Below are 72,089 nucleotides of genomic sequence, written 5' to 3' on the forward strand. Positions count from 1 at the left end.
TTATAAGGTAGGGGTATATTTTTTTATCATGAGAAAAATTTATAACGTCAGGTGCCTGTGGCTGTGATATTCACAAATACTAATCATATACGCACCTGTGTAAAATGTTAACATATTTGGGCTTTGATCTGGCAAAATAACAAGAAACTGTGGATCATATTCATGGAAAACAAATCGGTTATATTATACCATTGCATTCATTCACATTTCCTTCGTATAGTGTTTGTTTCTCCAAGGAGAGATTACTGTAAATGTCAGACAGATCATCATATCTGTGAACGTCGATATAATCACCCTCCCTGTCATTTCCAAGCATATAATACAAGGTTTAGCGTCTGTTAACCTCATGGGCTTATCTGAATGTCTGGTATACTGCAAGAAATATACAACCAATTCCACCAATTCCTTTGCTTATAAAAGATCAGATGCACTTTTGCAAAAGGAAAAGCATATATGATATCTAATTAAGCTTTTTAATTGTTTTAATTTGTTTCAATCTAAAATTTGTTAGCATACTGAAAGACTAATACTAGTTTCAAGAGTTCACGGTTGTTGATTCGATTCGTATGCATTTGGAGCGGGAAAATCGTACAATGTAGGTAATAAGATTTTGTAACAGCTGTTTCATTATTCTTTTATCGACGTACGCACTGAGTATAATCATAGATTAATACAGCATCACTGCAGCTTATCATCTCAAATGATAAAAAATATTTTTTTTAATCTTTGACGCGTTTCTTGGCTATTTTAAAACAGAAATTATATAAATCACGAACTACTTTAATAGCTTCAGTAAATATAGGATTTGTTTGAATTTGCAATATACATTTCCACCTAAAAAAAAATACCAACGAAATAACAAAAAAACCCTGACATATGCAAATTATATTCAACCAACGATAGAACCATAACATAAACAATTATATACACTTTTAAAACCACAACTGTTTACTATGCTTAATGTAATTTAATTGCTTTGTAAATTTCATTGATCTATATATATCTAATGTAATATAATAATCATTTGTAAAGGGAATTGTGACCTAAATTGCAGAACTTGTACCCGATCCCAATTGTATATTAGTTCAATAAAAATATAATTACATGTATTCAAAACAACTCTTTCATAATAAACTCCTTTTCTAATGAGATTATTGGCCGAATGACCTTAGAATAGAAAAAATATTTAAAATAATTTTAGCGATATCAATTAATTCATAACTTCTACAGGAAACCACGCGCAGCTCAACAGCGGGGTTGGCCATGCAGAAATTGCCCAGGGGTAGGGCGTATATTGGCAATTTAATGAAGCCAAATTAACCTTTAAGATTTTACGACGAAGAAAATGCATATGTCGCCTCACTGACAATCATTCCACATTAATGAACGCGTGCACGTGCGACCAGGTCATGTAAAATTTATGCACAAGGCGTAAAAACATACGTTTTGCGGATTCAATTAAAAGAAGTGATGAAAATTAAATATTACTTCGGTCAAAGTTTTATCTGATCATTTTGGTTCCTAATATGGTTTTGCGATCCTCAGCTCAATTAAATGTCACAGTGTTGTCTATATTCCTTATACTTTAAATTAAAAACATAGAAAACTCATCATAGTATCCTAGCGCTTCAGAGTTTATATATATTTTTTTTCAGAATAAGATTGATGTATGAAAAATACACATTTGATTTGTGGATAAGTGCCATGTTCGCTGTGATATCACCAGGCCGATGCCATGAATAATTCTAAATCTGTGTTAAAACATTCACATTGTTGCAAATAAACGCAAAATTTATTAAATGAACGAACAAAATCCTGATTAAAGAAGTACCTAACGTTATTAGGAATCGGATGATCATCGTCAATCACTTAAGTTTATTTAGAAAAAAAATCCTGATTAAAGAAGTATCTAACGTTATTAGGAATCGGATGATCATCGTCAATCACTTAAGTTTATTTAGAATATTTCCTATATATAATTGGTTGATATGACAAAATTGAAATTAAAAAAATACCAAAAGTGATTTTAAAAAAAAAAGAAAGAAAAAGAACCAGCTGATGACACAATAATATATCTGACCAAGTAGATTCAAATTTTGGCGAATTATTCATCTACCCTTTTCATCGGTATTTTATCGAAATATAAACAATTTTCTCGATTCCCAGCTAATTAAACTATTCGCGATCGATTCTCAACTGTTCCAATCTATCAATTATTATAACGTAATGGGAAATAAAAGGAGCAGGAAAATATGGAACAAGCTATCACAAAACAGAAAAATATATCACAATTTGTTACATAAACACAGCTGAAGAACACCCATTAAACATTTACAGCACCGGTAATGCATAAATCTATCTGTCTATTTCAAAAGGAATCGTAAACATTTGAGTACTTGATTGAAGAACTCTTAATGCAGAAAGGAACCATGCAGCAAAATAACAAAAATAAAATGCTTTTCTAAATTGAATGTTTAGAGTTGGTTGCCCCCCTGCTTGTGTTTTTATTCACCGCATCGCTCCCCTGAGCTAATTCCTTTCAATAAACAGAACTTTTGTGTGCACTTTTTCAGAAACTGCAAGCAAATGTAAATTTAACAGCTGCAGACGAGAGAATTTTTTTCTCTCTCTCTCTCTCTCTCTCTCTCTCTCTCTCTACAAGCAAGTTTTGTTGGTTTATTAGATAATTTTTATCGTAATAATAATTCAATTTACAAAATGTGCGGTCTATGAAGATAAAAATCAGTCGCTGTACAAACAATAACCACCGTGCACTGCTTGTATAATGGGGGCCAGGGACAAAACAGGACTGCTTGCTGTTCCCACATAACTTAATACAGAATCGTCAGAACAATCGTTTTAATCTCCGCGTATCAAACATAATCCCAAGATGTACATTTGTATAGCAAAATGGAATCAATACGTGATGAGGTTGAATGCTTCGAGAATTCTAAGCTAAAATGCTAAAGGGACCGCGTAATTTGATGAACCACACCAGCCTCTCTCGGCCTCGTGGGCATTTAGCTCTTAATGAAGCTTCGAGATTAAAAGGTATTGAAATAATATCATTTTTATTCTCGCTGACAGCACTATTTTGTTCAAAGAAAAATTACGATTATTTCAGTTTGATTTGAATACATGAACATATACTCATGCAAACTAAAATTATCCTTGCCCGTCCTACAATTGCTTAGAAATTAGCAAAGCATGCCGCGGTGTAAGCGAGATTCTGCGATGCGAAAGATAATTAACTAGTCGGTAAGTATGGCATGATTGATGAAATGAAAACTTCTCCCCTCAAACAAGTTTTTCTGATGACCTGAATAAATATCGTGGATCGACAATACACTGCATGCTAATGAACATTATAACTGTCCTAGTTCCATTCCAATACAGCCAAAAATCTCCGTTCCAGTAGGAATATTGAATATAAAAATCTATGCAACTGGTTTGCCTGACAAATTCAATTCATCTCTCTTGATTGGTCTCTTCTGGATTTCTGAAGAAACAAAATAGATGGCGCCTTGAAAATCCGATGAGCTGCTGCATGCAAAGTAATTTTGACAGATAATGGAGTTTTGGCACAAAAGGATAGTAAAAAGTCTCCCCCACCATCCTAATCCTCCGAACGCTTGCTTTCATGTTGTTAAATAGGGTGCGACTTGGTTAACACAGCATCCATAGTCGCACAAATAACTCATAAATCAAGCCAAATGATCCAAGAGTTAGGCAAAACAGTTGGGTGTTCAAGTAGCGTAGTGGACGACGCACTCGCTTCTCATCTTTGCGACCAGAGTTCGATCCCCGCGATCGACAGTGGTCGTATGTAATAGAGTATGGCGGTCGCCCGTTGGGACAAGTGGGTTCTCTCCGGGTACTCCGGCATCCTCCCACATCAATGACTCCCATCGCGCTAACATCCGTGCCAACGAGAGATATTAATTTAAGTTGTAGAACTTGTTTATCAATCTTTGAAAAAAAAAACCAAAAAAACAGCAAAACAGCTTAACTATATAACAATGAAATATAGATCTAAATTTTAGATTGATATAGCATAAATAAAAGAAATGGAAAATATAAAAAGAATATTTTTAATAAATTTGTAAACAACAATAAAAAAGACACATGTAAATGTACATGTAATCAAAGGTACTCAGGAGTCTTCTTTTGAGTTTTAAGTAGAAAATTGTACAAAAAAATGGGTACATGTAATAGTGTTGACTAGAACTAAGAGCTTCAATTCTTTCATTTGTTCCCTACATACATGTATCTCAAAGTACTAAAGACAACTGAATGTCTCTCTTTCCTTCATAAATGTAATTCAGTGCATGTAACTAGTTTGTTAAAATACCACAGTTAAATTGTGCTCTTACATGCATATACACTGCATACTTAGACATCAAATATCAATTATGAATATACATGTACAGGTAGTCTCTTTGCTGCCTACGATTCAGTGACCAACTGAATACCTCATCAATGCCCGACATCGATATTTCCTTGATATTTTGTCTAAAACAAAACTGGGAATCATTGCCTATGACTTCTTATCCTTGTAAGCATTCATGAGAAAAACTTTAAATCGCCAAAAGAGTTTCTTTAAAACATTTAGCCAAGTCAGAACTATCAATGCAGACACGCCATGATGGCATTCACATCCAGTTGGAAGTTTAGCCAGGCTTCTGACCCCAACCCATCGGGGTCTGTGATTTTTTTGTACTTTCTGGGCCTCTGTTTCACATCTTGGCTCATGTTTCCTGACATGGGGGATTTCGCTGAGTTGTTGTTGTAATTTGACAGTCTAGGTCCCTGCATGTAGCCACCTATAACAATATGTAAAGATTTACATGTATTACACACAGATTGGAATCGAAAGAGAAGCAATGCCAAAAGCCAGATTCTGAAGTGCGGCCTTGCATGCTTTTGAAATTTTCTGATGTTGATTGACATCTCAGGTACTGGTGAAAATGGAAGGCATAAAGCTGACAACATGTATACTGAGTGTCACTTTTTATGTGTAGTATTATGTATATATCAGTTTTATTTTTTTCTAGAATGGACATACCTGGACTATTAAACGGATTTCCTAGGTTCCTCTTGGGCTGACCAGTGACCTGGTTTGGACCCCAGGTATTCTGAAGTAAATTGGGCTGGGCACCTGTGACAGTCCCATCTCGGTTCTATTATAAAATAAAATCATAAACAGCCAAAAGGGTCTATAAGCTTATCTAGCAGACATGTTTGTAAACTTTCAAAACAAAAATTCTACATGAATTTAAAAACGCCTATTCATTATGGTTGAAATTAAGTATTTTTAGCAAACCACTTTGAATTCTTCTTTCTTTCTGCGCTCAATTAGACAACAATTAAATACTGCACTTTTGAATATATTACAAGTAACCAATGTTTTACTCCTGCCGTTTTATTTAACAACATGATTCCGCTGATGGATTTTGCAAATTACAAAAGCCTAATTCTTAATAGCATTACTTTCAAGAATCAAGAGGCGTTCAGTTAAGGATTGTTTTCAACATTTTTTCTTTTAAATCAATAAAGCGAGAAAAATAATAGGCTGTAACTGAATTCGCAAGGTTTCAATTAAGTGCGAGAAGTACTCACTCTTTCAGAAACACTTGAGACTACATTTAAATCTGTTTAAAAGTCCACCTTTTTAAGAAAAAAATCAATTTTTATTGAAATTATCGTACTTACCAAAATAGAATAATGCTGCTTCTTGTTGGGTTTGGGTGATTTGTTCTCTATCCCTCTGACTTTTCCAGCCTCCTTTCTTGGAGAGTCAGATCTTTGTTTCTTCTCTTTATGCTGCATATACTCCTGGAATTCATTGTGGTTCTGCTGGGCAAAATACTGCTGGACTTTCTGCTTCTGTTTCTCCCTCTGAGTGGCCCTGCCCTCGTTGAACTGTCTGTTATTGCCCTCTGGCTGGTCTCGCGCTTTCATCTGTTTTTGCCCTGACAAGTTTCCTCCCTTGATATCATACTCAGCATCTAGAAGATATGTCTGTCCTAACTTCTTAGAAATCCATTTTCTAAGAGGTCTACAAGTAATAAAAAGCTACCAGTTATAAATATGTTGAACGTTTAATGTCATAAATTATAGATTTTGTCATGAATATTTACTTTTATATATTTATCTCCATGCAGAATCACAAGGACCAAGCCTGTTTAACATTAATATCCATGTAACCATAAATAAAGATAGCTTAATTCTGTCAATCAGAAAAATACAGGTCATAGATTATTATTACATTCATCAAAGAATCAAAACACTAAGAATTTGAGCTAATTTAGTAAGACCCTGGACTTTCAGTATAATACGTCACTTTCTAACTCACCAATCACAGTAAGCTTAAATTTATGCTGGCCTCAAGTGAAATGTAGTGATTATTGTGGAATCATAAAAATTTGTAAGGACCAATTTCAAGGTTCATTGGGATGTAATTTCATAGATTCTCTAGCACAACTATATAATAAATCTGTGCTTCATAATTTGTTGAAGATGTTAATTTGATGGTAAAGGGTATGCATAAATCCACAAAAATAAAGCCCCTAGAATACAGTTATAATGATGAAATAGAAGGGCTAAAGTCAATTAAACTACTAAAAGGTTTATCAAAATTCCTTCATCTGAAATCTAATTTGACATTAGCTCAAACATCAACATGCCGTCACACTCACTTGATGAATGGTATGACCATGAAGAAATTGTTTGGGTTCATGTCCAGTGACTTTGGGGTTTGGTCCCGTCTATGGGCAGGCAAGGCTTCTACTGGAAACCACTGCAAACTCTGTACAACGTACAGAAAAAGTCATCAGTATCAAATACAATGGTTATATACATTGATTATTTTAAATCTATATTGTGTTTTCATTAGTATTAGTTGAATACCAGTTTTCATGGATTTTTTTGTTGAGTTGATCAACAAAATTACATGTAAACTGAATTGCAATTTTTAAAATAAATTACATTCATAGGATCAATCTCCATGAATTAATGTGTCCTTGAAACTGTGATTTTCATTTAATTCCCAAAAATTGATGCCCACAAATATTGATGAAACCACAGTACAAGTATTTGTGCGATTCTGGTACATGTATCTTTACAACCACACATAAAACTTTATGGTTTTAAATCTGAAATTGACCTTTGAAATTAACATGTCCCCAATACCTTGATTTCCTTTCGAGTCTTTGGCTGGAACTTGGTGTCAAGCCCCACCCCTTTGATGATGTAGAGTCGGGATAGCTGGTCATTGAAGTAGTTCTCTATAAACTCGTTTTTGTCTATCAGCGGAGTGATGTCGAATCCTGTCTCCTCATCCACCTTGTAAAATGTGTACATGAGAGATCAAATGACCAATTTCTTAACTTATTCAAATTGGTATTATATCAAAGATTTTTATAGATGTAAAAATTTTAATAATTAATAATGGAAATTAAGTTGCAAACAAAAAAGCAAATTTAAGGGAGCTTTGTACATTAGGAAGTCTAAAACTATACAAATTCAAAAAAGCCCAAACTTATCTTTACAGTTTAAAACCATTTCATCATAATTAAAAGATATACACTGTAATTAAATCATAAAATTATACTGCAAAAATTCTTTAGTTTTTAAAGCTTATCTCATTTTTGCATTTATTTGGAATAGATCTTTTCACCATCTTGTAAAAGACTAAGTGCATTGGCTGTGTGAATCAAGAGAGATAAATCTTAACCTATGTTTTGTGACTTTTTACCTCTCTGATAGCACAGTCATGTGGGGCTTCATTTTCGTTGACTTTTCCTTTGGGGAATCCCCAACTGCTTTTTGTCCAGAATCCTTGAGCTAACAGACACTAAAGAAAAAAGGCCCCAGATTTTAAAATATTATACATGCAAGTACATTTATTTAACTATTGTATTCATTTGGGTATAATTCACATGTACTCAAATACAAGTACATGTACCGCAGCAAATTTCAAAATAATCTTTGAATATAACTAAACAGGAAACACTGAAATAAAATCATTCCAAAGCATTTATTTTAATTTAATTCAAAATATTCATAATTTTGAATTATAACTTCATAAACTAGATAAATATTTTTATATGGAAACAATGTCTATTATCTGTTTTATTCAATAACTTACATATTTCATCTCTGGATCTAACAGAATGGCTCCATAAGTTGGCACACTCATCTTGTAAGACTTCCAGTTGTCCAAGATTTTGTCCACTTCTCCAGCATGTCCGCTTAGAAATGGACAATGTTTAAAAAGTGTGATGGTTAAGGTTTTAATAGTACATGTATTAATATAAAAGGTCTGGATCTAAAGGAAACTAAACTTTATGGATGATTCATCTTTCAAGAAATATCATTATCATTGCAGCTACTATAGACTTTTCTTAACATACACATGTACATTTTTTAATGCCCACTAAATTTCTGAGGTGCATGGATTACCAAAAATCACCAAATTAAAAAAATTGGACACAATTTATTTGATCCATCTTTGTTAAAATGTTTCAATGACAGTTCTACCTTAGATATTGGCGCTGTATGGCTAATTGTTATCAGTCAACTGATTGTAGGCCTAGCTTCTTATATATGCTTTACATATTAAGTCAGCATTATTTACATTGGGCCTTTGCCAATTATTGTAATCGTGTTTGTGCCAATAAAATATTTGTATTTGTTTTTATAACACAATCCAAATCAAAAAGGGAAAATCAAAATTCCTTTTTTTTGACCCTGTTTTTCATATCTGCATCCATATACACCCCTTTTTGCCAAAAATAAGCCTTTACAAGTCAAAGTTATGGAATTTTCCTGAATCATTGACATTTAAATGCATTACACAGGCATTTAAAATGAGTAACGTTCCTCTTATTCTTATAAAAACTTATGAAGCATCAGAGGAACGTTCCTCTTTACCTAAACTAAAATCTCTGCACTTCATCTGAGGAACGTTTCTCTTTTCACTTCCACAGAAATCTTCACAAAGAATATGAGGAACGTTCCTCTTTTCACTTCAACAGAAATCTTGACAAGTCATCTGAGGAACGTTCCTCTTTTCACAACAACTGAAATCTTGACAAGTCATCTGAGGAACGTTCCTCTTTTCACTTCAACAGAAATCTTGACAAGTCATCTGAGGAACGTTCCTCTTTTCACTACAACTGAAATCTTCACGAGGAATCTTGAGGAACGTTCCTCTTTTCTCTTTAACTGAAACCTTTACATGGTACTTGAAGAATGTTCCAATTGAAAGTAAAAACAGCAATAAGCAAAATACCGGTAATCTTAAATTAAATAAGCATTTAAACATGTTATACTTTACGTAAATATTAAGGATGTTAACAAGTACTCGAGTACTTGACTATCGCTCAGTCCTGATGATGATCAGCTAAAATTTTCTAAGTTGATTACTTGATATAAAGTAAAAAAGAGTTTGAATTTTTAATATTTTATATCGCGGCATTTTTGGGTTACAATTCAAAATAACAGCTTAGACATACATAGGCATGTAATTAAGAATACCAATTTATTAATATTTCTTTTTATATTAAATATCAAGTTTAGTTTGTAATTGGATTAGATGTTTATATAATTAAAAATTTAACTATATTAATAATTGTCTCAGTGCATATGATTTTATAATTACTAAAAACATAAAGCTCGCATCCATCAAATTCAGGATGGAGTTCCCAAGTAGAGCTGCATTTTCCAGAAAGCACTTTCACTTAATTCGGTCTTCGATACATGGTTGACATGAATCAAGGTTTATCTTCTGTTCTGTTTATCTTCTGTTCATACTGTGTGACTGGCTGGATGGCTTTTGAACTTTTCTGTGGCCTCATTGATTTCCTCCCAGGGGAGATGTCCAGATCTTCTATAGAATCTATGTATAATAGATATTTGCATTAAAACTCATCATCGCTAAATAACTTCCTGTTATTTCATTTCATAATGAAGATCTGGTGGTAATGCTTATTTTTGTTGATAACACACAAATTCTCAAACATACATTTAGGTATTGACATTCTTTAAGAAGAAATACCCAGTATATTAAAGGTCACATATGAAAGAGAGAGAGAAATTAGAGAGATGTAGCACAAGAGAGAGAGAGAGAGAGATATTTGTACAACAAATATTTCTCTTCAGATATAAATACCTATATACCTAAATACGTTTAAACATTTACAGAATCCAAGCAGGATACTTAAGCATGAATTTGATTTGAATCTACCAAACATCAATATACTCTTGAATTTCTGCTCTAATCTTAAAACACATTGGTATTATTGCATTATTTTTTTTGGATGGCGACAGATCTTAACACTTCACATCAAATCCCAAAGCTATTGTTATCGGGGCCGGCCATTCTTGTGAGTATGAGAATGGTTCACAGCTCTAAATTATTGGTTTTAAGCCAGACAGCTGAGCAGATGGAATTTGCATCACTTAAATAAAGCAGGAATTATTAACCACGTCAAACAAGAAAGCTGTATAATTCAGATTCTGTTCATCCTATCAATTTAATGTTGCAGCAAGGGAATACTAGATTCAGTAAATAAGCTTGATGAGCTTAATCAAACTTATTTTTGTTTGAAATTTAGAAGCATAAATTATTCAGAATATTTGCTCATCATTAATTCTGACTTGTTATACTAAGGACTTGATGTTTGTTTCATCAAAATTCTCTTCAATTTTTTACATGCTCCAAAAAAAATGGGGGGGGGGGGGACTCCATGTTTATTCACTTTTTGATATGTAAATTTAAGAAAATTGTTTTCTGTGAGAAAAAGTTAATGGGGGGGGGGGGGGGGGTCCCCCCACTCTTTACATCCTGATGCTACGTGCCTGCTTAAAAGGGTTGATTTAAAAATAGGATGTTTTTTAAAAAAAGAAAACGCTGCAAATAAATGCATATTGACTGATAGAAGAAGTGAGGATAAAAGGCAAAAATTTCTGAATGAAACAGCATTCTCATGGATGATTTAGCATCAATATTCCCAAATCACTTGATTTGCGGTAACTCCTACCCCCTACCCCCTTCCCCGACAAAAAAAAATTAGATGAAGAAAACACCTAACATTTCTCCCCTAAAAGAAAAGCTAATTTTGTGGAGGACAAATCATCCAGTCATTCTTTAATTGAGTATTTATGTAGTATTTATTCCTTTTTAAGATATCAGTAATTCTCAGGCATGAATAACCTAATTATCATCAGTGCACTAGCTATAGCTTTATACCCGCTATCCATCTGCGCGTGCAACCAGATAATCTAAAACAATTGTAAAAATTAAAAGTCTACACCAAAGAAATTAATTGAAGAAATATATGTATAATTTGATAGTTCTAATGTTTTCAGTTTAGAAGTAAAGTGGATATATTACAAGGAGAGGACATACATAGGCTATGCCTGTTGTCCAATCCTATTGAATTTATTCAATAAAACATGTTTAAATAAATTAGAAGTAAAGTGAAAAAGTCTTAATGATACCTGTTATCTAGTATTTTTGTTCAACTTAAATGTGCATATAATTCATTTCAATATAATATAAACAGTCACCATGCTAAGTTTGTTCCTAAAACATCAATTTACCTGTCTTAAAGTTAAAATTCATAATAAGTAATGAACTTTAAGGAAAAAGTTCTTTCCTAAGATATAACTTTAAGTCTTAATTAATTTTGCTTTGTGAAATGGGCCCCTGTGCACTCATTAGATTAATCCTTTCAGATTTGTACAGGTTACAATTGTGTGATAATTCATTTCGGCAGATTAATCATATATCTAATATTTAACTTTTTCTTAAATAGAGCATGTTCCTATTCCATATGACCTAATATCTGTTTATGATTTTCCTATTTAAAAAGTCTGATTTGAAAGATTTAAAACTCACATCATGTAAATGGAGTTTATAGTGTCACTGAATTCATTTGTCCCAAGAGGGCCATTTTCCTAGCAATGGTGTTGATAAGCATTTGTAGGGGAAATTGATAACCTGTAAAATGAGAAGTGGCTAGCCGTTTACTCTGTTTCAAAAGAGCCTTGTGGGAGTATTAGTCCCAGAAGGACAGCTATAGTGTGAGATTAATCTTAAATTAAGAATAACAAACCTTAATCTTCAAGCATCTTTCATCTCGATCAAGCTCTGTCCAAATTAATGCTACCCATCCACCAGACCAGCAAACAATTCAAATGCAGTGATTTCAAACCAAAATCCACAAGGCAAAATATTTTGTCACTGCCAATCATCATCACCTATAACATTACATTGTATTATGATTATATTTTAATTTTGCACATCATTTTCAAAATTTGATGATTACAATAATTTTTTTTAAATATCAGATAATCAAGAATTTTGTATCAATTTAATCTAAATGCTTTAGATTTGCAATTACCTTGATTGTAGTAAATAAGCAGAAGAGCAAAAGAAACTCAGTTATGTATTTTAAACGTTTGGATATAATAAAAGTATTTATTACCTTGATGCAAGCATCCTGCGAAGTTTGCAACTGCAATTTCCAAACAATATTTCTGTTCACCTTCATAAAGTACACATGCAGCGTTGATCTTAAATTAAATTTGCGACCACATTTTGCATCTGTTCCTAAAGCAGTGATCTGCTGTTGAAAGCTCTCAAATTTCACACAGTTACTATTATTAGCACACCCCGAACATCTTATCAGCATCCAGTTAGTGATTGACATCTGATAGAGGACCTTAGCATGTGCATGAATGGCCGGCGGTGACATTAGCAAACCAAATGTAGCAGAGGAATATGGGCTTTAGGTCATGACATTTCTATTGACCATGCATGCTGAGAAGTTATTTACAGAATATACTGGAGTATTTTGATATTAGATATTTTCTAGTTGATAAACATGAGATACTTCAAGAAAGCCAAAAAGTGAGTTGGTTTTTTTTTACCTAAAATATCCTACTAATACCAGAGGTAGATTTGTAGATTTATCTAAACTACGAGTACACTATTGAATTATAGCTTGTGTATGTTGTGATTTTATTAGGAAGGGGGTGGGGGTAATTGTTAGCTAGTGTAAGATATAATTTACATATATATTAATATAATGATTGCATTTCATATGAGAACTGTAATTCAAATTTTACATCCTTTTACTAATGTTTGTTACTATCATCCAGCTCAAAGAATTTGACAAATGCAAATTTCTGGTAACCTGATTGTTTTCTCAAAGCTTAGGTCCTGTCACACCAGATTGCATTCCCCCAGAGTTTCACGATACTGTTATATTTCTGGAATTGCTGTAGGTTCGCTGGGAAATTCAAAAACATTGTACAGTTGTATTTTAAATTTTTACAAGGTGAAAATGTGACAGTTGACCAAGGGATTTCTACTCAGCTCCTGCGGCGTGTAACTGCATTCCTACAAACTTTGACTAACAAATGACTGCGCTCCAACTGAGTGCTCATAATGTGCTTAGAGTTGTGACCTCGAGTTTACGGTGTGTGTGTGTGCACCCTTTTTCATCAGTCCTTATACTGTGGAATCATTAGAATTCGTGGTGGCTCAATTTTCGTGGTATTCGTGGGTAGCTCTCACCCACGAATTTAGATCCTCAATGAAAAGTAATTATAAAAGGTTTGGTTTACCTACTGAAACTGAAAACTGACTCATCCACGAAATTAGATCCCCACGAACAAGCAAAAAACCCACAATCCTCGAAAATTGGCCCCCACGAAATTAAATGATTCCACAGTATTACTTAACCAACATCATATTGTTGTTTCAGCGGCTTGACACAAAGTTTTTGATTTTATATTTAAAATTGTTAAATTATGGGCTGCAAACCCACTATCATCAGGAGTAATTTTGCACACTTGTTAAACAAGTTATTTAATAAGTGACATAATTAGCATGTCTTCTAAATTTCAATTGTGCTTATTAGCTACATGTGCAATAGGGGTGAAAATCATCCCTGCAATAATAATCACCGCAATGTATCATTATATAAATAGTGCCTGTTTGGGAGGGTAACAGTTGAAATTGACACCCCGAGGAAACCATTGTCAACCGACGTGAAGCGGAGGTTGACAATGGTTTTCGAGGGGTGTCAATTTCAACTGTTATCCTCCCAAACAGGCACTATTTATTTTGTTATACTGAATGTCTTAATTTTAAAGAAAACATCACTGCTTTTAGATAGTAATAACGTGAATTCTACGGCGAACCGTTCGCGCATGATTTTCGCGCATGTAACATTTTTAATGTTACCCGTTGCTAAGTGCGTTGCTAACGCTGAGGGTAATAGAACGGATTATGAACTGCGTCTTAACCAATCAGATTTCAGTATTTAACATGAAAGTATAACAAATCAATTTGCATCATGATAGATATTAAAAATAAAATCAGGATTTTCCAGTAAAATGTTGACAATCGCACATCAATTATTTACAATTAATTTAAGCAAAACATTTTTAAGTCCAATTGCACAGAAGACGAACAGACGGATATTCGGGCGGACGGACGAACAAGGTGATTCTTATATACCCCCCAAACTTTGTTTGCGGGGGGTATAGAAACAATAAACTTAAGGTCAGTCGCGGGTTTACAATTTTGCGCCCTCTGCACAGGGTATTGCACAATACTTAAAGGAAATAGTTTTAATGTCGTAAAACACAAATGCAGAGTAAAATGTTTTAATAAAGATTTCTGTTGAAGTGAAAAGAGGTACGTTCCTCAGATTCTTTGTGAAGATTTCTGTTGAAGTCAAAAGAGGAACGTTCCTCAGATTCTTTGTGAAGATTTCTGTTGAAGTGAAAAGAGGAACGTTCCTCAGATTCTTTGTGAAGATTTGTTAAAGTGAAAAGAGGAACGTTCCTCAAATTCTTTGTGAAGATTTCTGTTGAAGTGAAAGAGGAACGTTCCTCAGATTCTTTGTGAAGATTTCTGTTGAAGTCAAAAGAGGAACGTTCCTCAGATTCTTTGTGAAGATTTCTGTTGAAGTGAAAAGAGGAACGTTCCTCAGATTCTTTGTGAAGATTTCTGTGGAAGTGAAAAGAGGAACGTTCCTCAGATTCTTTGTGAAGATTTCTGTTGAAGTGAAAAGAGGAACGTTCCTCTGATGCTTCATAAGTTTTTATAAGAAAAAGAGGAACGTTACTCATTTTAAATGTCTGTGTAATGCATTTAATTGTCAATGACTCAGGAAAATTCCATCAACTTTGACTTGTAAAGGCTTATTTTTGGCAAAAAGGGGTGTATATGGATGCAGATATGAAAAACAGGGTCAAAAAAAAGGAATTTTGATTTTCCCTTTTTGATTTGGATTGTGTTTAATATTGACTTATAGCGAGCGCAGCTCGCCGGCGCGAAGCGCCGGCGCGAAGCGAGCTCTACCGGCAAGGCGTGTGTGAATAGAAAATTCGGACTAATTACACATTCATTCAACAGATTTTTTTGGCGTCAGTAAATCGGACCAGTAATGCATCGTTTTAATCGTCCCAGTAGTTCCCTGTAATCATGGCAATTTTTATCACTTCACACTCTCACGAGAATCAGCAAGACAAATTTAGACAGTAAAAACTGTTTTCAATAACGATGTAAGTGACATACAGTCAATGTTACCTCTAAAGTTCACCTCAGTACACTTTCAATCAAAAATAATCGTGTGACGTCACAAACGTTTACACATTGATCCGATATATTTTTTCGGAGTCAGTAAATTTTGACCCACAATTCATAGTACCAATGGTTTCCAACCCCACGTTCCAACATCACGTTCTCCCGAGAATCAAAGTAAAACCTTTGAAAAGCTTATAAGATGTGTAATTTTAAGAACATCATGCTTTTTAAGTAAATAAAACAGTATACTTCGCATACTTTTATCTCTCAGGGGAGTTTTAAAGAGTAAGACGACACTTAACCAACGTCAGCTTTGACGTCACAATAAGCACTGATAAGGGGAAATTACTCTAATTGAAGTTATTGTAAATCTGCTGAAATGACCAAAATCCTCTTAAAATCTTGCAAAGGCTAAGATAAAGAACAGCTGACGAATGAGGACATTTCTTCAGATACAGGAAACAGTTGTAATTTGCACTAATTTGGATGAATGCTCACAAATATTTTATTCACTATAATTACGGTAATTTCCTGAAACGTAACGTTATACGTAGCAGCGCCTTTTTTAAAAGGGGGTAGGTGGGTGGATGGCAGCCTAGTCCAAAAAATCTTTGCAAGCAAAAAGAAAAATAAATCATGAAAATTCTAATCCTTCAGCTCTTTAGCAGTTCAATGGTTTCTTTATTTTCACTTCCATTTATTACATGCGGGCGGGGGGGGGGGGGGGGGGGGGGGCAACACCATGTTCTTTTAACATGATAAGCAAATATTTTTAAGCGTAAATTAAAAATGAAATTAAACATTAATTATTTTTTTTTAAGTGGAGGGGCAAATCCATGGTAAGTCGATTTTCTATGTATAAATTGACAAAAATGAAAAAAAAATTAGCATGGGGGGAACTCTACGATGAGTCAAGTTTTAAATGTAAGTTTAAGAAAAAATGTCTACTGCAAAAAAAAAGGGGGAAATCAAACAATCAATCATAATCACAATCACTTTAAAAGAGGAGATGCAGTGCAATGAATATTTATATATTAAAATCTTCATTATTTAACAACATTGTATCTGAGATTAAACTATTGTTCTACATATAAATAAATAAATTATAACAAATCTTATAAACTATGAATAATGAAAATTTACTGAAAAATCGGTATGTTTTATTTTTTGGCATTCAAATTTCACGTTGTTAATTTTATTTTATTAATTTATTATAATTCACTGTTTGATCACATGCTGTGCTCGCCCCAACGGTCGCACCGTAAAACATATTAAAACTAAGGATATTCTGTGCAGAGAAATCTTTGATTCCACATGTTCTGAGTTCCACGTTTTCTGCGCAGTAGAAGTCCAAGTAGAACCAATGAGCCAATTCTATCTGGAAGAACACCCTGATGAGGTCCTGTCTCTCTTCATCCGGAATATTGATGATGAATCGACTAGAAGACAAAAATGACAGGCGTAATTACAATGTAAATGAATACTGATCTAAAATGTCACAGAAACTATACATAATAAAGAGTCAGGGCTATTTGCATAAAGATTTTTTTCTTTCAATTTCATTTCCTTTTTGACATGGAGGAAATTCGGAATTTAAAACATATTACCTGCACAAATCGTCTAGAACATATGTAGGAATAGGACATCCTTGCGCAGTTGCAAGAGCAGTGTCTTTTATTGTCTCCATCTCACCAAATATATTTCTTTCTGGAAGTGTTCATTTACATTTTTGGTTTCAGTTTGTATATTTCCGGAAGTCATAACGATTTGACTAATAACCCCAAAATTAATGTGGGTATATTTTTAGATGATTTACAAAATACCTTTTAAAATTATGTTTTTCATATAATTCAATATTGTTATATTCCCCGTTATTGTCTGTTTTGTTCTGATAGCTTAAGTTTCATTTGACTTTTAAATAAACAATTAAATTAAAAACGTTATACAAAGTTAAATTGGTTCACTTCAGCTGTTGAAAGAGAACCAAATTAAAAACACTGAGGATGATGACCACATGTGTTGGGTTACTAAAATTAGGAAGAGGGGTACGATTTCCAGTAAGATTTTTAGCCTCTAGACCAGATAAAAAGCAGCATGATAGGTATGCCGAAAGAATTTCAGGGAAAACGGTTTCCAGAATAGTCAAGGAAACGAAAGAAGATGAAATGCTGGAATATGGTGGATCATATGAAAAGGATCCTATGGATGAGCTTTTGAACACTTACGAACATGTAGGGTAGGTATTTTTAAAGTTTTTATGATACATTTCTCTCTGATGAAGAATTTGCAGGTATGCATGACAGGATACACAGTTGCAGGTATGCATGTTACCCATGTATACACACAGGATGCACAGACTACAAGTACATGTATATGTATATGGTATTACTGTATACAAATATAAGATATAAGTCCTAGGACTTATGTGGCATTGATATTTGAAAAAAATTGTGACCAGGTGATTATTTGTAATATCTAATTATTTTTTTTTCTTCAGATATGAACACAGTAGGATGAACCAAAAAATTTTCCGCAAAAAATACATAGAGAGCACCCGTGAGGCCAACCTCCTAACATGGCAGGCAAAGCAACAAATCATTCACCTGTGTACGAAAGAGGATTGGTCCCCTCAGGAGATAGCAGAGAGCTTTCCCATCAGCGCAGGGAACGTCAGAAAACTTTTGCACAGCAAAAACGCAACCTTAACTCCATCAGAAATTGTACAGCATGATAAGAAAATTATGAGGAAGTGGCAGAGACTGCTGGAGGCAGGAAACAACTTGGGTAAAAGTCCCATTGACCCGGAACTGAAGGAGATTGTTGAGAGTGAAAGAATTAAACTTCTCCATAATGCTGCGGGAGCATCAAATCTTCCTGTTCCCGTTCCTAAGGAAGAGGAAGCAAGAGAGGAGAATAGCCACCTGGATTTATACACATTTCATTACATAGATGCTAACATGAAAAAGAGGGATTTGAAAAAGCACAAGAAATTTGAAGGACAATTCATGAAACTGTACCAAATATGTCACAAAGATTCTCAACCAGTACAAGATGCAAGTGTTGTAGATAAAAATGAAACCAGTCCTTTGGAAAAGGAGGCGGAAAAGTTGAAATTACTTCAAGCCCTGGCAAAAAATTATGCAAATGAACACAGTGAAGATAAGGATGAACAATGTGATGCTTTGTCAAACAGGTATTCAGATCAACACAATTTGAAGGAGGATGTTAAAACTCAAGACCATCCGGAACAATTTAACAATGAATGGTTTGGTCCACCTCAAATTAAGAGAAAAAGTTCAGATAAATGATTCAAATGTACATATGACTTATTTGTACAATAAAGGTAATGGAATATAATAAATAGAATTTGCAAGATAATTTAGTGATGTTTCATTCATTGCAATTTAGTGAGATTTTAGTTCATTCAGTACTTTTTCAGTAAAAATTGGATAATGTGAAGTTCTAGAGACCAGGTAGATTTACTTTGCTATAACCGTAATTCTTTGTATCAACATACATAATAATAGGTATAGCAAATTCACTATATGCATGTTTTTTTTTCATATCATTTCCATTTTTGCCCTATAAGGCATTTGACAAAATATACCTTGACCTTCCCTTGAAACCAAATATAATCGGAAATTGAAGGATTTATGTTGAAAAATTATTTCAAATAGTTGTTTCTATGGTGGTGCTAAGCTTTAAAATAACATTTGTATAAACAAATTCACTGTAAAAGTAGTCAATTTCATTATTTTCAACCTAAAGAGAAGTCAAAAACAGTTTGCTATATCTTTAAACTGATTATAACTGTTTTAAAATTCTGACATAAAAAATATTGCAGTATTTTTTCACCCAGCAAAATACATTGAGTATATCAAACTGTCTTTAAAAAAAATAGAATAAAAATACAGCACTATAGAAAGTTATAACAAAAAAAAATGTCATGCGCTCTCGAATTAAAGTCTCTGGTAACTCGACCATTGACCTGATGATAGAGTAAACAACCTATACCAAGTTCCATGTACCAAACTTAAAAGATAAATTAACTTTGCTTCATGGTTATTATTGTTACATGCAGATTTATTTTGATAGCTTATCAAGTTGTGTAGATATGGACGTCACGACTTATCAAATAAAGTGGGTATATATTTATCATCCAGAGCTAATACAGGGCGCTGTGATATTTAACATACTGGCATGATGTATACCCTCTGTCTCCTATTATTATTTATTGCATGCTACTTAATACAGGATAGAATTGCAGCCCAAGGTAAGATTACTCACTTGCATGAGACCAAGTGAAAATACTAACCACGCGCGGATCCACAATTTTTTTTCCCAAGAACGAGGTTCGAGAGAGAGTTTTTGTTTGTTTGCCATTTTAAAAGTAATTTTACAATGCGAATGAATAACTTGATAAGTTCCATAAGACTGAATTTTCCAGAAGAGGGGGTTGAGGGTATGGACTCCCCTCCCCCACTTATCCCATGCATGATAGCTATTTGAATCTTTGTTTTACATGTTCCATCCATGAGCATGCTTGTGTCAATGACATGTTAACATTTAAGGTCGCCCTTGCTCCAAGTTATCGTTTGGTCCGGGAAACATTGTATGTCGCTGCAATGCCTCATATTGTGATACAGTTGAACCTATAGAGCCCCTGACGTCTGGAAGCTTTGCTCTGTACACGTCCAACAGCAATGGAAGTCGATTGGTAAAAAGCGTGGGTAGCCTCTCCAAATCTACAGCGGGTGGTAAGATGCTAGCTTCTGTTTATTTATTTTCATCTTGTGTTTATAATCCATTGTTTTCAAGAAACGTTACCTGTTTTTAGATAAACTTATTAAATAACTTCATTGGGTAGATATCGCCTTAATAAATTAACGTTTATTGTGATTTACCTATACTTTCACCATCTTGGTTGCTGTCCATTTGTAACTCTTTTTTTGAAGTTGTGGTTAGAATAGACACAAACACTAGCTACCAGTCTCTGTTTGGTTTTGGCGGGGCTTTCACTGATGCTGCAGCCATCAACATAGCTAATTTGTCATCTGGCGCGGCAAATTACGTCATTGACTCCTATTACGGGCCCCAAGGTAAGCGGTTGATGTACTTGATGTTTACGTCTCAAAAAGAGTTAATACCAATCGAGCTTCATATACATGTATGTCGTAATACTGTGTTTCCAACAATGTATATCAGCTTAATTGCACCCCCATTTGCCTCTCCATAAAAAAGTTTCCATGCATGTACATGAAGGTGTAGTTTGACATTTCTTGGTATTAAAAATTAAAGAAACTATAAAATACAAAAACATTTGTTACAAGTCACAAAAAGATTAGATATTTGTTTACAATCCCTTTTCAGGGATAGAGTATTCCGTCGGCCGGGTGCCTATAGGAAGCTGTGATTTCTCTACACATCCCTACTCGTATGATGATGTTGACGGAGACTTTAATTTGACCAAGTTTCAACTCGCCAAAGAAGATTTGACTCTAAAGGTGCTTAATTAAATTACGTCGTTTCTTTGTATGCATATTGCCGTTTTACGACACAGAAACACTGCATTTTATTTGAAATGACAAGTAAAGACAATGATAGTAAATAAATTCATAAAATTAATCATTTATCGACATAATGTTTAGCATTTTCGTAATTATTAATTACACTTGACCTTTAAATAACCAAACATGAACCTTATATACACCTTTTAATCAGATTCCACTTATTCAAAGAGCGATATCTGTCAGTAAGAGGAACATCTCGTTTTTCGGAAGTCCTTGGACAGCACCTGCATGGATGAAGACGAACAACAACCTGACTGGGAAAGGCTTTATACGGGGAGAGGCGGGCAACTCTTACCATAAAGCCTGGGCTCTGCATTTTGTCAAGTATCTCTCTCTCTCTCTCTCTCTCTCTCTCTCTCTCTCTCTCTCTCTCTTCCATCCTTCAGTCTGTCCGTCCGTCCGTCCGTCCGTCCATCCATTTATCCATCCATACATCCATCCATCCATATTATGAGCCGCTATTATTAAAATGAAATAATATAAAACATATTAAAACTTTGTATAACGCTTAGTATTTCCTAATTCCGACATGGTGCTCAATTAACATTCAAGATTCCTTGATGCATACAAGCAACACAACATCAGCTTTTGGGGACTGACTGCCCAGAATGAACCAACAGACGGGAACATTGACCATTTTCCATTCCAGGCCACTGGCTGGACGCCTGAGCAACAACGAGACTTCATTGCCAAGGACCTAGGGCCGACGCTTCATGCGAATGGTTACAAGGACATCAAACTAATGATGCTAGACGATCAAAGGCTTCTGATGACATATTGGGCTGACACGGTAATCAGAAAATTAATCTGATTTTAATTAAGTTCTCTTAGAAATGAGATTCCTTAGCCTTTACCGGTATCTATTTTTGTCAACATTGATTTAGAAAGATCTTTCTTGAATTCGTTTTTTAGGTTAGAAATGCAGAAAAATATGTCGTGGGTTTTTTCGGGGGTGTTTTTCTAAATTGCTTTTAATGTTTGTAGTCAATAGAGTTGGCTACTTACAATAAAATAATTTTTATTTATCTTTTAATTTATTTATTTTTACATGTATCTTATCAGATTATAACATACTATTGAAATAAAATCTGATTTCTGGTGTTAAACTCTCATTTTTAATCTAAAGCCTTTTTGAATATGAAAAATCAATTAAAATCATTAATTGATCTTGTTTTATTTTGAAAAAAGATGGATGTATATTTAAGCGTGTAAAATGCCCATACACGGTCGAACAAACTACTGAAAAATTAAAATATCAATAAATCTTATATTTTAAAAAAAAATCATATAAAACAATATGTTTAACGTATCATTGATTTTAAACCTATTAATATGTTCAATACTTGGAATATGTTGACTCAAACAGGCGTATACATATCAAAACCTGCAAATAGTGTCATTTTTTAGAACTTTAAGGCATTTTCATTTATAGAGTGGGTCTGTGCTCCATATTTTTCTCATAGTCTAAATAAGGTCTATTGGAAAACAAACCGATTTCAATCAACAAAATAGTGGAGAGATGACCCACTATACATTAAAATTATTATTTTGTATCCCAACAATGGAACGTTTTGAAAAAAAATATTTATACAAGTCCGTAAATTCGTGGCCAAAGTCACATATAATATTTAAACAGCCTTCTTTGTTGTGTCTTAAGCTAACCTTATATATCTAGGGTTTTTATGGTATGGGTTCGATACCACTAAAATTTCAGGCAATATCTTTTTTTATCGTTTGTTAAATATATTAAAAACTGAATGTAGTTAGAAATTGTGCTTTTACAAACTTGTATTATAATATATTTGAATAGATTTAATTGTGAAAAAATAAATTCAAAATTGTATTTCACGACTAAACCGAATGGACATTTGCACCATCCTATTCCCCTATCTTCTTTAAAAGCCATTGCTTCCATTTTGAAGATTCTCACGGATCCAGATGCCAGCAAATTCATTTCCGGTGTTGCAGTTCATTGGTATATGGATGCTATATCCCCCACGTTTGCGCTTGACTACGTCCATAAAAAGTTCCCGGACCATTTCATGTTTGGAACAGAGGCCTGTTATGATACGGTCATCCATCCCGTCAACCTTGGAAACTGGAAACACGCGGAGGGATATGCTAATGATATAATGCAGGTACATGTTCATATAAATACCTAAAATATAATATTTATCTAAAATCTTGTAAAAGTGGAGTTGTTCCTAACATGATATTCAACAAAAAAATGAGACCGGTTGATTCGTATATGGTTGTTGCGGAAACAAAGGGTTTATTTTATTTTTTTGATTTCCTATATATGAGGACACGTATTTATGATTTATGAATGGAATCAAGTTTTTTTTTAATCTGATCATAATTTTGCCAACCAAAAAAAAAACCCACAGAAAAACCAACCAATTATATAACCACCTCTGCATTAAATACCCTCTCCCCATCACCAAAAAAACCCCAACAACTACATGTATCTATAAAAGCACTATTTAAAGAACTTTTTTTTATTGCGGAAGGATCTGGAACACTGGGTCACGGGGTGGACGGACTGGAACCTTGCCCTCAATATGGAGGGAGGGCCAAACTGGGTACACAATTATGTCGACAGCCCCATCATCGTCAATGCGGAGAAGGATGAGTTCTACAAACAGCCTATGTTCTATGCAATGGGACACTTTAGGTTAGTACTCACTTGAGCATGATTTGATTTAATAAAATCATTTTTTTTCCAAATGCTAGTAAACCAATGAATTGTTTTTATTAGGAATTCTCTGAAACATTGATAAACTTTTTTTTTAAAATGACATGTTGAGTTCTTACATAAAAAATCACTTCATATTTACGCATAAATATTGTTTTCTCCTGAACTATTAAAAAGATAAAATCAATTTTTTTCATACATCTGTAGATTGACGTCAACATGGTTCATATACATGTACATACATGTATTCATAGATTTTTATATACTAGTATTATAATTTTTTACTATAGTAAATTCCTTCCCCCTGGATCTCTTCGAATTGGACACACAGTTAAAGGATCAGTTCCAAAGGATATCAAGATCTTGAGTTTTAAAACACCAAGCAAATATTTCGTGATAGTTATCCTAAATAAGTGAGTAAAACACTGGTGGGGGTGTAATCTAATTAATGACAAAATTTCTATATATATATATTGATGACAACAATTTATTCTTTCAAAATATTTACTGAAGAAATATGCCAGTCTGTTGTTTTTTCCTTGAATGTTTGCTATTTACTAAACCAAGACGCACATCTAATGATTTAAACTCGGGTATTATTTTATGAGATTAGAATTTCAAAGAGTCCACCTCATCAGACAAGTTGTATCATCTGCACTGAATTGGCAATGTTCACGCATTGGATAAAAATTATCTTACGGCAAATCAACTCCCTTAAGTAGCTTCACTGACTCAGATGTTTTAATGGACGACTTTTTATGTACTTGTATTTCATTTATTTTATGATATAGTTACATAAGTATTCCATATTGTAGATCCGACACCGACTTCAAATTGTGTGTGCAGATCCCTTCAGGTGAATGCATAAACATTACGGCAGCACAGCACTCCATTAATACTGTAGTCACAAGTACTTCAAAATGAGAGAGAGAGAGAGAGAGAGAGAGAGAGAGATTTCTTTTAATATGAAATAGAAATTGTTGTAAATAAAAACATATCGCAAAAACGCAGACCAATAAACTGGTTAGTAATATCTATAAAATAATTTTGAATCTGTTATTTATTCTTCAGTATTTTATTAACAGGATTATGGAGGAAAACAAATTTGAAAATAACAATGAAAGCTATATATAATTATAAAATCAGAACATTAATTTTTTATAACACAGCAACACAATACCAGTTTATTAAACAGAAATCAATACATGAAGATAATCATGAAGGGAATAGCCAAGTATAAAACAATATATAAACAACAGCAATACATTTTAGCAATAAACATTGAAAAACAATCTCTGTTGAACAACACTGACTTAATGGCCGTGTACTTGTGAGCTGTTTGTATCAGCTCTTCTTGTGCATTGCTAAGGTTTCTCCACAACAGCAATACATACATGTAATCTAGTGGCAATTTTACAAAGTAAGTGTGTATGTACAGTAAAATCAATTATCAACAATTTACATGTAGAATATTTGATTGCTTTTGGCGAATATCTAAATGTACCTTTTTATAAGCATGACAATAATCTATATTAATTATATTAAAAAATCAAAAGTCGGTGTTAAACGGCTAATTTTCGACGAGGGTGGATTGCATTACAGTTGCTTCTGACCCTGGTTGACCTTTCAGACGTGTGAGGAGACGTCGACACTCTCGTCTGAAGTTTTCTCCGCCAACACAGTAAAGCAGGAAGTTTATCGTGTTGTTCATAAACATGACTAGATTTGTGATAGCCCATGCCAAAACGAGACGGGCAGTTGTGTAGCTTGAAGTGTCAGCAGAAAATGTTTCGTAAAAAGCAAGATAAATGGAGACCGGGGTACTTGAAATGAGAAAAGTGGTATTCAATGCAATGAGGGTTATTGTAAGAGATTGGACCTTGCTCTTTTTTATCCCCTGCGGAGCAACTGCTGTGTTTAATTTTTGTTTTCTTTTATAAAGGTTTGAAAGAATACAAATATTACAAAATAAAATTATTGAAAATGGAATTGCGTTGAATTTAGCTAAATCAACCCAAGGCCAGATGCTGACATAAAACCTTTGATAATCTTCGTGCTCGAAGAAACATTGCAGCAATGTAGTTTGATTGTTTTCATCCTTCGTAACATCGCCTATACCGTACATTATATGTGAATTAATTAGCATTAACGTTCCAACTACTGCTACTAGAATTGATATGGCTGTTGTTCTTGTACAGACTGACTTCGTAATATGTGGATACCATACCAATGCAAGTCGTTCAAAAGATACGACTACTAGAATCCACGCCGAGGTGTCCACAGTGACATAGACCAACCATATATGAACTTTACAGAGAAACTCGCTGAAGTGGCGGACATCAATTTCAAAAGTTGCCAAGATCCAGTATCGCAAAAGGCCTATGTAGAGAACAGCCATATCATTGAAGGACAGGGCCACCAAATACATGACCGTCGTTTGGCGGCGCATAGATTTTTGAAGAAGAACAACGATGGAGAAGATGTTCCCAATGGTGCCCAATACTATCATGACTGGGGAACAGTATTTCCATAGGTTTTTCCCAATATGATACTCTAGGTATACTTCTGGAGAGGACTCATTCCCTGGAATTCCCACTGCAAAATAAACGACCAAGTTGTTTTAATCTCAAATGTTGAGCATTATTTCTTTTTAAAATATAAATGTAATTATTTGTAACCAATATCACTTTCTGATTTAAAATAACTTGTTTGGGATGTAATATTTCAAATAGGATAAAAAAAAATACGCTACAAACTTGGATTTACTCTTTCTTTGCAAAAAATACGGTAAATCCGTATAATTAAAACATACAACTATATCTGTAACCGAGTTGTTCTGTGACAGAACTATGTAGAAAATTGATATCTTTATTAGTAGATTGACGAGAGGGAGAGAGAGAGAGAGAGAGAGAGAGAGAGAGAGAGAATGATAATATATATATACTCGTATATAAGAATGAATAAGGCGTGTAAAATGCACATACACTGTCGGACAAGCTACTGAAAAATTAAATATCAATAAATCTAATACTTTTTAAAAAAAATCATTTAAAACAATATATATTTAACGAATCATTGATTTTTAACCTATAGGTATGTTCAATACTTGAAATATGTTGACTCAAACAGGCGTATACGTATCAAAACCTGCAAATACTGCCATTTTTTAGAACTTCAAGGCATTTTCTTCTATAGAGTGGGTCTGTGCTCTATATTTTTCTCATAGTCTAAATAAGGTCTATCGGAAAACAAACCGATTTCAATCAACAAAATAGTGGAGAGATGACCCACTATACATTAAAATTATCATTTTGTATCCCAACAACTGAACGTTTTGAAAAAATAATACAAGTTCGGTAGTTCGTGACCTTAGTCACACATAATATTTAAAAAGCCCACTTTGTTGTGTCTGAAATGGCTCAGTGGTTAGAGTACCTGGCATAAGCTAACCTTATATATCTAGGGTTTTTATATTACGGGTTCGATACCACCAAAATTTCCGACAATATTTTTATTTCTTATTTATTGTTAAATATATCAAAAACTGGCTATAGTTAGAAATTTTGTTTTTGCAAAGTTGTATTATAACATATTTGAATAGATTTAATTGGGGGAAAATAAATTTAAAATTGTATTTCACTACTAAACCGAATGGTCATTTGCACCTTCTTTCCACCATCTTCTTTCTAATATAAATACACCAATTGCATATGGCACTGGGCCGGATCATTATGACATTGTCAAGTTGACATTTTGGCACCTGCTATTTTGTGAAAATGCATAAATACCAAATGATAGATCATCTCATAGTGTACCTCATATGTCAGGTCAGGTATATACCTTCACAAATAGATATCTTATAGGGAAAATACATGTAATAAATCACATAAGAGAAATAATTTTCATACAAGAAATATTTTTTTTAACCCGTAGGATATCTTAAAATTCTACGGGAATTATATTTCCTTTAGGAGAAAAGTATTTCATACAGGATTTAATTCAGACAGGTAGATTTAATGTAGGAAATTAATATTTCCTTTTGAATTTAAAAGCTTTAGGGAGTTTTGCTCAAATCCCATCGGATTTTAAAATTTCCATAGGAATGTCTTTTATATTAGTAGGAAATTCCAAATACCCTGTAGGAAAATTGCTTTTCCTGTTTGAATATATTTATAAAAAGTAGATATCTCACCTCACAGTTAAGATACATTAATAACACATGTGGTTGAAGACTCTGTAAGCAATGGTCTATCATTTGGCACATTTGAATTTTTCAATAAATGTACCATAGACGGATGAAAAAAATGCCACTGACACAATTATCCGGCACAATGTTATATATAGAATACTGTGGTTTCATTAATATTCGTTAAATACCAATTCTCATTGATTTCGTTGTTAAGTTTATCCTTGAAATTAAATATTCATTGAACTACAATTTCTACTAATATTTTGTATTGATAGGGTCATTGGCCACGAATTTACGTATCCTTGAAACTGTGATTTTCACTTTATCTACGAAAATTGATACCCTTGAATATAAATGAAACCACAGTAACACCTATTCTCTGCGTGCAAAATATTGAAAAGAAAAAAAACCTACCTGGAAACATATCTTGAAGTAAGGATGATATATAACCGGTCTCTGCAACTTTTGATTAAAATACTTTGAGAAACACGTCTTTTATACTTCATAAGATTATGTCAGCATGACAGAAAACCAATGAGTGTTAATATTATAAATTTATTAGATACCAACTGGGCTATTTCTTTTTTTTATCGAACATACACTCTTACTTAATTATTATCTGGGAAAAAAAGCGACAATGAGTAAGGGATCGTTTTTAAATTACCCTTCGTTTTTCTGTATATTTTTTTAAAGGAATGAACCTTAAAATATCTACCCAAGCTACGAAGTGTGTATGTATAAACTGGTTTGGGGCAGTTAAAAAGCAGATTTTATACATTTACATAAAATTTTATAAACTGTTTCAACCACGTTTATATGAGAATTGATTACATTACAAATGAATTCATTCCTTATAATTTCAAGTACTGGTTTATTTGTAGAAAAAACAGGTCATTTGACCTAAAACGGCACTAATTTTTTCAAAGTTTAAACGTCAAACGAATTAATATTTTTTAGATATATTTTCAATTGAAACTACCATTCGAATAAAAGTTGCTTTCTAGTAAATACCCATATAGATAAATATCATATAATATGAAAATATGATTTTGAAATTACTTCAGGGAAATCTTCATATTGCAGAATTAGGGGGGGGGGGGGGTAAAATAGTAGATTGGTCACGTTTGACCTTAACGGCTGAGTCCGTATCAGCTTGTAAAGCATTTTATTGCTGACCCAGAAACCATAAAGAAGCTACTGGGGTTCGAGGAGAATTCCTGAATTGTTTTGAAAATCCTACAATTCAAACAAAGAGATTGGTACATTGTAAGCTAGGACAAGAATGAAATATTTGTCTTTACTTAACTTAATATTGCCTGTGTATACTGATATGAAGATTGTTCTGAGTTGGGGGGGGGTGGGGGGGGGGTCTTTATTAATTGAGGACCCAGAAACAGACATGTTTCACTCATTTTCAAAAGATATATACCCTTGTTTATGATCGGGTACATAACAACTTTAAACAAGAACGAGGCATATCTTCTGCCGATACCAGATTCTTCACCCCTTTAAATTATCAAGCAGAGAACCTATGTTGAAACTATTGTAATATTCATTTCGTAACGTAATTTAAAGGGACTTAGACACGATTTGGCTTAAAATTTTCAAATTTTATTTTTCCATTTTCAATGTTTATAATGATGAATATAGAAGTTTATAATGCTATGTCAAAATTTGAAAGTCAAATATCAAGTTATTCGCAAGATACAGGGTTCATAATTCTTTGTTTTGTAAACAAAGCTCGAATATTGTCATTTTTTACATATTCGTTGTACTGGTGTAAATTTCAATCAGTATTTAAGAAGATACTGAATTGGTTTAAATTGTTTTTCACTTATATTTTGTCTAAGAAATGGCAATGCTCTACATTACAATTTTTGTAAACAACTATAAGACTCGAGCTTTGTTTACATAACAATCAATTATTACCTCTGTATCTCGTTTGTAACTTGACTTTAACATTCAATATTTTGGTCAATCATTTAAAGTGCATTAGTAAACCATTTTATAAATAAAAAATAAAATTAAGATTAATATAATTTTTGATCTCAAATCGTGTCTTAGTCACGTTAATCTCAGTACGGTACAAAATAATGATAAAGATGCATTTTGAGGGGACCACATGGGGTTGAATTTGACAATCTTTGCCCATGGGTGTCTTGTATGAAGCATTTCATTCTTTAGATATCTTTCATTAACCTACCTATGCAACAGACGGTAAATAGGAGTGTACCCGAGGACGTAATTAGAAATTGATTAAATCACCAGTGAAGCAGTAGTCACGAATCTTTCGCATGGAATTAATGCATGTTATCATTTATCAATTATTACATTAAATTAATTATACTTTATAACTATATTAATATGAATATAATTATATAACACTCCCCTAAAAAAATTAATAATTTTTTTTTTAAATTCTAAACATTTGCTGCATATATCGACCCATCTTTACTGATATTTCAACCAACTTATAGACTAAGTATTTGCTTGTGAAAATAGTACAAGGAAATTGATGGATTTATTAATGCACAATGTGTGTATAAATTCAGGGGTTTAACAGTTCTGCTTTAAAGTATTAATAGAATTACTTTTAATTTAAGAAGTATTTTATTCAAGTATATAGATACATTGAAATGGATTGAACAGCAGGCATAATGCCTATTTATGTTCTCTCCTGTAGTCAAGGTATAATATGAGTAATTGTATAATTATATATAAGATATATATACATATATATTGCAACTGAATTTTGTATAATAGATTAATATTATAAATAGCATTGGAAGGAGGTACAGTGCAAAAAAATAAACAAAACAAATAGCTTATGATAGGAAAATGAAGATAAAAAAATAATGGTTAATTGCTAAGGTTGAAAATATAAAAAGAATATGTAGTGTAGAGAAAAAATGAGAAAGAAAAGGAAAAAAAACATGTAATAAAAACAAAACAAAAATTGATAACAGAGTCGAAAAAAATTGAAAGTTTGGGGGCAGGGGGGTGGGAGGGGGGGGGGAACAAATAAGCAATAAAAAAAAATGAAAAAAAGGGAGTGTATGGAAAGTCAGTGGTACCTATTTTGATACATTTTTTATACAATGTGTACATTTTTACCTATTGACTTACTAAAATCTGTTTGTATTTTTTATGTAAAAATGAATTTTATAAAAAAAATAGTAAGTTATTCTGAAATGTTAGTTTATCACTTCCAAAAAGTAGATTCTTAATTGTGATTGGTATGGAATTGTCGTTCATATAATCAAATAGAGATTTTCTTTGGGAGGCATATAATGGACAGTGTAAGAAATAATGTTTAGAGTCTTCCACTTCAAGAAAGCACTTCTGACATAGTGGAGAAGCAATAAGGTGGTGTGAGTAAAGGTCAGCATTTAAGTTACTACTGTTATTTCTCAACTGACAATGCCAAAATATTTTCTAATCTTTTGCCATGGTTAAATAATTTATGCATAATTACTTTTAATTTAATGCATTTCAGTAAACATATACAATATTTTGCTGGAAATCAGATTTTAACAATGCATATTAATCCGATTCAGTGGATTCAGTTTATTGAAACAATAAAATCTTGCGATGTAAAAAGTCTATAATAAGCACTTGTAATGTAAGAAGACTACAATAAAACCTGATAATGTAGAAAGGCTTAAAAACACTTGTTATGTAAAAATACTCAATAAACACTTGTAATGTAAAAAGTCTACAATAAACACTTGTAATGTAAAAAGACTACAATAAACACTGATAATTTAAAAACACTCAATAAACACTGATAATGTAAAAAGTCTAAAATAAGCACTTGTTATGTAAAAAGACTGGAATAAACACTGATAATGTAAAAAGAATACAATAAACACTGATAATGTAAAAAGTGTACAATAAATGATTGTAATTCCAAAAAAAAAACCAACCCACCAATAAACACTGATAATGTAAAAAGACTTTATATACATTTGTTATGTAAAAAGACTGCGATAAACACTGATAATGTAAAAAGACTACAATAAACACTGATAATGTAAAAAGTCTACAATAAACACTTGTTATCGAAAAAGACTCCATAAACATTTGTGATGTAAAAAGTCTACAATAAACATTTGTTTAAAGACTTAATAAAGACTGGTAATGTAAAAACTCTACAATAAACACTTGTGTTGTAAAAAGACTCAATTAACACTGGTGATGTAAAAAAAAAGTCGACAATAAGCACTTGTAAGGTAAGAAGACTACGATTAACACTGATAATGTATAAAAGTCTACAATTAATACTTGTTATGTAAAAAGACTCAATAAACACTGGTAATGTAAAAAAAGTCTTCAATAAACACTTGTAATGGTAAAAGACCTAATAAACACTGGTAATGTAAAACAAAGTCTACAATATGCACTAAAATAATGTAAAATGACTACAATTAACATTGGTAATGTAAAAGTCTACAAAAGAACGCGAAGAATTTTGGTTTAGTGGTCAAATACATGCAAATCATTCCTCTGGAATATGATTTCAAGAAAACTTAAAACTGCATAGTAACTGGTTGATCTTAAAGTCTTAAAATGTATTAATTAAATGAATATGTGTTTTACAGAATGGTACCATAACAGCTAGGCTAGTTTTAACATTTCAGAGTACTCAGCTGTCGTGGTCATTTTCACACTATATTTATAAATGTCTGTGTAAACATAAGAAAATATTCGAAGAAAAAACTAAACTAATTGGATGTTTTCTTAATTTAAGGATTGCGTTTACTCAGAATGCCCCCCCCCCAAAAAAAAAGTCCACTAGTCTTATGATAATGAAAAATGTGATAGACCTTTTACCTGTAGTGTTATTTTCGCATTAAAAATATAATGTAAACCAACTATTATTCGCGACTACTTCATTTTGCGATCTACTTGAGATAAACTGGTTCGCTGCGATTAATTCTTTTTAACACGTTTTTTTTATCACGCTCTACTTGCAAAGACCAAGAGGATGGGTAGTGAAGGGTTAATTGTGAGGGGACCGATTTATTTATGTTAATTTTAAACAGACATGTTTTCACGCATTTTCAGAAGATATCTACTCTTGTTTATGATCGGGTATATAACAACTTTAAACAGGAACGAAACATATCTTCTACCGGTATCACATTCCCCACCCCTTCAAATAACAAAGCAGTGAAACTACATTGAAACTATTGTAACTTACATTTCGTTCTAAGAAAACGTAATTTAATCCCAAAACGGTACAACAATAACTATTAAGGAGCATTTGAATGGGACTAAAAGGGACTGAATGATACCAGTTAGACAAACTTTGCCCAGGGTTCTCTTGTATGAAGCATTTCATTCTTTAGATATCTTTCATTAACCTATGCAACACACGGTAAAGAGGAGTATAATCGAGGACGTAATTAGAAATTGATTGAATCACAGTGAAGCAGTAATTACGAATCTTTACTGTAAATGCATGTAAGTAAAAATACTCAACATTTGGCGGGAAATAATATTTTAACTATGCATTTTAACATGATTCAGCAGAAAAGTTTCATGCAGTAAACACTTGAAATGTAATAAGTTGTAAGTAATCAAAAGGACACAAAAACTGGTTTGCGGCGAATAATTGCAAGACATAGTTAATATATCGAATGTTTATTCAAAAAATGATTCATTTCATAGATACTTTCTGTGTTTAGAACAAATTTTACTCTTTAATTTGAATTTTATAAGAATCCGAATTTGAAAACTCAAACCTTCAGTAAAACATCCTAAAATACATACAGTTCATGTCTAAAAATTTAAAGCAAATCTAATACGTAATCTCTTGAATATCCAGCCTTTTCAAAACGGAAGAAATATGGCTTAACCCCTGAATATTACATTTCCTACAACTCAGTTCAGAAAGAAGTTCAACCATGTTAAAAAGAGAAATAAAATAGATTTTTTAAAAAACCCACTTGAATGGCCATTTATTGCATATTGATTTGAGAACTCTCTGAAAACGTACTTACTTAATGAACAATTTTGTTTCACAAATAGCTTTGATTAGCATTTTTACATGTTGTAAAGTGAACATTTTTGTATATTGTTCTATTAGATTTTACTGTGTATTAAGGAGGTATTATTGGAGATAATTTTTTTAAATGTAAGGATAGAATATTGCCAGTCTGTTTGTCCACTTTTGCTGCTATTTGAAAAACACAGGTCATCTTCACCTATAAATATTATTAAGAACAATTATTTTTCAGAGAGATGTAATCTCTTTATCATGGTATTTAAAAAAAAAGGTTTAGTTTTTTTTTTCAAATCACAATTTAATTACACGAAGACGTCATTTTAGTCAAAATTTAATATGGTAAGAAACCAAGATTAATTATTTACCAACAACCAAAATAATTAAACACGTTGTTTTTTAATCATTCATAATATCATCTCATTGTAGCGGATATACATGTAAATGAAGTGTAAATTAAAAAATGAAAAAAAATCTTCACAGAAGAAACCATATGCATGTGAAATCAAATCACGTTCATTAATCAAATATTGAACTCATTAATTGGAAATCTCAAGATATCAGAATCAGCTGGAATGAAATAATTACACTTGAAAAGACTTTCATACATCATCAACATGTTAAATCTTTAAAAATAAAATCTCTTTCTGTTTCTTTTTCATTACCTCCTCTCAGTATTAATGCAAATAAAAGAATAGTATAATCTAAAGGCTCCCACTGATTTAGAATTTTCAAAACCTACAATACTTGAACAAAAACTCTACCGTGGAATCATTTAAATTCGTGGGGGCCAATTTTCGTGGATTATTACTTTATTGCTCATTTGTGGGGATGTAATTTCGTGGATGCGTAGCCTACTGTTTCAGAAACAAAGATAACTCTTTCTAAAATTGTTTTCGTTGAGGATTTAAATTCGTGGGGGAGGGCTACCCACGAATTCCACGAAAATTGAGCCACCACGAATTTTAATAATTTTGCGGAAAGTTAAAATTGTAAAAGCCCAGCAGGATTCGAACTCAGGGCTTACAGAATTCGTGCTGAACACTCTAGCTCATTTCGATACGTTTTTAAGGAGGCCGACTTTAGTTTTCATTGCGCATGTTTTTGCGCATTCTAATATAATACAGTTGATTTATACTTTTTATGAATTTTTTTCAATATCATTTATAAAATTGAACACAATAATAAAAATACAGATAAAAATATTTAGATTGTTTAAGGAATTTTTTATTTTTAACACAATTTTTACGTTGCGCGGTAGGGGAGCATTGCCATTGCGCTTTTATAACGTTATGATAAAATGAAGCTTTGTAGGAGTACGTTATAAGAAATAACATAAAAGAAAAAGTAAAAATTGTACGCTGTTGAAATTTGATATACAGAATGATGCTATCCTCGAGGACATTTTCCTCATTTTTGGAATGAATCCATTATACCAATCATCATTCGTGATGATCCAAATATATAGCAAAATCTGGTGCATTTTAATATTTTGAGATGGCCCCACTAAAAACCAGACGGTAGAATTTTGTGTTTTTTACATATAAGGTAGGAAAAGCTATTACTAATCATATATAACAATTTGAGAAAAAAAGCTATTGTAGTATTTTTTTTAAAACTGCTTTGATGTGCGGAAAAGGCAGTTTCCTATATATTCCTATAGTAAATGTACCTCTATTTTGAGATGGTCCCTAAAAAGAACCAGACGGTCGATTTTCATGAACCTTCGCAAATAAACTAGAGTTGGTTTAAATTACATATGGTTAAAAAGTAAAGAGTTTTGCTATTGTAGTTTTTCCGCAAAAAAACCCAAATCGGCCTCCTTAAGTAACAATTTGGGAAAGAAGAAAATTATAAAATTATTCTTGTAATTAATATTAATAGGAATTTCAATAAGAAGTACGTCACAATATTGAGAAATTCCATACCCCCTTCAAGCTAATTTATTTGTTGTAATGAAGTTAATTGGAAGAAAACTATTTCATTGTTTTAAGACGACAATAAATAAAAAAAAAATGTTTTTCTGTAAAGAAAAAAAAAACAAAAAAACAACAACAAAAAAACAGATAAAAAAACCCGGCAAAAATATCAAACTCTAAAATTTCAAAGCACATTTTTATTAAATTATCTCACAATGAGACTTTAATTTTGATTTCAAACATAATTTAAAAGAAAAAAAAATAACACTTTGAGTAAGAAAAGAAAAGAAATAAAATTTCAATACTGAATGACATTATTTATTGTTTCTACTACTGGGAACAGCAGCAGAAGTTGGGCCCACAGTGAGTGGCCCTGCATCCCTTAGATCCGTATCTCCATGTGTTGACCCATTTAGTATTAGCTGTGTTCTTGGTTCCACGATCAGCATAGATATGAAGGGCATCGATGCATTCTGGTCGACTATGACAAAATATATTCAATTCAATTTATATTATAAAAAGAAATAATTTGATTAAAAAATGACAAAGTTACTTAATTACTAATCAGGATTTCTAGAAGTTTTCAATCAAAAGTTTAGTCGTTATATTACTTGCTACTAAGAAAAGCTCATACACGTATGAATAAATTTTGTAACGTTTAAATTAATTACTATATTCATGCTATAAAATATAATACTAGTATTATATATATTTACTCACGGTTTTGAGGCGTCATTTACTACATCCATGTCGGCGACAGAACGACATATTTCATTACACGACTGCCTGCTGTTACAGTCCCGAGGAATAGCGGCAGTGTATGTTCTCTCTGGAGCCAGCCCAACGCATACAGATGTTGCAATTGTATGATCATCGCCAAATACTCCAAAGACCTGAACTCCTAGTACTACAAAAACAACATTTAAGGAGATAAACACTTTGAAAGCACAATTAAGTAATGGGTTTTGTATTAAACACATTTTGTTATTTTCTGACTGATTGAGAATTTTGGTTGAAAATATTGACAATTAGCGTTGGTCAATCAAAATAATCGCGTTCATACATGCCATGGACCTGGACACTTAATTATTAAACTTTTGCTCTGATCTGACGATAAATGAAAGTGATAAAGATATGTTCTTTTTACCAACATCAATTGATGGAATTGGATATCAATTTGTTATAATCTGTTGAACATAATGAAATAACCTTTAGGGTATGTAAATGTATAGTCGTATTCTTTTCTTTACAGTCACGAGGCGAAACTAATAATTATATTACAAGAACCTTATTGGTTCAATTTCAATTATACGCGGTAGTGCGTTACTACCTTTGGGGAAGATAGTTCCTATCAGGTGATGTGGTGTTTATGCCTTCTTAATGGGGGGTGATCACGATTTTCTCTAATTCTATTTTTCTGTTTTTTGTTATTTACAATGCTTTAGGAATGCATTTCTTATAATCAAATAAAAGTCATTAGTAGAGTTCCACATAAACCGTTCGATGATAAATTCTAAGAATTTAAATTCTAGCATGTTTTTCTCTTTTATTTATTACAACTTTTGATATCAAACTTATTAGCAGTAGACGTAAAATTACACTGAATATAATGCATTACAGTAAATTGATATAATCATTGACTAGAAATATATTTTATCTGTATTGAATTCAGGTAGACAAGTTAGTATATATAGTCCAATCCACACTTTGCAAAAGTTGTTTCCCTTTGAGGGGTCAACCCAAAGGTCAAAAGGGAAAAAACAACTTTTTCCTTCTTTAAGCAACCAAGTATTTGGGCGTCCTGGGATATAATCTTTCAGAATTTAATTTATTTCGTCGATATATGTGTTGCCCCATCTTGGGGCAATCAAAATACACAACGGAAACGGATTTATTTTTAAAGTCAAATGACAATGATTTAGACCTCTAAACTACAAAGGCTACTGTGAGAAATCTATCGGGTTTTCCCCAAAGATGGAGGCCAAGGTACAAGTGTAGGTTATATCTAAATTGCACTCAGTTATTTTTTAATCTTAAATATTTCAAAATAATAGTTGTCTTTAAGCAATGAAGAGGCACTCACCTAATGTGAACACAAATAAAGCTTTTGAGTTCATACTTCAAGACAGTGTTGAAATTTATGTTGAATAAGCAGGGACGGTTGTTTATATATTTCATACAAATTTGTAAACTAATTACTAATTAGCAAGCTGTCCATATTTAATGGCAGACACATTAATTTTAGATGACAATATGAAATATTTACTATATTAATCATTCAATTCAACCAAATAAGTGTAGTTCAAAGACTCGGTACTGTCCTCCCCAAATAACCGTTAAGGGTTATTTCACATTATGCTGAATAATTCAATATTCATTTATGCATAAAATATCATAATTTTATGAACGAAACAGTTTCACAACTTCAGCGGTGTGTGCATACAAATTACGTAAAGAGTTAGTTCGTGATCAAATATCTGAGAAGCTCTTTGAGCTTCAAGAGTTTGATGAAGCGACCAACCAAGTTCATATCATATCATATCATATGAAATTTTAAATGGCTGTCTATTGATATGTACATTAGAAGTGCAAGCATTCATTAAAATGACAGACATTTAAGAATTCAGTTTCAAAACGCTTCTTCTGTTGTTGTATCTGATTATACATTACGGCTATATAACAAGGACACATGAGCCACATTACTCACCTCATAATCAAATACAAATCTGGTACTGTGTTAATGAAAAATTATTTTTCATATCTCTGCTTACCGATTAAATAAACTTAAGTGATGAATTTTCATTTCTGTTTGAATTTCAAGTAACTGAATGGGTCTTATTCTGACCCCTGGAGGGCCACGTTTGATACACAATGACTGTTTACTTTACTCAAGAATTTAATTTAAAAACTTTGAATATAACAACCTGTTTAATTTGGTTCTTGACAACAATTGTTAAAAATTTGGCTCTTGATAATAGTTTTTAAAGATAATAATAATCGATCTTTATTCTTAAGAATGCCAAGATATATTTTATAATTTGTGAAAAGGTTCTGGAGAATGTGAAAATAAAAAAAATAGTTTACAACCGACAGACAATGGGCAAATTCTGATCAGAACAGCTGATCTACAATGATATGTATGCAGATTTATAAGGATACTCGACAAAAAGAGACTATAGCGGAAATTAGTGACAAGAAAACAATTGCACTATAATCTTTTTTTTTTGTAAATGGAAGGACAAGAAAAAGATTTATTTTACAAAACATAATATTATGTTTGAATTCACGCTTGACCATGCACCATCTTGTTAAAAACACCCCATAAGATTTTCAAAGATTGCTTCCTCTGAAGATGAAGAAGCCAATTGCCATATATTGTTAAAGGGATCTAGACATGATTTGAGCTGAAAACTTTCGAATATTATTTTTTTTCATGTTTAGTGTCTAGAATGTTCAATATGGTAATTTATAATGATTCGTCAAAGTTTCAGTCTCATTGTGAGATACAAAAAAGATACAGGGTTAGAAATGTCTTTGTTATGTAAACATTTCTCGAGACTTAGTATTGTTTACATTGTGTGGTTTATATATATATATATATATATATATATATATATATATATATATATATATATATATATATATATATATATATATATATCTGATATTGCTTATATGTTGATAATATTATGATTAAACACATCAAATCAGTTTATCTTAGTTGTTTAGTACGAGTCATTTTGTCGAAGAATGGTAATTTCTAATCTTTGCATTATTTGTAAACAAATATAATACTTGAGCTTTGTTTACATAAGAATGATTTCTTGCGTCTAAATCTTGCTTGTAACTTGAAATTGCACAACTATACAATTTTAAACATAAAATCGTGTCAAGGTCCCTTTAAAGTGCATTCATTGCAAATATGGAGGCATATTATGTATGACAAAGTAATCATATACCTTCTATAGTTAATGGCTTTAACTAACATTCCTTAGAGGCTTAGACAAATTTCAAAGAATGATTCGACTCTCCTCTAATATCGTATTTTAATTAAAAAATAGTTCACATGATGATTTTACTTAGCTGTCTTTTTTATTAAATTAGCTCAATATAGTTAAGAATCACTTTGTAGTTTTGTGTGTACAACTGAACGCCATTATTCTGCTTTAATGTGAACAAAGGGACCCATGCAAGAAGTTTTAATTAATTGCCTCAAAAACTGTTTTAAAACAATAATTTTTGCTGATATATTAATGTATCTGATTGCGATGCATAAGTAATTTAAGTTTCCTTAAATCTCTCGGTCGGTTGTTTGAAATGCGGATGAAATATTAAATGAATATAAATACAAGTTAATATTTGGTGACAAAATATCATATTTTTCCAATCAGTTTATACCAGTGTTTTAGATCATGGATTTATGATATCAAGTTAGTGTTTTCTTTATTTTTAATCCTCATGTGTTCACAGTTTCGTTTAGATTTCCAATGTACGTTCTAATATTTGCCACAGTGGTCTGTCCCTGAAGGTGTGATGCTTGCTCCGTGCGTGGAATAGCGAAGTTTTTAAAGACTGAGATCCTTGAAGATGATTTATCGTTAATAACATGTAGGTATGATGTTTTTCATGTGAATGTTATGTTATTTTAATAAAAGTGGGTTAGGTTTAAATTTTAATATCAAAGTATTATTGCAAGTCTAAAAAATATCTGAAGGTGTTCTTATTTGTCGTTTGGTTTTGGGTTTCTTTTGTTTGGTTCTGCGCTGTGAAACTTAGAGTTGAAATGATTGAAACTAGTAGTTTTAATGGGTCATGTTTATATACTTGTAGGTGTATTAGAGTTCAAACCTTCAATGTTAATTATTTTAACTGTCATTCTATCTGATTATTTAATGCAACATTGATTTGGAAAATTTACAACACCTATACTTTTTAAAACACTACGTCACAAAATGGCTATTCAAATGTTATTTAAATCTGTTTATATCGTTCGTTTGGGTTGTATATCGTCGTAACTAAGTGGTTAAAGTATTGGGCTTCTGAACCGCAGATCATGAGTTCGAATCCGCCTGGAGCTTTTGTTCATGTTAACTGAATTGAAGTTTTGAAAATGTAATTTTTCATCCAAAATTGCACATCGTTTGCCTATTAGACTTAAATACTTCTTATCCGTTATATTATCTATCATAATCAAGTAATTAAGTTTCCCTAATTAAGTTTCCCAAACGAAGTTTTTGTACGGTTTCTTCTTCTTCTTCTTCTTCTTTTTCTTCTTTCCCGCTCTGAATTTGTCCATCACGTTTCTCAGAGATGGCTGAACAGAATTGTACAAAACTCTAGGATACGATAGGCCTGCATATTTAGATGTGCACACTGGTTTGATTTTTCTCATTTGAAGTTGGCCAACCACTTTCCTGGAGGTCAAAAGGTCGTGGGGTCTAACATTGAACCTTATGGGAAAAATCTTTGACTCTATTGTAAATGGTTATAACTTGAAAACGGACAAAGATAATAATATAGGGTTTTCAGAATCATATATTGACTGTTACAGGCAATATATAGGGTTTATTAGATCTGCCCCCTTGGGTCATCCCCATCCCAGGAATTGGAAATGACCATATACATGTATCTCAGAAACTGTTAAAATCCTGACCCCTAAACCAAATATATTCTTGTTCATTGTGTCAAGGGGCATCAAATGGTATGTCGGTCATGGACCCTGGGGGTGGTCCTAACCCCCTCAAACAGGAAATGTCCGAATATCTTGAAAACGGTTAAGAACCCCACCCCTAAACCATATATATTCTTGTTCAATGTGTCAAACGGCATTAAATGGTATGTAGGTCATGGGCCCTGGGGGTGGTCCTGACCCCCCTCAAACAGGAAGTGCCCAACTATCTTAAAAACGGTCGAGATCCTCACCCCTAAACCATATGTATTCTTGTTCCTTGTGTTAAGGGGAATCACATGGTATGTAGGTCATGGGCCCCGGGTTGGTCCTGACCCCTCTCAAACAGGAAGTGCACAAATAACTTGAAAACGGTTTAGATCCCCATCGCTAAACCTTATATATTCTTGTTTCTTGTGTCAAGGGGCATCAAATGGTATGTAGATTATGGGCCCTGGTTGTGGTTCTGACCCCTTCAAACAGGAAGTGCCCAAATATCTTGAAAACGGTAAAGAACCCCACCCCTAAACCATATATATTCTTGTTCCATGTGTCAAGGGGCATCAAATGGTATGTAGGTCATTGGCCCCAGGGATGGCCCTGACCCCCCCCCCCCCCCCTCAAACAGGAAGTGCCCGAATATCTTGAAAATGGTTAAGATCCCCACCCCTTAATCATATGTATTCTTGTTCCTTGGGTCATGTTGGTTCATCTGATGTATAGTAAAGGACCCCTGGGGAACATCATGAAGCTTCACAAATAATAATAATCAAGTTATAAATCTTTTTGTCTGTAAAGTTTGACCCATGTGGGTCATCCCTACGCCCAATGATGGCCCTGTTCATTTGCCCCGATTATAATTACATCTTGTTTTCTTCTGATTTGAGAAAATATTTCACGGTGTAGTGAGCCACCTTAAAAACATGATCCGCTAAAAAAATCCTTAACTTTGTTGTATTTAAATTAAAGCATGCAAGTGGCTTCCGAAGCAAACTTAAAAGGGGAAGGCTAGACTTATTTAAAATCTTGACAAGCAAAACAAAGAGACACTAGTAATGGTCATGATTATGTCTAACTTTGCACACACAAAAAAATGTTGGCCGGGAGGGGGTAGGGGCTGGCTAAGCCCATCCTAGCCCCCAACGGTTCCGACACCTATGTTATCTGGTCATATTTTAAAATATGTAGCCAAATCATTTCAGATAGTCATAAAGAGTAGGTCCTTTTGCAGAAGTCAAGAAATGTTTTGTGATCACGTTAGGATGATTCTCTATCCTATTAACGACGATTCAGGTATCAGGGAAACTGACATCTCATCAGTAATTATCAACATATGTTCCATCCATTAGATGACATTTATCCCTTGACCGTTATTTTCAATTTATTTTAATATGAACTCGTACCTGCTTGAACATTTGTCCTGAAAAATTATATGTCAAAAGTTGTTTGTTCCAAATATTTGTTTTTTTGAAATGCTTGTCGCTTATGCGCATAATCATAGGCGTCGAAACCGAGGGGCTAGGGGGTCTTACCCCCCCCCCCCCCCCCACCTTTTTTGCAAAGTTAGACCGAACCATTAGGCACATAGCATCACGGAGGGTCCAGCCCCCCCCTCCCTCTTTTTCTCGCAGCAAACATAATTGTTCCTAAATTTACCCCCCCCCCCCCCACACACACACAGTTTCTTTCTTTCTACCTTTCTTTCTTTCTATGGTTTTATTTTGTTTTGCTTGTCAAGATTTCTGAGGATAAGTCTAGCCCCCCCCCCTCCTTCACTTTCAATTTGCTTTTGACGCCATTGATAATTATATGATATGTGCGTTGCAGATTTAGCATGGTATTATTATTTTTAATGCTGTTTTTAACAGCACATAGCGGTATAGTGTTTTAAAAACTTGCGATATTGCAAGACCAGCAACGTATTGATTCTCATGTACCATGAATATTATTTGATCATAAGTTACTGTAAATTTCTGATGCAGATCTAAAATGCCAATTTCCGGGTATCTTAAAGTTTTATCGATGCCTCTATATCTTTAATATTATTTACCTTAACTTTACCTTAAATTTCGTGGATGCGTAGCCTACTGTTTCAGAAACAAAGATAACTCTTTCTAAAATTGTTTTCGTTGAGGATTTAAATTCGTGGGGGAGGGCTACCCACGAATTCCACGAAAATTGAGCCACCACGAATTTTAATAATTTTGCGGAAAGTTAAAATTGTAAAAGCCCAGCAGGATTCGAACTCAGGGCTTACAGAATTCGTGCTGAACACTCTAGCTCATTTCGATACGTTTTTAAGTAACAATTTGGGAAAGAAGAAAATTATAAAATTATTCTTGTAATTAATATTAATAGGAATTTCAATAAGAAGTACGTCACAATATTGAGAAATTCCATACCCCCTTCAAGCTAATTTATTTGTTGTAATGGAGGAAGAAAACTATTTCATTGTTTTAAGACGACAATAAATAAAAAAAAATGTTTTTCTGTAAGAAAAAAAACCAAAAAAAAAAAAAAAAAAAAAAAAAAAAAAAAAAAAATTATCAATTCTAAAATTTCAAAGCACATTTTTATTAAATTATCTCACAATGAGACTTTAATTTTGATTTCAAACATAATTTAAAAGAAAAAAAAATAACACTTTGAGTAAGAAAAGAAAAGAAATAAAATTTCAATACTGAATGACATTATTTATTGTTTCTACTACTGGGAACAGCAGCAGAAGTTGGGCCCACAGTGAGTGGCCCTGCATCCCTTAGATCCGTATCTCCATGTGTTGACCCATTTAGTATTAGCTGTGTTCTTGGGTCCACGATCAGCATAGATATGAAGGGCATCGATGCATTCTGGTCGACAATGACAAAATATATTCAATTTAATTTATATTATAAAAAGAAATCATTTGATTAAAAAATGACAAAGTTACTTAATTACTAATCAGGATTTCTATGAGTTTTCAATCAAAAGTTTAGTCGTTATATTACTTGCTACTTAGAAAAGCTCATACACGTATGGATAAATTTTGTAACGTTTAAATTAATTACTATATTTATGCTATAAAATATAATACTAGTATTATATATATTTACTCACGGTTTTGAGGCGTCATTTACTACATCCATGTCGGCGACAGAACGACATATTTCATTACACGACTGCCTGCTGTTACAGTCCCGAGGAATAGCGGCAGTGTATGTTCTCTCTGGAGCCAGCCCAATGCATACAGATGTTGCAATTGTATGATCATCGCCAAATACTCCAAAGACCTGAACTCCTAGTACTACAAAGACAACATTTAAGGAGATAAACACTTTGAACGCACAATTAAGTAATGGGTTTTGTATAAAACACATTTTATTTGTTATTTTCTGACTGATTGAGAATTTTGGTTGAAAATATTGACAATTAGCGTTGGTCAATCAAAATAATCGCGTTCATACATGCCATGGGCCTGGACACTTAATTATTAAACTTTTGCTCTGATCTGAAAGTGATAAAGATATGTATGTATGTATGTATGTATGTATGTATGTATGTATGTATGTATGTATGTATTCGTGGGTAGCCCTCCCCCACGAATACATACTGAAAGTGATAAAGATATGTTCTTTTTACCAACATCAATTGCTTCTCGCAGGTATTTGATGGACTAAATGAATATATATATATATATATATATATAGAGAGAGAGAGAGAGAGAGAGAGAGAGAGAGAGAGAGAGAGAGAGAGTTTAAATATGCGTGTCGATCATGGATGTGGATATCAATTTGTTATAATCTGTTGAACATAATGAAATAACCTTTAGGGTATGTAAATGTATAGTCGTATTCTTTTCTTTACAGTCACGAGGCGAAACTAATAATTATATTACAAGAACCTTATTGGTTCAATTTCAATTATACGCGGTAGTGCGTTACTACCTTTGGGGAAGATAGTTCCTATCAGGTGATGTGGTGTTTATGCCTTCTTAATGGGGGGTGATCACGATTTTGCTCTAATTCTATTTTTCTGTTTTTTGTTATTTACAATGCTTTAGGAATGCATTTCTTATAATCAAATAAAAGTCATTAGTAGAGTTCCACAGAATCCGTTCGATCATAAATTCTAAGAATTTAAATTCTAGCATGTTTTTCTCTTTTATTTATTACAACTTTTGATATCAAACTTATTAGCAGTAGACGAAAAATTACACTGAATATAATGCATTACAGTAAATTGATATAACCATTGACTAGAAATATATCTTATCTGTATTGAATTCAGGTAGACAAGTTAGTATATATAGTCCAATCCACACTTTGCAAAAGTTGTTTCCCTTTGAGGGGTAAACCCAAAGGTCAAAAGGGAAAAAACAACTTTTTCCTTCTTTGGGCGTCCTGGGATATAATCTTTCAGAATTTAATTTATTCCGTCGATATGTGTGTTGCCCCATCTTGGGGCAATCAAAATACACAACGGAAACGGATTTTTAAAGTCAAATGACAATGATTTAGACCTCTAAACTACAAAGGTTACTGTGAGAAATCTATCGGTTTTTCCCCAAAGATGGCGGCCAAGGTACAAGTGTAGGTTATATCTAAATTGCAATCAGTTATTTTTTAATCTTAAATATTTCAAAATAATAGTTGTCTTTAAGCAATGAAGAGGCACTCACCTAATGTGAACACAAATAAAGCTTTTGAGTTCATACTTCAAGACAGTGTTGCAATTTATGTTGAATAAGCAGGGACGGTTGTTTATATATTTCATACAAATTTGTAAACTAATTACTAATTAGCAAGCTGTCCACATTTAATTGCAGACACATTAATTTTAGATGACAATATGAAATATTTACTATATTAATCAATTCAACCAAATAAGTGTAGTTCAAAGACTCGGTACTGTCCTCCCCAAATAACCGTTAAGGGTTATTTCACATTATGCTGAATAATTCAATATTCATTTCTGCATTGAACATCATAATTTTTTGAACGATACAGTTTCACAACTTCAGCGGTGTGTGCATACAAATTACGTAAAGAGTTAGTTCGTGATCAAATCTCTGAGAAGCTCTTCGAGCTTCAAGAGTTTGATGAAGCGACCAACCAAGTTCATATCATATCATATCATATCATATGAAATTTTAAATGGCTGTCTATTTATATGTACATTTGAAGTGCAAGCATTCATTAAGATGACAGACATTTAAGAATTCAGTTTCAAAACGCTTCTTCTGTTGTTGTATCTGATTATACATTACGGCTATATAACAAGGACACATGAGCCACATTACTCACCTCATAATCAAATACAAATCTGGTACTGTGTTAATGAAAAATTATTTTTCATATCTCTGCTTACCGATTAAATAAACTTAAGTGATGAATTTTCATTTCTCTTTGAATTTCAAGTAACTGAATGGTCTTATTCTGACCCCTGGAGGGCCACGTTTGATACACAATGACTCTTTACTTTACTCAAGAATTTAATTTAAAAACTTTGAATATAACAACCTGTTTAATTTGGTTCTTGACAACAATTGCTAAAGATTTGGTTCTTGATAATAGTTTTTAAAGATAATAATAATCGATCCTTATTCTTAACAATGCCAAGATAAATTTTATAATTTGTGAAAAGGTTCTGGAGAATGTGAAAATAAAAAAAATAGTTTACAACCGACAGACAATGGGCAGATTCTGATCAGAACAGCTGATCTTTAATGATATGTATGCACATTTATAAGGATACTCGACAAAAAGAGACTATAGCGGAAACTAGTGACAAGAAAACAATTGCACTATAGTCTTTTTTTATTGTAAATGGAAGTAAAAGAAAAAGATTTATTTTACAAAACATAATTTTATGTTTGAATTCACGCTTGGCCATGCACCATCTTGTTAAAAACACCCCATAAGATTTTCAAAGATTGCTCCCTCTGAAGATGAAGAAGCCAATTGCCATATATTGTTAAAGGGATCTAGACATGATCTGAGCTGAAAACTTTCGAATATTATTTTTTTTTCATGTTTAGTGTCTAGAATGTTCAATATGGTAATTTATAATGATTCGTCAAAGTTTCAAAGTCACATTGTGAGATACAAGCAAGATACAGGGTTAGAAATGTCTTTGTTATGTAAACATTTCTCGAGACTTAGTATTGTTTGCATTGTGTGGTTTATATATATATATATATATATATATATATATATATATATATATATATATATATATATATATATATATTAATCTGATATTGCTTATATGTTGATAATATTATGATTAAACACATCAAATCAGTTTATCTTAGCTGTTTAGTACGAGTCATTTTGTCAAAGAATGGTAATCTCTAATCTTTGCATTATTTGTAAACAAATATAATACTTGAGCTTTGTTTACATAAGAATGATTTCTTGCGTCTAAATCTTGCTTGTAACTTGAAATTGCACAACTATACAATTTTAAACATAAAATCGTGTCAAAGTCCCTTTAAAGTGCATTCATTGCAAATATAGAAGCATATTATGTATGGCAAAGTAATCATATACCTTCTATAGTTAATGGCTTTAACTAACATTCCTTAGAGGCTTAGACAAATTTCAAAGAATGATTCGACACTCCTCTAATATCGTATTTTAATTAAAAAATAGTTCACATGATGATTTTACTTAGCTGTCTTTTTTATTAAATTAGCTCAATAGTTAAGAATCACTTTGTAGTTTTGTCACTTCTGCTTTAATGTGAACAAAGGGACCAATGCAAGAAGTTTTAATTAATTGCCTCAAAAACTGTTTTAAAACAATAATTTTTGCTGATATATTAATGTATCTGATTGCGATGCGTAAGTAATTTAAGTTTCCTTAAACCATTGCTCTTGGTTTCTATTAATTGTGTTTTCATAAATTCTATTTCTCGGTCGGTTGTTTGAAATGCGGATGAAATATTAAATGAATATAAATACAAGTTAATATTTGGTGATAAAATATCATATTTTCCAATCAGTTTATACCAGCTTGTGTTTTAGATCATGGATTTATGAAATCAAGTTAGTGTTTTCTTGGCACATTTCTTTACCATTTTTAATCCTCATGTGTTCACAGTTTCGTTTAGATTTCCAATGTACATTCTAATATTTGCCACAGTGGTCTGTCCCTGAAGGTGTGATGCTTGCTCCGTGCGTGGAATACCGAAGTTTTTAAAGACTGAGATCCTTGAAGATGATTTATCGTTAATAACATGTAGGTATGATGTTTTTCATGTGAATGTTATGTTATTTTAATAAAAGTGGGTTAGGTTTAAATTTTAATATCAAAGTATTATTGCAAGTCTCAAAAATATCTGAAGGTGTTCTTGTTTGTCGTTTGGTTTTGGATTTCTTTTGTTTGGTTCTGCCCTGTGAAACTTAGAGTTGAAATGATTGAAACTAGTAGTTTTAATGGGTCATGTTTATATACTTGTAGGTGTATTAGAGTTCAAACCTTCAATGTTAATTATTTTAACTGTCATTCTATCTGATTATTTAATGCAATATTGATTTGGAAAATTTACAACACTTATACTTTTTAAAACACTACGTCACAAGATGGCGATTTAAATGTTATTTTAAACTGTTTATATCGTTCGTTTGGGTTGTATATCGTCGTAACTAAGTGGTTAAAGTATTGGGCTTCTGAATTGCAGATCATGAGTTCAAATCCGCCTGGAGCTTTTGTTCATGTTAACTGAATTGAATTTTTGAAAATGTAATTTTTCATCCAAAATTGCACATCTTTTGCCTATTAGACTTAAATACTTCTTATCCGTTATATTATCTATCATAATCAAGTAATTAAGTTTCCCTAATTAAGTTTCCCAAACGAAGTTTGGAGACTTATGTTTTTGTACGGTTTCTTCTTCTTTTTCTTCTTTCCCGCTCTGAATTTGTCCATCACGTTTCTCAGAGATGGCTGAACAGAATTGTACAAAACTCTAGGATACGATAGGCCTTCATTTTTAGATGTGCACGCTAGTATGGTTTTTCTCATTTGAAGTTGGCCAACCACTTTCCTGGGGGTCAAAAGGTCGTGGGGTCTAACATTGAACCTTATGGGAAAAATCTTTGACTCTATTGTAAATGGTTATAACTTGAAAACGGACAAATATAATAATATAGGGTTTTCAGAATCATATATTGACTGTTACAGGCAATATATGGGGTTTATTAGATCTGCCCCCTGGGGTCATCCCCGTCCCCAGGAATTGGAAATGACCATAATCATGTATCTCAGAAACTGTTAAAGTCCTGACCCCTAAACCATATATATTCTTGTTCCTTGTGTCAAGGGGCATGAAATGGTATGTCGATCATGGACCCTGGGGGTGGTCCTAACCCCCTCAAACAGGAAGTGCACAAATAACTTGAAAACGGTTTAGATCCCCATCGCTAAACCTTATATAATCTTGTTTCTTGTGTCAAGGGGCATCAAATGGTATGTAGGTCATGGGCCCTGGTTGTGGTTCTGACCCCTTCAAACAGGAAGTGCCCAAATATCTTGAAAACGGTAAAGAACCCCACCCCTAAACCATATATATTCTTGTTCCATGTGTTAAGGGGCATCAAATGGTATATAGGTCATAGGCCCCGGGGGTTGTCCTGACCCCCCTCAAACAGGAAGTGCACAAATAACTTGGAAACGGTTTAGATCTTCACCCCTAAACCATATATATATTCTTGTTCCATGTGTCAAGGGGCATCAAATGGTATGTAGGTCATTGGCCCCAGGGATGGCCCTGACCCCCCCCCCCTCAAACAGGAAGTGCCCGAATATCTTGAAAACGGTTAAGATCCCCACCCCTTAATCATGTGTATTTTCGTTCTTTGGGTCATGTTGGTTCACCTGATGTATAGTAAAGGACCCCTGGGGAACATCATGAAGCTTCACAAATAAAAATAATCAAGTTATAAATCTTTTTGTCTGTAAAGTTTGACCCATGTGGGTCATCCCTACTCCCAATGATGGCCCTGTTTATTTGCCCCGATTATAATTACATTTTGTTTTCTTCTGATTTGAGAAAATATTTCACGGTGTAGTGAGCCACCTTAAAATCATGATCCGCTAAAAAAAATCCTTAACTTTGTTGTATTTAAATTAAAGCATGCAAGTGGCTTCCGAAGCAAACTTAAAAGGGGAAGGCTAGACTTATTAAAAATCTTGACAAGCAAAACAAAGAGACACTAGTTATGGTCATGATTATGTTTGCACACACAAAAAAAATGTTGGCGGGGACGGGGGGAGGGGCTAAGCCCATCCTAGTCCCCAACGGTTCCGACACCTATGTTATCTGATCATATTTTAAAATATGTAGCCAAATCATTTCAGATAGTCATAAAGAGTAGGTCCTTTTGCAGAAGTCAAGAAATGTTTTGTGATCACGTTAGAATGATTCTCTATCCTATTAACGACGATTCAGGTATCAGGGAAACTGACATCTCATCAGTAATTATCAACATATGTTCCATCCATTAGATGACATTTATCCCTTGACCGTTATTTTCAATTTATTTTAACATGACCTCGTACCTGCTTGAACGTTTGTCCTGAAAAATTATATGTCAAAAGTTGTTTGTTCCAAATATTTGTTTTATTGAAATGCTTGTCGCTTATGCGCATAATCATAGGCGTCGAAACCGAGTGGCTAGGGGGGTCTTACCCCCCCCCCCCTCCCCACCTTTTTTGCAAAGTTAGACCGAACCATTAGGCACATAGCATCACGGAGGGTCCAGCCCCCCTCCTTCTTTTTCTCGCAGCAAACATAATTGTTCCTAAATTTACCCCCCCCCCCCCCCCCACACACACACACAGTTTCTTTCTTTCAACCTTTCTTTCTTTCTATGGTTTTATTTTGTTTTGCTTGTCAAGATTTCTGAGGATAAGTCTAGCCCCCCCCCCCCCTTTCAATTTGCTTTTGACGCCATTGATAATTATATGTGCGTTGCAGATTTAGCATGGTATTATTATTTTTAATGCTGTTTTTAACAGCACATAGCGGTATAGTGTTTTAAAAACTTGCGATATTGCAAGACCAGCAACTGTATTGATTCACATGTACCATGAATATTATTTGATCATAAGTTACTGTAAATTTCTGGTGCAGATCTAAAAAGCCAATTTCCGGGTATTTTAAAGTTTTATCGATGCCTCTATATCTTTAATATTATTTACCTTAACTACTTACATTGATCACAAATCAAAATTTAATTAGAGCCAACCATCAATTTTGAATACAACTAAAAAGGAACTATATGAGTTAATAGATGTTCATATATTAAGATATGACTTTTTTGTTTTTAGGAAAATGAGGAGTCCATAAATCATTGTTATATCTTTTATTTCTTTGTTTTTATGATTTTCTTCTATTAAGTCGCTCATTCTCTTTTTATGCCCCTTCGAAGAAGGAAGGGCGTACTGCTGTCCGTCCGTCTGTCTGTCTGTCTGTCTGTCGGAATGTCGGAATGTCAGTCGGTCGGTCTTCCAACAGTTTACATTCATTTTCTTCTCAGGGGATAAACATATTAAAATGAAATTTGGTATACAGGTTTATCATGATTATATGTAAGTCAAGTTCGATATTGGGTACGATCGAGCAATTTTCGACAGAGTTATGGCCCTTGGACGTAGAAATATACCAGTTATTTGCAGTTTCCGCTTATTTCTTCGCAGGGAAGGAACATATTTAAATGGAATTTGGTATACAGATAAATGTATTAATCATGATAATATCTAGGTCAAGTTCGATATTGGGTTCGATCGGGCAATTTTCGACAGTTTTGTCCCTTGGACGTAGAATAATTCTCTTTATTTGCCGTTTTCGTTTATTTTCTTATCAGAGGATGCACATATTTGATATGGAATTTGATATACCGCATTATCTTAATGACATCTAGATCAAGTTCGATTTTGGGTATAAAGAGCAATTTTCAACACAGTTATGGCCCTTGGGCGTAGAAAAATTCTATTTATTTGCAGTTTTCGTTCATTGTCTTCGAATAGATTGCACATATTGAAATGAGAATTGGTTTACAGATTAATTTTGATAATATCTAGGTCAATTTCGATATTGGGTACGATTGTGCAATTCTTAAGAGTTATGCCCTTTGGACTTTGACAAATTCCATTCTTTTTTTCTTCTTCTTTTTTTTTTTTTTTGCAGTTTACGTTCATTTTCTTTGTGTATGGTTCCAAGGAGGGTACATAAGTGTTTCACAAACATCTCTTGTTTATTGAGGTTTCGATGCACATCAAATTTAAACATGAACACCCCCCCCCCCCCAAAAAAAAATCATAACAACCAACATTTTAAGAATTTCACAATTATTTCTTCTTCTTTTTTTTTTTTTTTTACAACAAAATCGCACATCAAAACAACTACATGCAAAAACAAATAGATAGAAAGAGTGGCAAAATTGTAAGAATCATGTTATTTGGCTGTAAGATCCATGTAAAGGATTTCGGTTTACTTGTCGTAACAAAAAATAGGTTAACATTTAAGACATGAATTATTCATAACATATATTAAGTGCAGTATTATTAACAAATCCGAGACATTATACATATATTACATGGCTTCGAGGGCGACATACCAGAATATTTGCCCCGAGGTGACAGAAAAGCCCTGGAGTGTTATGTCGCCCGATGCCGAAGGCAGAGGGCGACATAACACTCCAGGGCTTTCCTGTCACCGAGGGACAAATATTCTGGCATTGTCGCCCGAGAAGACATGTAATATATGTTATATAACATTTTTAAACAAATCAAACTCAGGTTATCAACATATTATTTAATTCACAAGGCAGAGGAAAACATTTTAAAACACTAACGCTTGAGTTTATCACTTTGTCGTATTTGCCGAATTTTTTTCATCAATTAAACTATCGAGTTCATTTGAACTTAGATGAACAAACCGCAGACGTTGGCCTGACATGTTTAAAATTCGCGGATCTGTTTACCTTTGCTTAGCAACTGGTTCGTTGAATTTCGAACCCGACGTAATTAATATGCAGAATTCTTGCACGCGATGGTGATATTACAGTTTCGGGAGGGCAATATAACTATTTCCTGTGAAATATAACTGTTTCCGGGAGGGCAATATAACTGTTTCCGGTGTGATTCAGCAATGTGCAGGGCATAGTAATAAAATTATTTCATTTGTGACATAACGATAAAACTTATTCAAAAATGGTATATAACTCTATAGAATAGTTCACTAAAGCATATCACAATCGTGATATATCGAACAATACACAAAGTTTCTTCTCTTAACTGTATTAGTCAACTGTGGGCATAGCATGAGTCGATATATGTTGTATCTGAACGAGGGTTGTGGCTCTTGTCGCCTCGGTGTGTGCTGCTGGATAGCGCTTACAAAGGTGTCTGATTTCTTTCCTGAAGTTTCCCCCGCTTACACAGTAAAGCAGAAAGTTCAATGTATTGTTGGAGTACATAAGAAGATTGACCACAGCCCAGGATAAAGTCAGGCGAGCTATCGTGTGATGAGAAGCATTCTCCGACCATTCTTCGTAAAATGCCAAGTACACACTTATAGGAGTCGTTGAAAGGAGAAAAGCGGTATTAAGTACGATCAGAGTAGCGGTCATTGAGTTAACCTTTTTCATCCTCTTTCTGGTGCCTTGGGGTACTACAGTTCTCCTTAACTTCTGGTGATTTTTAACTACACTTGTTATGATTATGACATTTCCAATCAATATAAGTAGAAACGGTATAGCGTTAAATTTTGCTAAATCAATCCAAGGCCAAATGTCAATAAAAAACCTTTTGTAACTGTCACTTTCGTAATAGCAATGCTTAACAACGGTCTCATTATTTTCAATGTTGGTGACATCGCCAATACCGTAAATTAAATGCGAGTTGATCAGCATGGTGCTTCCTATGAGAACACCCAATATACAGGCAGATACTGTTCTGTTACATCGTGCTTTGCTGGCATGTGGAAACCACACCAATGCAACCCGTTCGATTGTGACAGCAACCAAAATCCAGCCAGAGGTATCGAGTGACATATAGACCACCCAAAGGTGTAGTTTGCAGCTTAGCTCACTTAAGAGTCGAACATCTACATCGAATGATTTGATGATCCAGTGTCGAAGTAAACCAGAGTAAAGAACAAGCAGGTCGTTTAATGATAGTGCCACTAAGTAGATGACGGTCGTCTGTTGGCGAAGGTTCTTACGGAGCAGTGTGACAATACAGAAGATGTTGCCGACGGTTCCGAGGGATATCATGATTGGAGAACAGTATTTCCAAAGATATATGGCGAAGTGATACTCAGGGTATGACTCTGGAGATGTAGCATTATCTTTCATACTGACTGCAAAAATAAAATCATATACAGGCGTTTAAATACCTTACGAAATTAAATCAATTTATAGAAAATACATGTACATGTATATCTACAGTAAATGATAAAAAACATAATTATTTAACTCCACTTTTGTTTGGATGATGTTAATACTCAGGATCTTCATTGACAGCGGTAAATTGTTTAATATTCAATGTTTTATAACAAATTTTCAGATCCCTCGCCTTTGATTTTTAAGGACAAAATTTTAACTATAATAAAATAATAAGTTCTAGTTTTTGATTTTGTTTTACATATCTTATATAATTTATACATATGATACAGTGTATCATTATTCTAATTTATTTTTAAAGACCATTTTCGATTCGCTTATGTGTTGTTTTTTTTCAATGTTTTATTTCTATAACAAATAAATTAGTTTTATAAATAAAGAAAAAAAACAATCTTAATCTCTTATTCTAAATATACACTCACTGCGAGGCTATATGTATGTCGTATTATATTAACATCAATATACATATGTTAATATAGATGTAAGTAAAATAATCATTATAACCAGTAAGCAGATGGGATGATTAAAAAGAAATAAACATGTATGTTTGCAATAAGATTCCCGAGTATTGTTCACCTAGAAGTAATACCACATTTTTCTTGTATGCGACTTTTTTTCTTTCAAATAATATGCAATTATTGATTTCATTTGTTCACTTATTTGCAGAGTAGAACTTTACCTTAGTTTGTGAAAAAATATATATTGCTTTGTTAATAATACCAATACATTAGCAATATTAATTTTTCTCTTGTATAGCAAAACATGACTTCAAGTAATGAGACGTTTATTTCAAAAAGACAAAAGTATGACAACAGATGCTTTGATTGCAACCATAATTGTTTACTTTTATGACAATAAAAAATCAAATGTTCAATTAACTCAGTTTTTTGGTACAAAGATTGCCTTTGTTATTGCTTGCTTTTTGCAATTTTAAAGTAGTTTGAGACATGAGTTGAGTTCAGTCGCTAATATATTTAAATCATCATTGTCTATTGTTTTTTTAAAATTGAAGCACAAAATATCCTTGTTCCCTAATTTTTGACCCTATCCAATGGCCTTGGGCTTTTGCGTCTAACCCTGAAAATTTTGAAAATTGAAAAAGAAGATCCAAAGCAGATTTTAAACTTTTCTCTGTTCCATCTAAGAAACATAATTGTATTATCCGAATATTAAAACAAACAAAATTCTTTTGTATTAGTATTCCTTTGATATGTCTATTTTGCCTTATCATAATACCAATAATTTCTACACATATAAAAAAGAGACGATGAAATAGGATCTCCCTGTCGACATCCAAGTGAGATATAAATAAGAACGCTTTTGGCTTTCATTTTTTTAATTTGTTTTTTTTTAACTTAAAAAACCTCTATTGGTTTTCACTTATAATTCAAATTATAGGAATTGTTTAGTCTGTTTACAATAAATGCTGTTATATAATGTATAAGGTACATTTAAAAGTGATTTTGGTCTCCATGGTTTTTTTGTGTCCAAGTGGCATATATCTTTCCAGACAAAATTATAACATTCTGCTGTAAAGCCATCTGAACCTGGCGATTTATCGTTTTTCATATTTTTAGAGCTTCTTAGGTTTCTGTGTAGGTTATTTTTTCTTTTAATTTTTCACCCATATTATTAAATATGTTTACCATGTTGTCATTAATTTCTTCTCTATTAACATCATTGAATTCATTATCCTTATTGCCATATACGCTTTTATTCAAATTAATATTATTTAATATTTTGGTTTATTTGTGATCATAACTCCATTGTCATTGGCAATTTTGGATACTGTTTTGCTTTAATAATTTCGTTTTTTAAGTGCAAAAAAATATTAAATCGGTTTTATACCCTCCTCAGTATATTAAGCCAGTCTTTCTTTAAGCAAATTTTATTCAATATTAGAGAATGTACAAACGAGTAGAGCTCCAGAAAGAACATAGAGTCTTAGAACATAGAACATTTGCTTAAAAAATAGACTGGCTAAATAGATTGAGGAGAGTAAAAAAACGATTTAATATCTTATTGCACTTAGTTCTCACCAATCAACCTTTGCGTTATTTTCTGATTGATTCTAACTTATTTTGCAAAAGAGTAAATTATACGTTATTAGTTAGATCTCCATTAGTTCTTATAATATATATATATATATATATATATATATATATATATATATATATATATATATATATATATATATATATATATATATATATATATATATATATATATATATATATATCTTTTTTTTATTTTGCTTGTTTACTCTGTGTTCTTTCTAGAGCTGTACTAGTACTCGTTTGTACATCCGATAATATGGAGTAGCTTAAAGAAAGACTGGTAATCAATATTTAGTGATAAAAAACCACCTAGTATGTGTTCTTTAGCTTCCAGTGAGTCTGGCATACTATTGTTTAATAAAAACTATTATGTGTTTTAGTTCATCATTTTAAAATCAAACAGAGCACAAACATTCAGAGTAAAGAATGGACACAAAAACTTATCGAAACACACAAATCATTACGATTAACGAATAGCAATATCAGTACTTACATTGTTTCATGAATTGGAGAAAATATACAAAACCAATGGTGAAGGAGGCAAAAATAAGTCAAAATTTCACTTACTTATTTGTTACATATACATCATGGGTATAGAAATAATAATATGAAATTGGTTTGGGGGGGGGTTTTCAATGCAATTTTGAGGTAAATTTTGATTGATTACATTAATAACATTGTGTATTTGTATGTATTATATGTATTCCAAAAGCTTGGTTACATAAGAAAGCATTTTTTTAAAAAAAAAAATACATCAAAGCAATGCCATGCTTCGATAGAAGTTATTTAAAATAATGAATAACTTGTAGCTCGGTTATTTATTCATTGGTGCCAACAATGTTCATTGCGTTATTGGAAAAATCTTTGTTTGTTATAAATACAAAGGGTACATGTAAGACCATGCAGAAATAAACTTTGTTCAATTTTAAATTAATTAGGAAAAAATATTAATGGGGAAATTCCATCTAAATTCCTTTCTGTCTGAAGGCATTTTTTAAATTTCTTATTATGAATAACGAGTGTTTTCCTTAAAGAATAAAAAATAAAATATGTAAACATTGTCTTTGTATGAAGGAAATAAGAGGAGATAAATGAATGAATGAGAACGTTACGAGGTACAAGAATATCAAATCGTTTAACGATAGAAAGACTGTTTTATTCACACAACCAGATCCAACGCCTGTTATATCTAAACTCTCTGCATAAAATAATATAGAAAGTAAAAAAATCAGTCAATACAAGATCTGATTTTTTACGAACTTTTTCCATTTGTAATTTTTATTTTACCTTTAGCTGTACATGTAAGTAGAGGGAAAACTGTTTAGATGAAATAAAGTTTTAAGATGCAGTGCATTATTCTGAAGTGTCCAGTTTTTCGGAGAGTTTATTTTTATTTCTTGCGAAAAACAATACATATCTAACACTTAATAATAATGAATATCTTTTCAATTTCTTCTGTAATTATATTTTGTAAAATTGTCAGTTTGATGGAAATTTTTAAAAATGTAATGCTATAGAATTTGATAAGAACAATAATTTATATGATTATACGCGCAATGCTATATGAAACAACAACTCACCTGGAAACATGATGAAATGATAAATGATCGATTGCCTTAAAGCTGCGCAGGCAAATGGCATGAGAACAAGCAACTCGACTGTTTTAAGGTATAAATATACGTACGTAGAAAACAACATTAGGTGGAGTAAAATTTATTGATTTCTACTAACGAATATTTTTTACGAAAGATAGTGCAGATTACCCCTTCTTCATTTAGAATCTTAATCTTTTTGCAGTTTTTAATTTACTTGAAGAAGTATCTTAATCAATATATGAATACATTGAATTGGATCAAACATCAGGCAAAAGCCCTATTTGTGTTCTCTCCTGACATTTTGGCATTTTGCATAAAAGTGAAAGAAAAAACCAAATCCACAAAGCAGAACAAATAGACAATGAAAGAAATGGTGGGCTTGAAATGTTGAAACTATTTATAGACTCCTGATTGGAGTGAAAAGAAACCCAATAAATGTTGAAGCATCCAAATTACTGGTATTGTTACAGGACCACATATATAATATTTCTTCTATTGATTCTATTTCTGTATATTTAATTTACGATGAAATTAATTAAAGATTATATAAATGAAGGTGACTTGTGTTCTGCCTTTAAGATCACGTTTTTCATGTCTTAAATTAGATAACTCTTATATCAGATGATACCCAAAGCATTATTATTCCGTAGTTCATTCAAAATAAATTGCTAATTATGTGTAATAAAGATGAAACACGATTTTAGCATCAACGACACGGTAAAACGAGTGAATACCCCCTCTCCCTGAGAGATGCATGTACTGGGGGTGTTTATTTATTCTATATTCAAAAATTCCTCTAAACGAAAATCCACTTTCAAGTGGTTTATAACTTATAAATTCAGTAAAGACAAGTCACATGGAACACATGGAGCACGTGCGAACCTGACCAGCAAAACCCCTACAACTTCATGTTTTATTTGGCTTTAATTCCTATTCCATAAATTTACATGGTTTCCGATGACAAGCCTTCCTTTGTTTCCATCCTTGTCAGTCTGTCTCTTTTTTCTTTCTTTGCCAAATCTGTCAGACTTAGCGGTATACATATCCTTCTCGTCGTCGCCATTGTTGTTGTGATAGACTGAGCGTGCTATCATGTGACCGATTTAAAGCTGGGTTTATTAAAATGCCGTATTTATTGTGGACTTCACAATAATTATAAAAATTATTTGTTGATTTCTATATCTTTTTAACCCGATTGATATAAACTGTGTAATTTATTGTGAAGATCTATCTTTATATAACATATTCAATTGAAATAAATAAATCAATCAAATATTTCTTAGCATGAAAAAAATACGCCACATATATCTTTAAAAAAAGGGGTTTTTTTTAAAGATAACCACCAAGATATAATTTTAAATATTTTAAGTCCCCTACCGATTTCACCGGAGGGGACTTTAGCTTTCCTCTTCGTCCGTCAGTCCGTCAGTCCGTCCCACTTCACTTTTCCACACTTGTTTTCTTTATGCGTTTGAGGAATAATATGAAATTTGCTGAAATTTGCTGAACAGCTTCAAAATGTCAAACTACAGATCAACTTTATACTTCTGGTTGACATATTTTCGAGAAAATTAATTTTTTGTATTCCAATTTGTTAATGTTCGGGTTCGTTATTGAGTTCGGTGTGTATTGAACAAACGAGGAAAGTATGTAGTCAGTAATAATATCTAGCTGCAGGACTGTAGCTCCCGGTCTGAAAAAATTCGGATGGACGACCTGGGAGCTACAGTGCCTACCATAGGAAAAATCTGCAATTTACGGCGCACAAAAAATTGCGCTAGTTTTGGACTTATTAACCTTATTTTCACACAAATTCTGTAAAAAGAATTAGTAACATTAATTTCTTCAGCCAATTTACTACTGATATCGTCACTTTACTTGCCTCAGACTTTCTCTTAAAAATGATAACCGACCTCGGAAAATGAAGTATGTTAATTTACGTCGAGATCGAGAGTCACTATTTTTAAATGTAAACAAACTTGCACCACTTTGATTTAAAGGCTGCTGATGGTGTTTAAAAGAATATCAGAGGCAAGTGAAGTGACGATATCTGTAGTAAAATGTCCGAGGAATTTTTTGGGATCAAATATTTGTACAGAATATGATCGTAAATGAGATTAATCGGTCCAAAACTAGCGCATTTTTTTGTGCGCAGTAAATTGCAGTTTTTTACTATGGGAGGCACTGTAGCTCCCAGGTCGTAGTATATCTATAACTTCAACTTCACTTCATATTTTCATAGTTTGCATTTCAATTCTTTACATACTCCCCAAACGGGGGGGGGGGGGGGGGGGGGGGGGGGGGACTACATGATGATTCAATTTTTTATATGTGAATTTAAGAAAATTTATCTCTGATTAAAGCATAACATGTCGTTTATAATACTATTATTATAATACTATCATATATAATATAGTTTTGAAATAGATGTATGCGTCGAAGCTTTCATAGAATAATACAAAGTACAAACCGGTAGCGGACGTGTAGTGCTTATGCAATACTCTCAGAATGCTTGTTTATAATATTTTTCCAGGCACGTAGCATCGTTTTTGAAAGGTTGGGAGGGGGGGGGGCAGACTCATCGAAAAAATCTTGACAAGCCAAAAAATCCTAATGGGGGGGGGGGGGGGGGGGGGGGGGCTGGCTAGCGTAGTATATCTATAACTTTAACTTCACTTCATATTTTCATATTTTGCATTTCAATTCTTTACATACTCCCCAAACAGGGGGGGGGGGGGGGGGACTCCATGATGATTCAATTTTTTATATGTGAATTTAAGAAAATTTGTTGCTGCGAGAAAAAGCGGGAGGCCAGCTGCCCTGTAGGTTGAATTTTCTCTGTTCTTTTATCTCTGATTAAAGCATAACATGTCGTTTATAATACTATTATTATAATACTATCATATATAATATAGTTTTGAAATAGATGTATGCGTCGAAGCTTTCATAGAATAATACAAAGTACAAACCGGTAGCGGACGTGTAGTGCTAATATAAATGCAATACTCTCAGAATGCTTGTTTATAATATTTTTCCAGGCACGTAGCATCGTTTTTGAAAGGTTGGGGGGGGGGGGGGCAGACTCATCGAAAAAATCTTGACAAGCCAAAAAAATCCTAATTGGGGGGGGGGGGGGGGGGGGCGTAGTATATCTATAACTTCAACTTCACTTCATATTTTCATATTTTGCATTTCAATTCTTTACATACTCCCCCAAAAGTGGGAGGGGGGGGGAATCCATGATGATTCAATTTTTTATATGTGAATTTAAGAAAATTTGTTGCTGCGAGAAAAAGTGGGAGGCCAGCTGCCCCCCCCCCCCCCCCCGATGGTACGTGCCTGTTTTCTACTGATACTTAAGCTTGAGGAGACGTTGGAAGTTCAGATTTGATGACAATGATAATCTGATATATTTAAAGAAATAACGTTAGCCTTTTCAACAATAAAGGGGCAACTACTATCGATCGAGATAGATCTCTTTTGTATGGAGAAAACAACAACCTACAGTATAAGGTGTTAGTTCTGTAAGGGAACAGTGAGTAATATTTCTCCTTACATCAAATACTTTTTCTCCTTATATCAAATAAGATATAGATAATAGTTGCTAAAGGCGCTATAGTTTCTCAAATAACTTTGCAAACTATCTAGAATGACAGACATTTGATACTTGAATGGTATTGACTGATTCTTTTTAACATATTTAAGAGACAAATTGACTTCTGGGGAATTTTTATTTCAGTACGTACACAGTCATTACACTTAACTTCAAACAGGATTTCTATTCTCTATTCAATCAGACAATCAATTGAATTCAACACGCAAATGACTTTGTTTCTCCTTTCATCGAACTTTAAATTAAATGTGCATGAGAAGTGAACAAAAGACAAATAGCAGACGCGTGACGAAAGGAAATAAGATTATTCTGCGCATTGATCACGAAGATTGTCATACCCTCTGGTGATTAGTAAGGCTTCGTTTGTCGACTCCATCCAAGGTTTCAGGTCGCCTGTGTAGAGCAACAACATTTCCTTTTTAAAAAAAAATTACTAGTATCAAGATCCTAAAGATCCTATGTGTTCTTTTTTTATTTCTCAATCCTTTAAATTGTGGCTTAGTCGCGTCACTTACACCATACACAAGAGGTTTAATGGCCACATCGCTCACCTGAGCAAAACTAGCCATATAAAAGTCAGCTTTGTGGATTCATGTACAAAATACCTGGACAATGTAGTAGAATAGATCCTGTATAAAAAGATTTTCTAACTTTTCTACGGATATTCTTATGTTGAAATTTTGTAAAAGGATAATTATATAGTCATGTCATATATATAAAGCATTGCAGCTCTTAAGAATATATCAAACATATATACAAGACAGTGGGGCCCAAAAATTGTCCTAGGGCCTCTGTCATAGTATTTAAGAATCAACTATATGTCAAGATGCTTTCATAAAAGTTTTACCAGCTATTATAACATTTGAATTTGAAAATGAATTGTAAGTTATTCCTATTAAAATAGTATCCCTTCATGTCGCCCCAATCTACCCCCAAAGTTAATGATTTTGACTTCAGTGTAGTCTCTTTCTGATGATGCTTTCACCCAAGTTACAGCTTTTCTAGTCAACTGCATTTTAGGAGAAGACTTGAAAAGATTTCTTTTCATATATTCCTATCCAAAAATTCGATCCCAATTGTTGCCCAACCTTAACCCCGGGGATCATGATTTGAAATAAACTTCAATCTACACTACCTAAGGAAGCTCCATACAAGTTAATTTTTAAAAGCTTTTCTTGCCAAATGGTTTTTGAAAAATACAAACAAATTTTTCATAATTCCTTATTAGCTACCCATGAGAGAGAGAGCATGGGTCCTTTTTATGGCAAATTTAAATTTTTATCCAATGTTGTTTTGTGCCAAGTTTGGTTAAATTTAACCCAGTGGTTCTGAAAACACGTTTACAGACGGACAGACGCCGGACATTCTAATGATCAGAAAAAAAATCACTTCTGCTTTCCAATCAGGTGAGCTAAATTGATGACTTTTATTGAATAGTTTGAAAAGAAAAGTTGTTTTTCAAGACATTTGCCAAAAGAAATGGTCGTTAGGTTTAAAAAAATGTTAATGACATACTTTCTCACAAATGTATAAATGTACTAGTGATACTAACATCCCCTCCAATTACACACCCAAAGCGACTGAAAGCATCTCACTGAGTTCAATGCTTTTTATACAGGATCCATTCTTCTACATCGAAAAGCAGCTACATTAAAAAGCAACTTTAACCTTAAATGTTAAAGGTGTGATGTTCTCAATTTTTGCAGTTTATAGCTTTGAAGCGTTAAGTTTTTTGCGACAAATGTGTTCAGTAGGAAACATTCAAACAACTGTGAAGTTAAAGTGTCATATATCACATTAACTTAGATAAGGGCTTTAATTTATATTTTAAAAAATCAACGTCTTTTACAACATAACGGATTTTTCTTCCTCATTCTAACTTCAACTATTGGCAAATTGCCAATTTTTAACATTTGAAAATGGCGGGTGGGTCGAAGGGCGGGCGGCTGCCAAAAAAGGAACCCCTATTGTACGGATGACTCCTCCGACAGTTTTTAAGATAGGAAGTTGTTGTTTTGCAGATCAATTGTACTTACACATGTATATCAGAGCTGTGCATATTATTTAAATTATGATTTTTGATAATTTTTGAAAAAAATACCAGCTGTTGAACATAGTAATTTTCTCGCAGAATATTGCATAAAGGGTGCCCCTATTGTACGGATAACTCCTCATATAGTTTTCAAGATAGGAAGTTGTTGTTTTACAGATCAATTTTACATATATCAGAGCTATGGCATGCATATTATTTGGATTTTGTTACTTTTAAAAACAAATGCTAGCTGTTTAACCTAGTCATTTTCACATAGAATATTGCATAAAGGGTGCACCATTACTCTGGTTGGGTTGTGTTTATCAATTCAAGGTTCACAAATGGATTATGGATACTGTTCACACAAAAGAAAACCCGGTTTGCTGTCACATTGACAGCTTTTCTCTTGTTCATTATTATGTGAAACATAAGTACCATAGTTCACATTGTTTTTTGATACTTTAATTAAGACAACTTTTTGTGATATTTACATACATATGTTATCATTTTACTGTTTTTACCACTTTTACGTATATTTTATAAACATCGTATCGTATATCCCTGCCGCCATATCAACTCTATTCTATTTCAATATTCAATATTTACATTCACTTTCTTTCCCCTTATCAAATTGCATTGATTGGTTTGAGTGATATTTACGCATAACACAGAAGACCCAATCACCAAATCTGGCGCGTATGAATATATTCAGTCTTCCTTTATTATTTCCCGGAAAACATGACCGACTCTCTTCGCGACTTCAAACCGGATCACGACCTCATATTATACATACACTGATTGATATTTCATTGGTGTAAATATATTTTCACAGTTAAATGAATTCAATTGATTAATGTCTTTTTTTATATATGCCAAATGTAAATTCATAAAAATACATACTTAAAAGTAGAATCGTGTAACTATAATTTAAAACGCTGTGGACTATTTTTGTCAGCATATTTCGGCTAGCTCTTCCGTTAATTGCGCATTACTCGTTGAAAAAGACAGAGACTTTTAAAAATAAATCATATTTGCGGGAAGGGAATAAATATTAAAAAACGTAAATATAAGCATTGAATCATTATTTTTTGAAAGTTGTGGTCTCATAACTGCAACGGTGTGTGCAAACAAATTTTCATAACGCGCTAGCGCGCGTTATTCAATTTTTATGCACACACCGTTGCAGTTATGAGACCACATCTTTCAAAAAATAATGATTCAATGCTTAAATAAACCGCGAGCAATACCGGTATGTAGTGAATATAAGGAGTGATAAAAACATCAACTTACCTGAGTAATGTCCAAGACAAATACATATGTGACTTGTCATTGACTAAAGGATTCTTCTTACAGAAGACGTGGAAGCAACGAATATATGCAAATTCTGGCTTTGTTCTTTTTCGACCGAAAAGTTTATTATTCGGGTATTGACACGGAACTGAATCGATGTTCATTTTCTCTGTTTTCAGATTTCCTGCAATCTATGCAATTACAAAGATAACGGCAACAATACATGTAGTAATGAGACATTTCGGACAGCGCCAGATTCTTTTGAAAGAAAGTCTTCAATCAAGCATAATTGTGCTATCCCAAAGAAAGATCGTGTAATGTGTATCCAAATGTGAAACTTGACGTAAAAAAATCGGAATCGTAATAGAATAGATTTACTAACTTTTTTTTTAATACGTTCGCTCCTTTGATGACCATCATGTCATCATAGACTACAATTTCTGGTTATCAGTTCCGCTCTGATTATAATGTTTTTCCCGGAACAATATAAGTTTATTGTTTCCCAAACAATGTTAAGTAACTCTCACAGATGGTATGTATAAAACAAGAGACCGGTCGCCCATATCGCTCACTTGATAAAATTCTCATGTAATTTCTAATGTATTTCTTTCTAAAGTTTCTTATCATAGCAGAAAAATATAGACCAGTAATTTTCTGGATCTTAATGAATCCAGAAAAGAATCAAGTCAGCATTTCTATGCTTTAATTACTTTTAAATCCCGAGATAAATGAGATAATGGTCATCCCCCCCACCCCACCCCCTACATACATACATTGCAACCAAAATATCGTAACCTTCAAATGGCCACAAAATGCAGCACGAAGATGAAAGTTTAACAAACTCTCCAAAAATACGCTATTATCGGATTATTATACTTTCATGTTAAATATTGAAATCTGATTGGTTTAGACGAAGTTTATATCCCGTTCTATTACCCTCAGCGTTAGCAACACAGTTTGCAACGGGTAACACAACGAATTGTTACATGCGTGTAACTTAACGAGGCCGAGTACAGAACGAGTACGCACGCTTTCGCGCAGCGTTTAATTGTATTGTGACGTCATCTTTTTGCTTGGTTGACGCCATGGCGTGATAGTTTTAACTGCAGATATTCAGCGAAAATTGTTGAAAATATCTCGTTTGATGCGTAAAAATAATGTTATATTGTGGAATAAACATAAATGTCTCGAAGTATAAGCTATATTTGGGCTCGGGTTGAAAATGTGAAGAAGGTTCAGCAAGCCTAGCCCTCTGTCAAGTTTTCTTAACCCGCCTTTATATAGCTGAATTCATATATTTCAAGACAGTAACCATGTATTTTATTTTAATGACCCTTAATATGAGATGTTATATATTTTTTTATTACTTAAATATGTCTGAATGTTTTAATAATACTATATAGATCACCTTTTCCGCCTTTGTCAAATAAAAATAGCCATTATCTGACGAATCTGGGGAATTGGGTATACAAAAATCAACTTTGATAAGACCCCTGGAACAAACCAGGAGGTAAAAGGTTTTTTTTTTGACCATTTGATGCCTTTTAGCAATAACTTTAATATGTAGATCAGAAAAAGAAATCCCTAGGGCAGAAGTTTTGAAAAAATGTAAAAGATATGCAAAATTGATACATTTCAAGCAAAATCCCATAGGGTCCTATGTTAAAGATTAACAAACTTTGAGATGACCCCCTAAACAAACGGTGTGGTAAATGTCTTATTTTTAAATCTTAAAATAATAATTATATCAGTAGAAATTCATGTAAAAAGTTTCATCCAAAAATCTAGGGCAGAACAAATAAGACCCGGCCTCGTTAATATGCGCGTACGGTTCGCCGTAGAATTCGCGTCATTCCTATATAAAAGCGGTAAAGTTTTCTTTAAAATTAAGACATTCAGTAAAATAAACTAAATAGTGCCTGTTTGGGAGGGTAACAGTTGAAACTGACACCCCCTCGAAAACGCTTCGCGTCGGTTGACAATGGTTTTCTCAGGGGTATCAATTTCAAATATTACCCTCCAAAACAGGCATTATTTTTATAATGTTTGCCCTTATACTTGATCAAATTATTCGTCTAAGAGTCACAGATTGAAAAAATCTTCATAAGAGGTGAGGAGACTATGACGTATGACTACATTTTGCTTAGATTATCGATGAAACTAGACTTTGACCCGTGCCTGAACGGGTTGGCATTGCAATTGATATCGGACATTTACGAAAAAGATACATCGACACACCGTATACTATTGTTGACATTTACATAACCAAGCTTTAAGCCTATAATAAATCTATTAATTTCACTATAATTTGCTTAGTGAGAATAATCTAACTGTGTCTCGGGACAGGTCTTCCCACAGTTAAAATGCCTCCCACATACCCGTAATCTGTTGAAGGAGTTTTCATGGATTATTAATTAGCGAAGCTTGATTGAGAAAAAATAAAAACAAATTGGTAATCTTCAAGTACCAAATGTGAATGATGTATAAAATATATAAAACAAACGACAGTACTCTTCCGATTTCTCGGTATTAAAGCCCCAAAATTCGAGTCTATTATTTTAATATAGTAGTATAGATATTCGCAGCCTTAGCAGCTTTGTTACAAAGGGTAAGACTGCATAAGGTTGATGTTATAAACCATGGGAACATTAAACGTACATTGATCTTAATTAAAGCAAACATCCGCTGCATCTTATGATGTTGCTATGTATCACTAAGCAATGCTTCATCAAATTAGAAGTATCTCTACAGTACTAAATTTGATGGCTTTGTCTGACATTATGCATGAAGTTGATTTTTTTTGCTTAATAAAGTTCATAATTAATTGAGAGAGGCTGAGCAAACCTACTTAAGGTGACCTATAAACAACATGCAGTGTAAAGACATTGCAAGGACTAATATTGAGTATAACAAGCAACCCTTGTGGTATCATACTTTTTTGACACGGCACTAAAGGCTTTGTTTTTAATAACGTTCGAAAATAAGGTACACTGAGCATGTATAAGACACAGCTATACTGATCCTATAAATCGCTTCTCCTATCCAATATTTATCTAATGAGAAAAACCATGAAAGACACAATGAAGGTAAAACACATATGAAAGGAGAGATGTATTACAGTGTTTGCTGGCATATCATGCAGACAACCAAGTTTTTATGCGGATTAGGTATTTGAAACTTTTTTCTTGATTATTTCTATTTTCTATATTCTCACTCATAATTCATACTGTATCTTAATTTGTTCCAGATGTTACGTGAATAACTGCTTAAATCCGTGAAGATAATGGTGACATAAGGACGCAGCCCACGTAACACTCAGAACTTGACTTTAACTAGTAGACAAAATACGTATTGCAAGGAACAAAAAATATTATCTTATATTAAGTTACGGTACGTTTACCATTTCGCAGGTCATATGTATACTTGCTGAATTATGCACACTCCTACAGCTGTACCAATTTTGTATATTTACATTTAAGAAATAAACAGCAAGTTAAAAAGTTCACCGGGGTATGAACTTGGTTAGTCACGCGATCAAATTCTGTGAAGCCCAAAGGGCTTCTAATAAGATTTGTGATCAAGTACTTATATTTACATGTACATTTGAAAAAGGCAAACCGTTTAGTATTGATAAAATTACCGAGATTTTATGTTTACAATAATCTAAGCGATAAGCGCGTGCAATGACCATTGTGGAGTAATAAAAAAGTTCACACAGATTTGAACGTTTTCGCTATTCAGTAGATTCTTAAAAGGAAACATATTTGCAAATGTAAATATTTGCAAATATGTTTCCTTACCTATAGAATAGCGAAAGCGTTCAAATTTGTATGAACTTTTCCATGATTTCACAATGATCATAGTATGCGCTTATCGCATGTCTTATTGTAAACATAAAATCTCGGTAATTTGAACAATTCTGAATAAAAAGGACGCTTTGTTCCAAGGTTGGTTTAATTGAGGCCCAGTGGTTCTAGAGAGGAAGTCAAAAATGTGAAGTTTCAGGACGGAGGGAAGACGGACAACAGGTGATCAGAAAAGCGGTTCAGGTGAGCCAAAAAGATAAATATGTTATCTGAAATACACTATTCAATCATCAATACTCCAGCACACTAAACTCTTTATTGATTTCTTTTGACATCTCTCTGAAATTTAATTTCCCTACCGACATGAAAAGTTGCTAATTTGCACGGCAGTTGACGATTCAATCATAATATTTCAAAAACCAGGATCAGTTTTTTGAGGCAGACTTCCCAGATGCTTTCAACAAGTCTCAATGTTACCGATCAAATCATTAAAACAGAAACTTAAATATTAAAAGGAACATTAAACTTATAACCAACTCGCTCAAAATTTGACCCAAGTGACAAAACAGTTCTTTAATGTACAATAAATACAAGAATAAAAACAAACATGGAAAAAGGTTGTGCAATTCACATACGATTCTCCCTAACCTGGAGCTGATAAAATGAATAAAAAAAGGGGTTTTTTTTAAGACCTAAACAAGGATTTTACTTTTTCGTTCACCAAGTCACTCGGGTGACCTATTTTAATTGGTCTTCGTGCGTCATACGTTAACAATTTTACATTTTTAACTTCTTATAAACTACAAGGCCAATCGATACCATACGTGTATTTGTTTGAAGCATCTTTAAGAGAAATAGCACTCAGGGCCTCATGGGCAGCCCAAATTAGCAACAAAAAGCCCAGTGGCCACACAGCTCACCTGAGCAACAACAGCCATAATTTAACTCTGATCAAATCAGCATTACAGTATCTAATTCAAATTATCTTGACAATAAAGTAAAGAGGATCAAAAAGTAAAAAAAAAAATCTTTTGATTTTTATCCACACATCTTAATGTTAGATATCAAGCCCCTTTCCTCATTTTAGTATTTTTGAGATGATTTTTCTCTATTCGTACACAGGGGCATCGTATCCGCTCTACACTCTATGACATATATATAATAATACACAAGGGAAGAATCGAAAGTAGGACACGATTTGTAAACAATGTCAAAAAACAACTTACTTCACAAAAGTTACGCAAATCCTCGCACACAATGTTGCAAATGTTGTCAAAAAACACGTTCACACTCAAATATTCCTAATAAACTCGTTAAAAAGCGTTTTTATCCCATTAAAACCGCTGTCTGCTGCAGAAACCCAATCTCTTCGCCCAAGAAAAGATAACTCTGTACTTTCTCTCTCTATATGTTCAGTAATGATAGTAGAAATTTCGGCGGTAAACTATAAAATGTCTGGGGAAATTTTAAATAATTTTTTTCTTCTCTAAAATGTTAATGGAAAACTACGTTGGTGTTCACATAAAAAAAAAATTATATTATTTTTTTATTCAATAATTAAAATACTCATAATTCATTTTTTGTCTTTGCAATTATTCCAATTAAACCTTCAAAATTAATTGTCGTTGCCTAAGAATTTCAGCATTGTTTTAATTGTCAATATCAAATCACTAGCCTAGTATATTTACGTTTCTACAAAAGATTAAATGATAGGAAATATATTAATTTGTTTTTAAACAATTGCATATTAAATTACGCTAATTAAAGTACATGCCAAATATATCGGAACGAATGTTAACTTATTATGCTTAACGGTAGTAACATATACGACGAAAATTTCCCCAGACATTTTACAGTTTACTGCGGAAATTTCTACTATCATTACTGAACATATAGAGAGAGAAAGTACAGAGTTATCTTTTCTTGGGCGAAGAGATTGGGTTTCTGCAGCAGACAGCGGTTTCAATGGGATAAAAACGCTTTTTAACGAGTTTATTAGGAATATTTGAGTGTGAACGTGTTTTTTGACAACATTTGCAACATTGTGTGCGAGGATTTGCGTAACTTTTGTGAAGTAAGTTGTTTTTTGACATTGTTTACAAATCGTGTCCTACTTTCGATTCTTCCCTTGTGTATTATTATATATATGTCATAGAGTGTAGAGCGGATACGATGCCCCTGTGATTCGTATTTAAAAATCCCCCTTTTGCGGCCCCACAATTCACAAGGGATCGAACCGTAAATTGATCAAACTTAAGGTACTTCACTACACCGAGACTTATACTTTTTAAGACACTACGTCACAAGATGGCGATTTAAATTTTTTGTTAAACTGTTTGTATCAATCGATTCAGATGTATATCGTAATAGCTCAGTGGTTAAAGTTTCAGGCTTGTGAACCACAGGTCATGAGTTCGAATCCGCCAGGGGCTCTTGTTAATAAGACATTTTTTTCACCTATTTAACAATATACTTCTTATCCATCATGCTATCTATCATAATCGAGTAATTTTCTGCTGATTTGAAAGAATATTTCAAGTTGTAGTGAAGCACCTTAAATCTGCACAACCTGTGGTTTCACGATAATTTCAGCTTTTCTAGCTGAATGCTTTTCCAGAAGATTTAGGGTTTTCTATATATGTTCCTAA

At 33.0% G+C, this 72,089-nt stretch overlaps 6 protein-coding genes and 1 long non-coding RNA gene across 7 annotated transcripts; 2 read left to right on the forward strand and 5 right to left on the reverse strand.

The window, feature by feature from the left end:
- Positions 1-4,075: 4,075 nt before the first annotated feature.
- On the reverse strand, positions 4,076-17,383 carry LOC105349067 (m7GpppN-mRNA hydrolase). Its single transcript, XM_034469177.2, has 9 exons — positions 17,218-17,383; positions 16,898-17,049; positions 8,150-8,277; positions 7,757-7,855; positions 7,192-7,344; positions 6,699-6,808; positions 5,713-6,058; positions 5,066-5,180; positions 4,076-4,823 (listed from the first exon to the last, which is right to left on the reverse strand). The coding sequence occupies exons 1-9, from the start codon at positions 17,295-17,297 to the stop codon at positions 4,627-4,629; spliced, it is 1,380 nt and encodes a 459-aa protein (XP_034325068.2). The 5' UTR covers positions 17,298-17,383; the 3' UTR covers positions 4,076-4,626.
- LOC117682168 (uncharacterized) lies at positions 8,992-14,059 on the reverse strand. Its single transcript, XR_010714577.1, has 3 exons — positions 12,495-14,059; positions 12,123-12,267; positions 8,992-9,901 (listed from the first exon to the last, which is right to left on the reverse strand). It is a non-coding gene; the product is annotated as an uncharacterized lncRNA (long non-coding RNA).
- Positions 17,384-17,559: 176 nt separating the features above from the next.
- Positions 17,560-18,988, forward strand: LOC105349056 (uncharacterized). Its single transcript, XM_034469178.2, has 2 exons — positions 17,560-17,846; positions 18,108-18,988. The coding sequence occupies exons 1-2, from the start codon at positions 17,614-17,616 to the stop codon at positions 18,916-18,918; spliced, it is 1,044 nt and encodes a 347-aa protein (XP_034325069.2). The 5' UTR covers positions 17,560-17,613; the 3' UTR covers positions 18,919-18,988.
- Positions 18,989-19,602: 614 nt separating this feature from the next.
- On the forward strand, positions 19,603-24,914 carry LOC105349057 (lysosomal acid glucosylceramidase). Its single transcript, XM_066087266.1, has 10 exons — positions 19,603-19,883; positions 20,182-20,367; positions 20,566-20,709; positions 20,981-21,114; positions 21,332-21,504; positions 21,733-21,970; positions 23,103-23,318; positions 23,691-23,854; positions 24,166-24,288; positions 24,691-24,914. Exons 1-10 carry the CDS (start codon positions 19,811-19,813, stop codon positions 24,797-24,799), a joined length of 1,560 nt encoding a protein of 519 aa, XP_065943338.1. The 5' UTR covers positions 19,603-19,810; the 3' UTR covers positions 24,800-24,914.
- A 181-nt stretch (positions 24,915-25,095) lies between these two features.
- On the reverse strand, positions 25,096-28,515 carry LOC136276159 (cysteinyl leukotriene receptor 2-like). Its single transcript, XM_066087267.1, has 2 exons — positions 28,479-28,515; positions 25,096-26,470 (listed from the first exon to the last, which is right to left on the reverse strand). Exons 1-2 carry the CDS (start codon positions 28,486-28,488, stop codon positions 25,446-25,448), a joined length of 1,035 nt encoding a protein of 344 aa, XP_065943339.1. The 5' UTR covers positions 28,489-28,515; the 3' UTR covers positions 25,096-25,445.
- A 7,779-nt stretch (positions 28,516-36,294) lies between these two features.
- LOC105349055 (uncharacterized) lies at positions 36,295-38,166 on the reverse strand. Its single transcript, XM_011458723.4, has 3 exons — positions 38,074-38,166; positions 36,711-36,897; positions 36,295-36,471 (listed from the first exon to the last, which is right to left on the reverse strand). The coding sequence occupies exons 1-3, from the start codon at positions 38,105-38,107 to the stop codon at positions 36,321-36,323; spliced, it is 372 nt and encodes a 123-aa protein (XP_011457025.3). The 5' UTR covers positions 38,108-38,166; the 3' UTR covers positions 36,295-36,320.
- A 15,700-nt stretch (positions 38,167-53,866) lies between these two features.
- On the reverse strand, positions 53,867-58,980 carry LOC136276322 (cysteinyl leukotriene receptor 1-like). The gene is made up of 2 exons (XM_066088104.1): positions 58,686-58,980; positions 53,867-55,005 (listed from the first exon to the last, which is right to left on the reverse strand). Exons 1-2 carry the CDS (start codon positions 58,801-58,803, stop codon positions 53,945-53,947), a joined length of 1,179 nt encoding a protein of 392 aa, XP_065944176.1. The 5' UTR covers positions 58,804-58,980; the 3' UTR covers positions 53,867-53,944.
- Between the last annotated feature and the right edge of the window lie 13,109 nt (positions 58,981-72,089).

This window comes from Magallana gigas, chromosome 6 (genome assembly GCF_963853765.1).
Source record: "Magallana gigas chromosome 6, xbMagGiga1.1, whole genome shotgun sequence".
Classification (NCBI taxonomy): Eukaryota; Metazoa; Mollusca; class Bivalvia; order Ostreida; family Ostreidae; genus Magallana; species Magallana gigas.

What these genes read in the sequence shown, in the direction of transcription:
- LOC105349056 (XM_034469178.2), top strand. Translation starts at nt 17,614, where the DNA reads ATGATGACCACATGTGTTGGGTTACTAAAATTAGGAAGAGGGGTACGA. An exon ending in AACACTTACGAACATGTAGG is followed by an intron (nt 17,847 to 18,107) that starts GTAGGTATTTTT and finishes TTTTTTCTTCAG; the next exon opens with ATATGAACACAGTAGGATGA.
- LOC136276322 (XM_066088104.1), bottom strand. Translation starts at nt 58,803, where the DNA reads ATGTTGTTTTCTACGTACGTATATTTATACCTTAAAACAGTCGAGTTG. An exon ending in TCATTTCATCATGTTTCCAG is followed by an intron (nt 55,006 to 58,685) that starts GTGAGTTGTTGT and finishes TTATTTTTGCAG; the next exon opens with TCAGTATGAAAGATAATGCT.
- LOC105349057 (XM_066087266.1), top strand. Translation starts at nt 19,811, where the DNA reads ATGATGTATACCCTCTGTCTCCTATTATTATTTATTGCATGCTACTTA. An exon ending in CTCCAAATCTACAGCGGGTG is followed by an intron (nt 20,368 to 20,565) that starts GTAAGATGCTAG and finishes CTTTTTTTGAAG; the next exon opens with TTGTGGTTAGAATAGACACA. An exon ending in TGGGCTCTGCATTTTGTCAA is followed by an intron (nt 21,505 to 21,732) that starts GTATCTCTCTCT and finishes TTAACATTCAAG; the next exon opens with ATTCCTTGATGCATACAAGC.
- LOC105349055 (XM_011458723.4), bottom strand. Translation starts at nt 38,107, where the DNA reads ATGAACTCAAAAGCTTTATTTGTGTTCACATTAG. An exon ending in TTTATTTGTGTTCACATTAG is followed by an intron (nt 36,898 to 38,073) that starts GTGAGTGCCTCT and finishes TTGTTTTTGTAG; the next exon opens with TACTAGGAGTTCAGGTCTTT. An exon ending in GTAAATGACGCCTCAAAACC is followed by an intron (nt 36,472 to 36,710) that starts GTGAGTAAATAT and finishes ATTTTGTCATAG; the next exon opens with TCGACCAGAATGCATCGATG.
- LOC105349067 (XM_034469177.2), bottom strand. Translation starts at nt 17,297, where the DNA reads ATGGAGACAATAAAAGACACTGCTCTTGCAACTGCGCAAGGATGTCCT. An exon ending in GTTCTAGACGATTTGTGCAG is followed by an intron (nt 17,050 to 17,217) that starts GTAATATGTTTT and finishes TTTGTCTTCTAG; the next exon opens with TCGATTCATCATCAATATTC. An exon ending in AGACTCGAAAGGAAATCAAG is followed by an intron (nt 6,809 to 7,191) that starts GTATTGGGGACA and finishes TACGTTGTACAG; the next exon opens with AGTTTGCAGTGGTTTCCAGT.